The 60,948-nt window shown below is 38.5% G+C and overlaps 1 protein-coding gene across 2 annotated transcripts; it reads left to right on the top strand.

The window, feature by feature from the left end:
- The first annotated feature begins 24,194 nt into the window (after positions 1-24,194).
- On the top strand, positions 24,195-46,913 carry IL7R (interleukin 7 receptor). 2 transcript variants are annotated; one of them, XM_003925928.3, is made up of 8 exons: positions 24,195-24,435; positions 28,151-28,289; positions 34,440-34,597; positions 38,094-38,251; positions 40,508-40,676; positions 41,472-41,565; positions 42,544-42,619; positions 43,003-46,913. In XM_003925928.3, exons 1-8 carry the CDS (start codon positions 24,354-24,356, stop codon positions 43,504-43,506), a joined length of 1,380 nt encoding a protein of 459 aa, XP_003925977.1. In that variant the 5' UTR covers positions 24,195-24,353; the 3' UTR covers positions 43,507-46,913. The 2 variants fall into 2 exon arrangements, with proteins under 2 accessions (XP_003925977.1, XP_074242721.1); XM_074386620.1 differs by lacking the exons at positions 41,472-41,565; positions 43,003-46,913 and having other exon boundaries at positions 42,544-42,996.
- The last annotated feature ends 14,035 nt before the right edge of the window (positions 46,914-60,948 follow it).

Below are 60,948 nucleotides of genomic sequence, written 5' to 3'. Positions count from 1 at the left end.
CTGGTGTTGAACTCCTGACCTCAGGATTATAGATGTGAGCCACCATACCAGACCACCTTATTTTTTTATTTTTTAAAAAACCATATATGGCATCAAGCACAATATATATATGCAAATACATTTTAAGGTAAAACACGAGACTTCAATGCCCTCAGAACGTGTCCTCCTTTCTTAACTTATTTCAAATGAGTTTGAGATGACGGTTGGAGAATCCCTGCTTAGGTCATTGCTGCTGGCGTGGTACCTCTCAGTTTGGTTGCTCTGAATAGAAAAAAGAAATGACAGTGAAGATTAATATTGTAATAATGACCAGGAAGGTGATCATCTGGGATCACCCCATATCAGTTACTCTTAATAGTAGGCACCATAATAATGATTAAAGCTCCTTGATTTCTGCTTTGAGAGTGAGCACTTGATTCCTCTTCACTGAGCTCAGAAACTGCCGCCTATCTGCAACACCTTCCTCTTTAATGCTTGTTCCCCCCACTTTACTCCCCAACCCCCACTCCAAAGAAATAAACACCAAATTAGCAATATCTAGATCCCACATCACGGTGCAGAATGTGGGGCAGATTACCAAAGGATGTGAGAGGCACACAATTTGAAGTCTTTTTATCCTCAGAGTTAAGAAACATTATTTTTTCCTCCCTACCACTACCCACATCTGAGCATAATCAGCCAGCCAGCCAAAATACACACATGGCAGATCAGCTAGAAAAAAAAAATATGGCCATACTTGCATTTTGTTTTGAAGATTTTCAGATAACATCAAGGTTGTTTCCAACCTACAGCCCCAGCTTTACAGTCCAGGACAATGCTTTAACCATTTCAGAAATGAAAAAGAGTAGAGGTTTCCAACTTTCTCCTTGGAAGCTCTAGAACAGATCTTACTTCACTTCAATGACAAAGCTATTAGGACTAAACAAATATGTAATCTGATACAGTCAGGTGCTGTCACCTTAAAATGTTTCTGTTTATGGGAAATTGAAAAGTAGTAAGATAGCTAGACATCCAAAACATCTACTATGTGCTTCCTTCTCTTCTGAGAAGATTCCTTCCTAAAGAAAGTTTCTAACCATGGATTAGCACAAATACAGTCTTCCTTGTCTCATTTTTCTTGTACCTACATCAATTTTTCTTACAATAGTGTTGGTGGGTAGTATAATGTTGACCTATAGTTAGTTAAGGAGAGTCTGCTTCAGTTAGCATTCTAAGAGTTTCAGGTGCTAAGGAAATGTACACATTTGTTCTTCCTTGGCAAATGACTTTATATCATCCTCACCCCATCTTTAGGAATCAAATGTTATCCACCAAGTAGACAGGGAGTCCTCAAGCCTGCATGGATGAAGTGGTGATGGCCATTACTAAGAGCAATTAGGAGAACCATAGCCTCTGAACCATAGTAACTTCTCTTTCCAGCCAAATAATGACTAGAATGAGGCAGTAATTGTCCAGGCTCATCCTTCCCTTATGAGGCATTAGATGTTATGAGCTAAGAAGAGACCAAGGAGATAAAATGTCACTCTGTCTCCTCCACAGCTTCTCAAGAATTTAAGGGTGCATTGGAAACAGGAGTTCTAGTCTTGTTGTTGACTTCTGGAAATGCAGCCAAACAGTACTGGGACATCGTGTGAGCCACAGATGGGGAGGGACACTCTGTGATAAAAAATCAAATTTGTCACACACAAGACATGTGCTTTTCAACACGTGTGTCCCTCTCTCATAACTTCACAGCAATGGCATAAGCAATATAATAGTCTCTAAGAAGTACAATTCTATTGTACAATTCTATTATTATCAAACATTAAACATATATGATAACAAGAACTAGGGTGACAAATGTGATTTCTGATTAAAGGCCATTTTTCAGAAGATGACTTTATTGTTTTCACAAGCTAACATCTCTGTAATTGCAATGAACCTTACAATTAATGTCATCATAGGTTAGTGAAGTAAATAAGAAAAATATTAAATTCACGTCAGTGTTGTTGGTTCTAAAGCAATTACAAATACTTGTGAAATAAATTGCTCTTTTAATCATGTTCAATCAGATTTTTTGTTTATTGGTTGGTGTAACTATGTTTTAACCTTGGAATTGTTTTCTTTATTGCTAGTACCTAATTAAACTTCCCTCTAAGTTACCTGATTTACAAACCTTCTGAATTATTTGATGCCATAGTAATGATATTTTGATTTAAAGGCAATTTTTACTATTATTGTAATCATCTATCTGTTTCTATTCTGGCTTGAAGCCCAACTGTCTGGTCTTATTGTACCTGATTCCCTTTGAATGGATTGTAACTTATATTTCACCAGTATAAGGGAGGACTACATAGTTCTAACTTTTTTCTCCTTGTTTTCATTCAAATGTTACATACATTTTTACTGTTAGAGCTGAACACCTTCTTAAACAAATAGACTGTGCTTAGCAGGACCCTGATCTGACCTACTTCGATGAGAATGTGTTGAACAATTGCAAGTCCCTTACCAACAGTGGCTGACCTATTTTCAATCATATAAATTTTCTCTGAAACACTTATCAAAATGGAACATGAATTAAAATCATTAGGGAATTGCCTCTTCAATCAAATGAAAGCGAAATGACAGAAAATGCTACTAAAAAATCCTATCCTCTGTTTTTCAGATAGTGTCATCTTTTTCCATGATCCTCTTTTTTTTCCCTGAACGTTAATGATTCATTATCATCAAGAATCAAATTGCTACGTTGGTCAATTCATCTTCTCTCAAATAACCAATTGAATCCTTTTTACTACAATGATGACTCATATCTAAATGAACTTTTAAACAAATCTTTGAATTAAAAAGCTGTTTTTAGGATTTGATCAAATTAACTGCTGTTTTTATGAAGTATCATTGCAATATTACCTGGATATCATGTTTTTGATACTGAACACTGCTGCACATAAAATGTTCTTTATTTAGGACATAAGGAAATGCAACTCAAAAATGACACTTGATTAAGCTTTTGAAGGATTTAATTATTTACAATACCTAACATCCAGATCAACCATAAATCCATTCATTTTTATTGTATAATTGCCCATGTGCTGATTACATGTATTTGGGGTGTTCCCTTATTGGGGAAAATGTTTTTAACACCTATAAACCACAAGCAGAGTGTCAGATTAAACAGAGCTGTTTGTTCCCGTAATTTGTTCAAGACCAACTTGTATCCATAAGCAACAGTTGCTATTAGCATGGTTCTGGCTCAAACTGCTGACTTAGAACATATGTGGGATCACAGCTCAGAAGGTAGCAGGCCTACAGAAACAAAAGGCTGACGATAAACTAGACTTCAGAAACCAAGCAGAAGAGGGTATAAGAAATCCTTTTGATTTCAATGCAAAATTGGCTCGAGACTTTGTGTTTTTATTGCCTGGAAAACAAGACTAACTTCAACTTACCTAAAAATTCAGTCTCACAGAGCACCACTACCTCAAAGTGCTTAAAACAAAGTGAACTTCTGGTGCATCACAAAAATAAAAGCTGATGTGTCAAGACCAAACTGTTGTCTAAACTATGTAAACAGGAAAACTTAATTTCTCTTAAGTTTCCTACCTGAACACATTTTTGTCGTTCAAACAAGCAAGTTGATACATTATCAGGAAACATCAAGATGCTGCCTGCAATGGTTAAAATACTGATTCTTTGACAAAGTAACTTACCACAAAATAACCAAGAAAGGAATAGATGTAGCCAACCAGAACTGAGACAGTTGTGTGTTATCTGCAACACAAAGGGTAAGGGACCAAGGAAGAAGAAAGATGGGCACAAACATGTTTAAGATTATGGCTTCCTTTCATTGAGAGCTGAAATAAAAAATGTGAGGGTAAATTGAACCAGGATGATTAATTAATCCAATCTTTTAAAACTTGAAGTCAATCCATTTTCATATTTGAAAATTTTAAACCAGAAACTACCTTGTCTCTGAAAACCTGAAAGATGACTCTTTCCTGATTTGTTCCGCTGAGGTAGCATCAGCATATGCATTTGCTCCCCTAGAAGGTACAGGAGTATTTTTCAGATTATAGGAAACATGGCAGAGCTCTCAAAGAGTCAATGCTGAAAGACATTTGCTGGCATCCCAAATCCGTGATCTTAAACTACGCCAGGGCAGAAAAACAGAAATGTTAGAGGAGAACCACTCAGATAGCTAAAAGACTCGAGAGATGACACGGGAATAAAATCATAGAGGATTCGAGATTATTCTTCCTGAAAGAAAGGTGTGTGTGTAACTTAGCAATGTTTTTCATATATGTGGAGATGCCTCTGATAAGCCATGATAGCAATTTTTGATGTTTACTGACTTCAACAAAAGGAAAGGAACTTACACTATTGCATAAAGGAATTAGCCCTTCACTTCCAAGCTGGCTGGCTTGCTTGCTTTTTCTTTTTCCTTCTTCTCTTTCTCTCTGTTGTTTCTTTCTTTCCTTCTTTCTTTCTTTCTTTTACTTCTTTCCTTCTTTCTTCCTTCCTTCCTTTCTTTCTTTCAACCAAATATGCACTGTCCCACAGGCTGGAATACAGTGGCACGATTTCAGTTCACTGCAACCTCTGCCTCTCTGGTTGATTGATTCTCCTGCCTCAGCCTCCCGAGTAGTTGGGACTGCAGATGTATGCCACCACGCCCAGCTAATTTTTGTATTTTTGTAGAGATGAGGTTTCACCGTGTTGGACAGGCTGATCTCAAACTCCTGACTTCAAGTGATCCACCTGCCTTGGCCTCCCAAAGGGCTGGGATTACAGGTATGAACCATTGTGCCCAATTCAAACTTTCTTTATTCAGTACACTTTTATAAGAGATTGAACTAGAAGACCTTAAATAAAGCTCCAAGCAGTTTTGGACATCAAGCCCACCTTCAGTGAACTGCCTACTTACTGAAGGACACAGACTAGAATAGGTCGTTGCCCACCCGTCCCCACTGTAGTGAGTCCCCAGGAGTCTATAAGAATGCAGCAGAGAGGCAACTAGAATGTGCACCAAAGCGGACTGTGTGGCAGCAGAGTAAATGGCAGGGAGCTGACGGAGTCTCTTCCTTGGACACAGGATTGGGGAGATTTCTTCTACTGAGATGGTTTTGGAAGAGTCTTTTCAAGGCCCAGACTAACTTTTAGGGTTTGGCTCCTTCCTACATATCTAATTTCAAAGTTGTATTCTCAGAGACATATTCACGTAGGCATGAAGAGAATGGGTTTAAAATTAGATGAACTTACATGTTTCTTAAAATGGCAATGTGACTCCAGGGTGTTATGTAAATCTCAAGGCCTCAGTTTTCTTTCCCAGGAAATGAGGTTGTCGTAATAACTAAATGAAATAGAACGAGGATCCCAGCATGTGTTAGCAATGGTGTTGACAGTGATGACAAGGATGCCAGTGATAGTGAGCCCATGTCGGTGCATTTATTCATGTGGCTCCTTTAGGGGTTGTTGCCAATTTTAAGCCTGTTAAAGAGTCACCTTTCTCTCACTCTAACATAGCCCTTTGGCAATTATTTTTTCACTGATAGCTTTTCTGCCATGAGCTGTTACTTCTCTCTCCTGCCAGGGGTCCTTTCCACTACCATTTAGAACTTTTGATAAACATTCTTACAATTCTTCCTCAATTCCAGCCATAGCAATTCTAAATGATTTGCTGGCATTCGTAATTAAAATTCTTGTTTGGCATCATAGTTGTTCCTTCAAATGCCTCATAAACAAACATTTCTTGTAATTGCAAAACATCTACCTAGAAAGTTGAGGGAAAGGAGTGATGGCACCGGTTTCTTTTCTTAGTGTTAATCAGAGAAAGACTGAAAGTGATGCATATGACTAAACTTTTAAAAAAATGAAACTATTCAAATTGATGAAGTCTTTGTCTGGAAACTGTGGTTAGTGTTAAGCAGATGTTTCCAACGTTCTTTTGTATTATCCTGACTAAATTTTTAACGTTTAAATATGCCAAGTGATGAAATTTGAGATTTCCAAATAATTTTAACTTTAAATATTATGAAATATGCACTTGGATCTCATATCCTGGTTCATTTGTGAATGTGAAACACGGCAATGGGTTATTATCTTGATTAACAAAAAGGAGAAAAAGTTCTGAGTAACAGTGAATCAAGATCGGTGTGAACACAAAGTGGGGAAAAAAACTACAGCAAAGTACAAGGAAACTGACAAAGAAAATCATTTTTTTTTTTTTTTGGCCAAATGAGAGGCAACTAAAAATAAAAAAGAAAGATCAATGTAATGCAGACCATAGTGAAGACTGCTTACTTTACATACTCTATAGAGTTTTTAAAATGAGTTTTTAAAATGAGTCCAGAGAGTGAGCAGCCTTGCTCCTCTTCCCTGGCTGCCCCCTCCTCCAGCCTCTGAGGACCATGTTAATTTGGGACACAGGGCAGGTGATCTATCCATATAACACCAGAACGGGAGGCTGAGAGGGGACAAGTTCAGTGCATTGTACCTCTGACCTCCAAAGAAATAGTGGTTTGACAGTATTTTGAATTGACTGACTTTGGTGATTGAATAGAAGAGCCCAGATTTGCATAAAATCAAATAAAGGGAACAAAGTAGAAAAATCAGCCTCTGATGCTAAGGACAACAAAGAAAGCAGATACCATGGCCCAACCAGCAGGAATAGCCACCATTTGCTGAATACCTGATACATGCCAAGTTCCTGCTAAATGCTTTAAGACTCATAACTGTCCTTTATAAAGGCATTATTTTCCATATTTTTTAAACGGGAAAACTGAGACAGAGCAGAGTGGCTTGCACAGCCAGATTCTTTCTACCACCCTGTAAATTATCTCTGATGTGATCAATAGCTCTCCAATGGTAATTAGCCTTTTCCATGTTGTATTATGGTTATCTGTTTCAATTGCTTCATCCTCTCCTGTCAAGAGCAGATGTATCCTTAATATGTTTGCATGTCTTTGCAATCTAGACCCTGTTGCACAGTAATTTTTTTAAAAAATTGAATACTACAGTTTAAGAATTTTGTCTAGAAGAGACGTTTTCGAAGATCTTTTCATTTGTTTATTTATTGGTATGTGTATTCTAACTGTATGAATGAGCTGGTTATTAAACTTTCAAAGTTTTAGATACTTCACCTATAAAATGGGAATACTACTACAGTTTCCAAGAGTTGCAGTGAGGAATAAATAAAACAATAAATACCTGCACAAAGTAAGCAACAACAAAAACTACTGCTGCAGAAACGCTCCTATCAAAGTAGAAATTGATCCGTATACTGAAAATAATAGGGTAGAGTACAATCATTAAAAAAACACAACCTGAACATTTTTTACTTAAAAGAAATTAATATGCATTCATTTCTAATATGTTGATATAAGACTAAGAGTTTTTATTTCAGTATAGTTCGTTTTACTTCAGATTGATGTAGTTTTCCTTGTATTTCATAAGGCCTCATCTAATAAATTCTAGTTAATTTTTCTCTTAAGTGGAGTAATACCCTGTTGTGAAACTGAGTGAATAGCACATTTACACGTTTATGTTTTTATATTAATTATTAAAAATTATCTCATATATAATCTATTGCATTTTTTAAATTTTATTTATTTTTTTAAAATTTATTTATTTTACTTCAGGTGCATACTATATCTGGCATTTCTCCCCATGTTATCCCTCCCCACCCTCCCCTCCTTCTCCACCCACCACTGTCTTTCCACTACCCCCTCAACTGCCCCCAGTGTGTGATGCTTCTCTCCCTGATGTTGCGTTTTTTTAAATGGAGTTTTGCTCTTATCCTCCAGGCTGGAATACAAAGGCATGATCTCGGCTCATTGCAACCTCTGCCTCCTGGGTTCAAGCTATTCTCCTGCCTCAGCCTCCTGACTGTCTGGGATTACAAGCACTGGCTACCATGCCCAGCTAGTTCCTATATTTTTAGTAGAGACGGGATTTCACCATGTTGTCCAGGCTGGTCTCAAACTCCTGACCTCACATAATCCACAGCTTCCCAAAGTGCTGGGATGGCAGGCATGAGCCACCGCACCCAGCCTCAATTTTACTTTTCAAATAATTCAAACCTGTCTTATAAAAATGATAATTTTTGTTTAATATTGATAGCTCACCAGTTGATCTAGTACTTACCTTACCTTTATAATTATAATAACAAGCACATCTGGAAAAAACAAGTTTGCAAACAAAAACAATTTGTCTTTGGTAAATAAACAACTCCACTGGTCACAACAGTGTGGCTTGGGTGGTCAGCAGGCCTGAAGTTATGGGAAGATCAGATAAGACAGTTTCTATTATAAATAGTTGTTGTTATTGTCTGTTCTCTCTCAATATGCACACTAATATAGATTTTACTGCAAGTTTTTTGAGGATTTGTAGCAAGACTGTTATGTGGTATGATACACACAGTGACATAGCCTAGGACTCTGTTTGTGCAAAGATCTATGGCATATCTATGAGTATTTCACAATGTAAAGTAAGAGGTTTTCAATCAATCTCACTGGAGTCCCATGAACAACATATAATCTTCAAATCAAATTATCTGCTCTGTGATTCACCTCTTCCTGTATCTATGCTGTGATTCCAGTTATTCATACTAGAATTCTAAAGTATGATTTCTTTATTATTAATGCTTTCTCCAATCAGATATCAGAATGGGACTGGACCTGAACAGATGCTTTCACCAAGACATTGCCCTCCTTTCTTCTCTCCTCTTCATGATTATATATACATATATACACATACACACATACATACAGTAGGTTAGAAAGACATGTCATTGAAAAGATCAACAAAACTGACACCAACCATTAACTAGACCACCCATGTAAAAAGACAGAAGATTCAAATTGCTAAAATCAGGGGTGAAAGAGGAGACATAACTACTGACTTTGTGATAATAAAAGGAATTATTAAATAATTTAAAATAATAAAAGGGAATACTATGACCCACTATATGCCAACAAATTAGATAACCTAGATGATGGGCAAATTCCTAGAAAGATACAAATACCAAACTGACTCAAGGAAGAAATTGAAAATTCAAACAATCCTTAACAAGTAAAGTGGTTGAATTAGTAATTTTAAAATTTCCCACAAAGATAAGCCCAGGCCTAGATTACCTCACTGAAGAATTCTCTCAAATAAAGAATTAATGCCAATACTTCACAAATTCTCCAAAAATATAAAAGAAGATGGAATATTTTCCATAAACTTTTTATGACCTTTTACCATTTTCGACTAAAGAGCAGCTCTAAGAAAACCCTGTTATTTTGACATACAGACCCGGACACTGGCCTTGCATTAGTGTGCTTTTGACAGTAATGTTAAATTTATAGAAAAACTCTGAACTAATCATATCCCTCAAAATTGGCCCTTATGATTTCATGTGCCCATCTCGTCCCAGAATTTAGAGGGATTGAATAGTTTTAATTTTTGGCCCTGTGTTTCATGAAAGCAGTTCATTTTGATTGTCATCTTCTGGTCTGAAGAAGCAGCTTCAACTGGTGTCAGTGCTCCAGATTCAGCACGGATCAGTGACTTTTTCGGACCCAGGAGTCAAAGCCCTTTAATCTTAGCACAATGATTAGTTAATAGAATATTTATACTGCAGAAAGTCCTATCATTCTCTCTGACATGTCACAAATTAAAACACTGTGATTTTGTGTCTAAGAGTTACCGCTTGAAGCACTTCAAGGGCCCGTATTAAAGTAGTTAGGGTTACTCTCTACATATGTCTAATTGATAGCATTCTAGTGGCAGAACTGTGCCTAAAAGTATCAAAAATTTGATAAATTATATGCCAAACTTATCAAAGTAAGGCAACTAACTTTCATCTGCATCATTTTAAAAAATTATAAATGCAAACATGAGTTTTGGAAATTCAATATGAGGATAAATAATCTCCTTCCACTTAAATATTATACAACTGTAAACCCCAAATACCTGAGACAGGTCTCAGTTAATTTAGAAAATTTATTTTTCCAAGGTTGAGGACATGGCCCATGACACATCTTCAGGAGGTCCTGGCAACATGTGCCCAAGGTGGTTGAGGCACAGCTTGGTTTTATACATTTTAGAAAGTCATGAGACATCAATCAATATGTGTAAGATGTACATTTCTGTCCAGAAAGACAGGACAACTCAAAGCAGAGACCAAGCTTCCAGATCACAGATAGGTGACAGACAAATGGTTGCATTCTTTTGAATTTCTGATGAGCCTTCCCGAAAGAGGCAATCACATATGCATCTATCTCAGTGAGCAGAGGAATGGATTTGAACAGAATGAGAGGCAGGTTGCCCTAAGCAGTATGCAGCTTGACTTTTTCCATTTAGCTTAGTGATTTGGGGGCCCCAAGATTTATTTTCCTTTCACACAACAAAAAGAGGACAAAGTAAGAACAAGTACACGGTAATTTATTTTCAGCTATTTCAGACATCATCACATATTTCCAAAACTAATTTCTAGATACAGTACTAACAACTGATTAAACAACTTTCATTACTGAACTCTTCAGGCAAGTGCAACACTTGTACATATTTTGTTTTCAAATATGCGTATGAAAGCCCATCAGTGATAAATGAAGGCCCATCAGTGATAAACAGCTTGGGATCAAAGATCACTGAAGCTTTTTTTTGAGACAGAGTCTCTCTCTGTCACCCATGCTGGAATGCAGTGGCTCCATCTCAGCTCACTGCAACTTCCACCTCCTGGGTTCAACAAATTAAGTGAATGTCACTTAATTTTAATAATGGTAAACACAACTAAATTAGTTGGAGAAAAATCCTAGTCAACATAATTTCCTTAAGGCCAAGGCCAATTTTTCCTGAACATTAAGACTTTGTACCCACATCACAATTTTTCCTCATTACCTAAAGGAAAAGATCTGAAACAAACTCAAATTATTGATTGAATTAAATTACTTTGGAAATAAACATCATTTAAACATATTTCTTCTCACCTACTTTTTCAAATAACAAAATAAAAAAATAGACTATCTCTGCTCAGAACTTGTAAAACTGTCTTTTTTTTTGGTCATGAACTGTAAAGTTCTTATAGTTCTCTTCATCATCAGAGGTAAGTAAAACCAACCAAGTTTTAAGTGACTAGTGTGCTCTATCAGTTTTTGCAAGCTTGACAAAGGTAATTTAGGAGTTCTAGATAAATAGAACAAATGATGACTTGTTAGAAATGCATAGGAAGCAAAGGACTATTCATAGAACCAAATAAAAGCCTTCCATTAGAAACTAAAAAAATCTATGGTCATATATATATATGTATATATATATATATACACATGTGTGTGTATAAACCATAGATTGGTTATATATCTATCTATCTATATCATTATATATATATATATACACATGTGTATACATATATATTACACATATATACACATATATGTGTATAAAACCATAGATTGGTGTTATATATATATAATATATATGTATACACATATATAACATATATATATAATATGTATGTATACACATATATATAACATGTATATATATATAACACCAATCTATGGTTTTATATACATACATGTGTATATATGTGTGTGTATATATACATATTTTATACACACATATGTGTATATATGTGTCTGTATATATGTGACCATATATATAAAACCATACATACACATTTATGTGTATGCATATATATGTATACATATATATATGTAAAACCCAAAGTAGAACAAATAGCAAATAGATGAAAATTAAAAGCAAAAACAAATAAACAGGAAACCAAACCCAAATTTTTCTCCTACTCAGTTAACCTTGGAAGATAAAGTGTTACCCAGAGCCTAAAAAAAGAACATGATAGATATTTTACTCCTGATACACAAATTAATGTCTTTAAGTCCACCAATACTACTATACATTTTGTGCAATTAAGAAATTTATTTTAGGCACATGACCAGTAAGTACTTTAGTGCTAACACTATTGATGCAGAAGAGTAAATATAGTGTGAAACAAAGCAATGCAAGCACGTATGTGAAATTTGGGTCCATGTTAAATCTGGCTTCATGCTTTAACTATATTTTTAAAAACTGACAAACTGCCAGTGTATTTCATTACAATATTTCTTAATGTACCTTCATCAAGACTAAGAGCTTTAACCATGAGCAATGTTAATTAGTGAAATTTCTCCAATTTTCTATCAGGTTTTAAAGAATATTTTATTTTCTAAATTTTTTCAACTTTCTATTTCCTCTGTATGTGCATGAAGATAGACACACAAAGAAACAAAAAAATATGTATATATGACTGACACAGACCATCTAGGGTATGCTTGGACTTTTTGTTTTAACCTATTTTGTTGTTGTTGCTGTTGTTGTTGTTGTTTTTCTGTTTTAAATAACCTAACCAGTCCTTTTAGGAATTCACCATACAAAATCATTTCTCATACAAAATTATTCTATTGTCTCTATAACATTTTTACTAAAAATACATCTTCATATCCATAACTTTCTTCACATCTCTCTTGCCTACTTACAGATTTCTTTCTACCTTGTTTTATAAATATCCTTTTCAAATCTGTGATTTGAATTCACCTTAAGATAACTTCTGAATTGGTCAAAAATACTTTTTCTCACATAGAAAACATTTTCTTTGGCATATGTTATATACAGAATTGTATATTAACTAGAATTCTTATCCTTAGTAACCTTAAATTTCAGGGACACCTTAGGAAACAAGAAATTCTGAACTACCAGATACTAACGTTTTTAGATAAGAACAATTTCACAATTTTTAGAAACACATTTCCCTATACCATAACTATCTCTTAATTTGAAAAGACTCAGGCATCTAATGAGCATCACAAATAACTTTAAGATTTTAAATTACATAAAAAGTTTACCTGTAGCACTTACCCATTTACATTTTATTTATTTTACCAGTTTATCTAGGTTATTTATGCATCATTTATTTGTGTTAACCATCTGATAACCCATGAATATAAGGTGTTCACCTAAATAAGAACCTTAAAGTTAACTACATGGGCATTTTCACCAATAACTCAGAAAATTCAGCCATTTTCATTAAACCAACAACATTAAGTTAGACTTTCTTATCAAAAGATTCACACAAAGATCATTTTGCTTTGGCTGGATTTACAGTTTTATAACCTTCTGGGTAAAACCCTGATATCTCAAAATATATAGCAAAGACAAACATGAAGCCCATATAAAAATGTATGCTGACAATTCTGAAGACATTTCTATTTTTATTTTACCAATAATTTTAAAGATAGCTTGTTTAGTAAAGTACACGAGTTTGAAAATTGATTGGATTTATTTACTTAATTTCTGAGCATTCTTTTGTTATAAACCAATTTGGGAGACACAATATATAAAATAATATAACACAATAATAATCGTCAAAAGAAGATTTTTTAATTATCACCATTCTAACTGGCATGAGATGATATCTCAGTGTGGCTTTGATTTGCATTTCTCTAATGACCAGTGATGAGCATTTTTTCATGTTTGTTGCCCTCATATATGTCTTCTTTTGAAAAGTGTCTTTTCATATCCTTCAACCACTTTTGAATGGGGTTGTTTTTGTTTTGATTTGGCTTGGTTTGGTTTGGTTTGTAAATCTGTTTTAGTTCTTTGTAGATTCTGGATATTAGCCCTTGTCAGATGGGTAGATTGCAAAATATTTTTCCCATTCTGTTGGTTGTCAATTCACTCTAATGATATTTTCTTTTGCTGTACAGAAGCTCTGGAGTTTAATTAGATACAAGTTGTCTATCTTGGCTTTTATTGCCATTGCTTTTGGTGTTTTGGTCATGAAGTCCTTGCCTATGACTATGTCCCAGATGGCTTTGCCTACTTTTTCTTCTAATGTTTTTATGGTGTTAGGTTTTATGTTTAAATATTTGATCCATCTGGAGTTAATTTTAGTGTAAGGTGACAGGTAGGGGTCCAGTTTCTGCTTTCTGCACATGGCTATCCAGTTTTCCCAACACCATTTATTAAACATGGAATCTTTTCCCCATTGCTTGTTTTTGCTGGGTTTGTCAAAGATCAGATGGTTGTAGATGTGTGGTGTTTCTTCTGGGGTCTCTGTTCAGTTCCATTGGTCTATGTCTCTGTTTTGGTACCAGTACCATGCTGTTTTGATTACTGTAGCCTTGTAATATAGTTTGAAGTCTGGCAGTGTGATGCCTTCTACTTTGTTCTTTTTGCTTAGGATTGTCTTGCCTATGCAGGGTCTTTTGTGATTCCATATGAATTTTAACATGGTTTTTTCCAGTTCTGTGAAGAAGGTCATTGGTAGCTTGATGGGGATAGCATTAAATCTATAAATTACTTTGGGCAGTATGGCCATTTTCATGATATTGATTTTTCCTAACCATGAACATGGAATGTTTCTCCATCTGATTGTGCCCTCTCTTATTTTATTGAACAGTGGTTTCGTTGAGCACAAGTACATTGTGAATGGCAGTTTGCTCTTGACTTGGCTCTCTGTCTGTTATTGGTATATAGGAATGTTTGTGATTTCTGCACATTGATTTTGTATCCTGAAACTTTGCTGAAGTTGTTTATCAATTTGAGAAGATTTGGGGCTGAGACGATGGGGTCTTCTAGCTATACAATCATGTCATCTGCAAATAGAGAGAGTTTGTCTTCCTCCTTTCCTAATTGAATACCCTTTATTTCTTTTTCTTGCCTGATTGCTCTGGCTAGAACTTCTAATACTATGTTGAGTAGGAATGGTGAGAGAGGGCATCCTTGTCTAGTGCCTGATTTCAAAGGGAATTCTTCCAGCTTTTGTTCATTCAGTATAATATTGGCTGTAGGTTTGTCATATATTGCTTTTTCCGTTTTATGATACATTCCATCAATACCTAGTTTATTGAGAGTTTTTAGCATGAAGGGCTGTTGAATTCTGTCAAAGTCCTTCTCTGCATCTATTGAGATAATCGTGTCATTTTTGTCTTTGGTTCAATTTATGTGATGGATCACATTTATGGATTTGCATATGTTGAACCAGACCTGCATCCCTGGGATGAAGCCTACTTGGGTGTGATGGATAAGCTTCTTGATGTGCTGTTGCAATCTGTTTGCCAGTATTTTATTGAAGATTTTTGCATCGATGTTCATCATTGATATTGGCCTGAAGTTTTCTTTTTTAGTTGAGTCTCTGCCTGGTTTTGGTATCAGGATGATGTTGGTCTCATAAAGTGAGTTAGGGAGGATTCCCTCCTTTTGTATTGTTTGATACAGTTTCAGAAGGAATGGAAGCAGCTCCTCTTTGTACTTCTAGTAGAATTTGGCTGTGAACCCGTCCAGACCTGGGCTTTTTTGGGTTGGTAGGCTATTGATTGCTGCCTCTACTTCAGCCCTTGTTATTGGTCTAGTCAGGGTTCCAACTTCCTCCTGGTTTAGTCTTGGTAGAGTACAAGTGTCTAGGAATTTATCCATTTCTTCCTGGTTTACTGGTTTATGTGAGTAGAGCTGTTTGTAGTAATCTCTGATGGAAGTTTGTATTTCTGTGGGATCAGTGGTGATATCCCCTTTATTTTTTTTATTGCATCTATTTAATTCTTCTCCCTTTTCTTTTTTATTAATCTGGCTAGTGCTCTGTCTCTTTTGTTGGTCTTTTTAAAAAGCCAGCTCCTGGATTTATTAATTTTTGAAGGGTTTTTTGTGTCTCTATCTCCTTCAGTTCTGCTCTGATCTTTGTTATTTCTTGTCTTCTGCTAGGTTTTGAGTTTTTTTGATCTTGCTCCTCTAGCTCTTTCAATTTTGACAATAGGGTATTGATTTTAGATCATTCCTCTCTTCTCTGGTGGACATTTATTGCTATAAATTTCCCTCTCAGCACTGCTTTAAAGGTGTCCCAGAGATTCTGGTAAGTTGTGTCTTCATTCTGGTTGGTTTTGAAGAACATCTTTATTTCTGCCTTCATTTCGTTGTTTATCCAGTTGATACTCAGAAGCAAGTTGCTCAGCTTCCAAGTGGTTCTGTGGGTTTGAGTGTGTTTCTTGATCCTGAGTTCTGGCCTGATTGCACTGTGGTATGATAGACTGTTTGTTATGATTTCTGTTCTTTTGCATTTGCTGAGGAGTCATTTGCTTCCAACAATGTGGCCAATTTTAGAGTAAGTGCAATGTGGTGCTGACAAAAATGTATATTCTGTGGATTTGGGGTGGAGCATTCTGTATATGTCTATTAGATCTCCTTGGTCCAGCTCTGCATTCAAGTCCTGGATATCCTTGTTAATTTTCTGTCCGTTGTTCTGTCTAATATTAACAGTGGAGTGTTGAAGTCTCCCACTATTATTGTGTGGGAGTCTAAATCTTGTTTTAGGTTGTTAAGAACTTGCTTTATGTATCTGGGTGTTCCTGTGTTGGGAGCGTATATATTTAGGATAGTTAGCTCTTCCTGTTGGATTGATCCTTTTACCATTATGTAGTGTCCTTCTTTGTCTCTTTTAATGTTTGTTGGTTTGAAGTCCATTTTATCAGAGACTAGCGCTTCCCCCAAAGCCTCAGCAATACACCGAACAGGGGATCTTTGCCAGTCAAGTGACAGGAATTACAAGCATGGAGTTGAATAAGAGCCTGCGGACTGAGCTATCGCCTCCAACATCCTTTTTTTAGATATTAGTAAATTAATCCTAAAATTTATATGAAAATACAAGAGACCTAAAATATGTAAAATAATCTTGGGAAAAAAGGAAAAATACCATTAGAGAACTGAATTTCTCGATTTCAAAACTTACTACAAAGTTATATTAATAAAGACAGCATGGTGCTGGAACAAGAATAGATATATAGAGGAATGGAATAGAACTGAGAATCTAAGATAAATAGGCTTGTATAATGTGGTTAATTGATTTCAGACAAGAGTGGCAAGACAGCTGAAAGGAGAAAGAATAGTTAGCCAGTAGCTTTTCCATCAACTAGATATACATATCCAAAAGAATTAAGTTCTTATGTAATTTTTTTTAGATGAAGTCTCACTCTGTAGCCGATGCTGGATTGCAGTGGCATGATCTCAGTTCACTGCAACCTCTACCTCCCTGGTTCAAGCAATTCTCCTGTCTCAGTCTCCTGAGTAGCTGGGACTACAGGCGGCCACCACCACACCTGGCTAATTATTGTATTTTTTAGTAGAAAGAGGGCTTCACCTTGTTGGCCAGGCTGGTCTTGAACTCCTGGGCTCAAGTGATCTGCCTGCCTCAGCCACCCAAACCGCTGGGATTACAGACATGAGTCACTACACCCAGCCCAGTTCCTATATAATTTGTACATGATGTTATTCTTTCTAGAGAAGTCATGAGGAGAACCTTGAGACTGCTGGTGTCCTTCCTGTCTCCACAATAAGATTTTTCAGTAAGAAAGCCAAAGGCTGCCACCTGCCAGTCCTCGAGGGAAGGTATGGCTGGTGAGGAGGTGACAGAAGGGGATGGAGCAGCTGCACAGCCAGGCAGTTGTTCTTAACATCTTTGAGGTCACAGACACATGGAAATTAGGAAAAGCTACAAATCTCTCTAGAAAAACAGAGAGCAAGTTTTGCACCCCTCCCACCCAATCTATGTTTGGGACCCAAGTGAGAGCACAGATGGATGTGCCAGTAAGAACAATGCTCTGATCTGTTCTGGCTTCCCCAGCAACAGAGCTTCAGGTAATTGCTAAGTCCTGGAGAAGAAATGTACGCCTTTGGCTTTTCATATGGGGCTGGAAATTTTTTAAAAAGAAAGAAAATATCCCCTCTTATCCTCACACAAATTTGTGCCTGAGGGGCTGAAGGAACCAACATGAGAGTACTGAGTCAGGAGAATGGTGACCTCTCTCTGCTTAAATCTGTTTTATGTTGTGGTTCTCTGCATAGAATTTTGTTTGGAAAGTAAATGAATTCTACTACTTAAAATTTAAAAAGCTATGAATTCTAATGAATAGGGCATGAACTTAGAATTGCACTTGGGTTCCAATTCTATTCCTGCAAGTGCTTCTCACCCACACCCACACTGTCCTAATCTGCAAAATGGGAGTATAACGTTTACTTCAGAGAGTTACTCTGTGACTGAAGTACATGGTTCAGCACCTGTCACACAGCTATTTTGTGCACGTGAGTTTTCTTCACAGTCTGCTTTAATCAAGAAGATAGTAAATACGGCAAGTGATATTTGAAAATATTTTAACCATCTTCCTCCTTCTCCTAGTACATTCATCCCCTAGCCATGTCCCACTAGTTACCCATTGCTCTAAGCAAAAATTGTCATACTAGCATACAGGCTTAAATTCCTGCCCATGGTTTTTGAGATGCGTGGGTTTGCAAAACCACTAAACATACAAGTCTTGCAGAGGCTGCTGCTTCTCTCAACTCCATTCTCTCCTTCTTTCTTTAACTACTAGTACCTCTAAATTTAGTTGGGCTTCATTACCCTTCGGACTTCATTACCCTTCATCCCTTACAGCGAAAGTGCCCACGGTGACTACTTTCTGGCCAACATGTTACGAGCAGAAGTAACTTTCAGATCATGTCCTTAAAAAGGAAGCCCATCACTTTTTATCTACTCTCCCAGAGATGAAATGGGATCGTGGTGCTGGTAAGCTAATCTCAAATATAATATGTAGACAAGGGCAGCCACCTAGGAAATGAAAGATACACCGGGTTCCTAACTGGATGAGTTCACGGAGCTGCCTGCCTGCAGTGGAAAATCCACTAATAGAGAGAGCAATAAATTTGCATCCTTGCTGGAGCCACTGTGTTTTTGGGTCTCCTTGTTTTGGCAGCATAGCTCAACTAACAGATATAGCAAAAAATCCTTTATTAAATTCCAAAGTTTCCTAAGACCGATGATAAAGTGAAAGCAGAAGTTGGCATTACACGGCCATTTTCTTGGAAAGTGTCTGGAAAGAATAATTGTGTCTTAATTACTTAGCCCAGGGGTATGCAGTGTATCCTGCTGATTCTCTGCGGCAATTCCATGAGCAGTATCACTCAGGGGAGTCACCTTTCAGGTTGACTTTTTTTTTTTTTTTCTTGAGGTAGGGTCTCACTCCGTTACTCAGGCTGGAGTGCAGTGGTGCCATCTCAGCTCATTGTAGCCTCAACCTCCCAGGCTCAGATGATACTCTCACCTCAGCCTCCTGAGTAGCTTACGGGTGCACATCACCACACCTGGTTAATTTTTTGCATTTTTGGTAGAGATGGGGTTTCACCATACTGCCCAGACTGGGACTTTGCATATTAAGCTTTGAAAATTATAGGATAGCAGAGCTGTTCTTGGGACTCAATTTGCACAGAGGACTGGGTTATAAGATTGCAGAGGAAGCTTCGCAGTAGAATTAAGGGCTCTTGCTAGTTCTCTCAGTGGTCCGGGTTTGGAAACAACCTGCAGGATATGGCCATAAACTGTGATCCCTCAAAACAGCTCTGCAGGAGAGGAGCTCACCCTGAGGCAAGTACTGTGTGGGGACACAGGCCAGCACCCAGAATGGGGTCACTTAATCCAGACTTTTCTCAGGAACACACTAGGGTCCTGCGTCCGCTGTGTCTGACACTGGAGTGGGCAGCAGGAGCTCTGTGAACTGTCTGTCTCCTGGGAATGCCTGAGAAGGAGACTCTGAGTTGCAGGGACACCACGCCAGCTCCTGCTTTCAAAGGGGTGCTGTGACTCAGCCTTTGCCACAAGGCATACCACTCTCCCCAGGGACAGCCCTCTTGTTCACGGCTTGATCAAAATGTGGGCATGTCCTGAAATTGAAATACCATTCACTTTTTGGCAGAAATGTCTTCAGCAGAGAGTGAAAGGTTGGTACTCCAAGTTTCCATTTTTATTACATCCAGAGACAGAGGTTAAAATCTCATAAAGGTGAAAAAAAGTATGACATTTCAAACTCTGCCCAGAAAGAACACAAATGGCAGCAAGACATAAAGACATGTAGAGCTGAAGATGTGGGGGGAGGAGGAAAGGGAAATGAAACAAGAGCCACAACAAGGAAAATGTCATGCTCCTGGAAATGAAATTTCAAGATGCTGGGACTCCCCCTCAGAACCCCAGGGACTGACTCAGCACATGTTGATCAAATGCTAGACTATTCATTTAGGACTAGAGAGGCATTAGCTTTCCCTACAGCCATCCTCACCTGCTTGACACCCTTGAATGTTTTTATTATTTTGTCCACAGTTCTTGGGGTCCCCAGCCTCTCTCCTGAGCAGGACTGGATTTTTTTTTTTTTTTCAGAAGAAATCTGGTGCCCAAGATTGTTTCCCACCTTAAGGATAAAACCTGTTAAGAAAGGTAAGTTTACAATAGATGGGGGCAGTTGATACAGATTTTATAGAATGTGTCACAGAATGTGCTTGGAATATTTTTCAAACATCAGATTTTACCCAGAATATTCCTGTTGCAACATTTACTGCCTGTTATTACTGCTGTTTCACTTTATTGTCCTTCAATATACAGCCCCAAGGTGAGTGACTTTTAGATCATCCTCATTTAGGACAAATTATTCAAGGCTTAGGACCATTTTATGAGCTTCATCTGAAAACTGAGTCAGAGGGATTCTTTTGTCCTTGAAACAGTTTGTTTCCAAGGGTTCTCATGATACACTGGTATCTATCTGTCCAACTAAATTTATTATTTCTGTAGAGAATAGAGACAAAATTTCTGTTCCCAATAGATGGATCGGGATAGTAAACATTAGCAATAAGACAAGATGTGTAGCCTGAATTTTCCCAGAAAAACCTTTGTCCTTACTAACCAGAAAAAAAAAAAAAAAAAAAGGACATGAGACTTCCTGGGGTAGGAAGTCCTTCCTTAACTGGCTGTTATCCAGTTAACAAATAACAAACAACCAAATAATGCATACACCCCTCTAACATTTTAGGATTTTGATCTTACTGAAAGATCGGTTCCCTGAACTTGCTAGGGCTCTACCAGTTACATAGGAACACCACATAACTTATTCCAATATGAAAATAAAAGTAAGTATTTTTCTTGTGTTTTGCCTGTTGGGCAAATGGGCTGAACAATCATAAAAAAAAAAAAAAAAAAAAAAAAAAAAAAAAAGAAAGGGAGACTTGCCAGCTGGTCTTGGAAGTGTTAACAAGGTCAGTGTGTTCCGCTTGTGTAGGCGTTCCCTTTTTTTTTTTTTTTTTTTTTTTTTTTTTTTTGAGGCAGAGTGTTGCTCTGTCACCCAGCCTGGAGTGCAGTGGTGCAATCTCAGTTCACTGCAGCCCTTAGTAGCCGGGACTATAGACAGGCACCACCACACCTGGCTAAATTTTCTATTTTCTGTAGAGACAGAGTTTCACTGTGTTTGCCAGGGCTGGTCTTTAACTCCTAAGCTCGAGTGATCTGCCCACCTCAGCTTCCCAAGGTGTTGGGATTACAGGCATGAGCCACTGCACCCAGCCGGCTTTCCTTTTTAATGAAACACTACATCACAGGAACTCATCAAACTAGAGGAGGACAATGTACAAAAGAGAGATGAGAAACTGTAGCAATGAAAGTAAACAATGGATGAAGAGGAGGAGCAGCAATACAGTCCAAGCCCTTGCCACACCAGACTGCCTGCTGCTACCACAGTCCAATACTTGCAACTTGATTTCACATTTGGAGGCTTGAGTGCCCCCAAACAGTCTTCCTCGTTCTCTTTTCTTTTTTCTGTGCTTGTCTCTCAAAAGTAATGACAAAGTAATACAATAAATGTTTGTTACCTGGGGGATAGGGTGAGCTAGGTGGTTCTTCCTTAGCTTTTCTAAGTCTCCAAAGGACTAACAAGACCTGAGTGAGGAAAGCAAGATGCTGCTATTCCCTGATAATCTCTAGAAGGACTGGTGATGCATCTCATTTTTCTCTGAGCTCCCCACACTTTAGGCTTCTTTCTGAGAGGTCTTTTCAGCATCTCCTGCCCCACCCAGAGAGTAAGCAACCCAGTGGAAATCCCCTGAACAAACCAGCACATGCTGTACCAAAATATTGTGTCTTACCTTTGTTCTTTTACATCTTCACAACTAAAGGAAAGAGATACAATCAAAATGATAGTCCACTTAAATGATAAACAAGAGAATTTAAAGAGACATGACCCAGTTACTCACCCATGAAGTGACAATCTGTTAGCAATTTAGGAGAACCATGTTGGTAGATAGATGTAATTTGGAATTTCTCCTTGAATACTTGCTTAATTCATGGGAATTGATAATTATAGCTTTCTTGAATGGATATTTACCTCATTGCACAAAACATATCAATTTTTGTGAATCAGGCTTCCAATTTTCTAACCAAGCTTTCAAAACAAGATTATAAATGAGGACATAAATTATTATCTGATGCACAAAATTGTCACTCTGTGGTTTGGAAGGTGTTTTGAAATGCCCAGAGAAGGCCCTGACAAATAAAGAAGATGGAATATGTCCCCTTCAGTTGGATTCTTGCCCTGAAGTATTCCTTGGGCCTGTAGTCCAAAGTGTGACATTATAACTGGTGCAGGCCGAGTCTGTCTTAAAGCTGAAAAGGAGGATCCAGAGACTGGTAGGTATGTGTCACCTCCTTTTTTTCTTCATTATTGTCAAGTAGTTGTAATGGTGGGACAAGCTAACTCATCACGCATCTCTTGAATCCCTCCGATTTGCTTTACACCTTGGGGGGTGTTGTTCATCTCTGCTAATTTTAGCCATTTCCCAGGTACACAGGAGCAATTCTACCCAATACCAGTGAATCCAACAGAAGTTCATAACTCACTGATCACTCAGTTTCTCTGCACTCCTCACCTTATAATTGCAGTCTTGCAGCATCTTTCCAAAAAAGAGCCACTGCGAATCAAGAATAGAGTTTTATGGCCTGAATCCAGGTTAGATTATTTATTTCAAGAAAAAGAAAAAAAAGAAAAAAAAATCTAGCAGTTAGCAAGAAGCAGTGAGGCTTTACAAATACCATGACTTTAACCATGAGCCATATTGGGAAGGATGCTGACTGTTATACAGGTTCAGGGGCATCTGAATTATCTATCCCATGGTCTCAGACTTCTGCCTTGTATACCTAGTTACTAATGTAGTTCATATGTACTATATATACCTGAAAAGTTGTGTGGCAATCACATTTTCACGAATAGAATCCTGTTTTAAATGCACCAAGAAAGTACCGTCTTAATCCTTTGAAAAAGAGGTCAGCAGACTTCTTCTACAAAGGGTCAGATAGTAAAGATTTTCCACCATTTGTACCATTCAATTTCTATCTCATCTACTCAGCTCTGCGATTGTAGCATAAAAGCAATTGCAGATGATACACAAACGGGTGAGGCTGTATTCCAATGAAATGTTATTTGCAATAACAAGTGGTGGTCCTAATTTGGTCCCAAGGCTTACTTGGGGAAAAAAAAGACCTTTTGAAAAAGAACAAATAAATAAATACATTTTAAAAAATTGGTCCCTAGGTCATAGTTTGCCACCCCCTCATTAAAAAAATCTTGAATGCCTACTATGATGGGTTAGATCTGAGTAAATACTAGGAATACAGAGAGAACAAAAGAGAAAAACTGCTATTCTTGTGAAACTTGGAAGTTGGAGGTAAGCTATTTAAAATAAACCTACAGTAAAGTACTTCACATAATGCAGACTGCTTCTTTAAAGTAAAACTCACTCCAAGCCAGTTGATTCACTTTGCAAGTTTGAATTTTTGTCTTCATAGTCTTTTGAAGTGGGCCCTTAGCCGGGGCTGTGGCTCACACCTGTAATTTCAGCACTTTGGGAGGTCAAGGCAGGCAGATGACTTGAGGTCAGGAGTTTGAGACCAGCCTGGCCAACATGGCGAAACTCTGTCTCCAAAAATTAGCCTGGGCATGGTGGCATGCACCTGTAGTCCCAGCTACTCAGGAGGCTGACGCAGGAGAATCGCTTGAACCTGGGAGGCAAAAGCTGCAGTGAACCGAGATCACACCGCTGCACTGAAGCCTGGGTGACAGAGCAAGACTCTGTCCTGAAAAAATAAAATAAAATAAAAACATAATAAATAAATAAAGTGAGCCCTAGCCTAAGATAGCTTGAGCCTAGGTGTGAATCTACTGCCTTCCTCTGAAGTTAAGCACAGTAAGTGTGGGGCTGCAGGGAATATCCAGGAGATACAGTAATTTCAAAGGCTCTGTCTCTTCATGTCATTTACCTCTGCTTATAGCAGCAATACTTTTACTCAGACTTCCTGTTTCTGGAACTTGCCTCCTTTATTGCTGTGTTTATACTTCCTTCTGTCTGTGATTAGATAAGCATAAAGCCCTAGATCTAAGCTTCTCTGTCTTCTCCCTCCCTCCCTTTCTCTTCCTCTCATTCATTTCATACACACTGGCTCACACGTCTGCTCTCTCTCTCTCTCTCTCTCTCTCTCTCTCTCTCTCAGAATGACAATTCTAGGTACAACTTTTGCTGTATTTTTTTCTTTACTTCAAGTCGTTTCTGGAGAAAGTGGCCATGCACAGAATGGTGAGTCATTTCTAACTTTTCTTAAGGATTTTTGATTACCTGTAGCATAGTTTCAGGTTACTCAGTTCCCTAACAGACCTGAGTTGGGCACTGGGTTGGAATGGAGTTTGAGAATTTACCACATATTCAGTCAATTTTTCAAATGTTCTAAACACCATGACAGGGGGAATGGGGTCAATACTATGGATAGTTTATAAGACCTCACAATTCTCAAGAAGGAATGCATTTCACTCCTAAGTGTATATCTTAAGTGCTGAATGATTCCTCTGCTCTTACAGAAAGAACATTCATGTAGGTGCTATGACTGTGCTTGTTGGAAAATGTCCAAGGTAATTTTACCTTGTCAGGAGATCAAGCTGGATTCATTTTGTTTGACTTTTTAAAAATCCTGAAAGCATAACTTTCAGGATGAGGTAACATCCAGAAGCAATAGCTTTGTCTCCATTGACCAGTGCTATATCCTCAATACCTAAATCAGTGGCTAGAATATAGTAGACATCCAATAAATTCTGAAAATGTTTTCCAAATACTTCAGTTTTGAGAGATTTATGTGAGATTTTTAGTAAATAACAGACTAGAGAAAAATCTAAATGAGTTTACTAATTGAAATACACTGAATTGCCTTCACACCAACAAAATGATCATATGCAATAATTCTCTTTGGGGTCTAAAAAACTTAGTACTTAGAACCCAATTCTGCCCATACATAAACACATTGTAATTATAACCCTTTCACTTTAAGAGTTAAAAAGTATTTGTCTATAGACAATATCAAGCACATCAGCCTAATGACTCAGTGTAGATATTTTGAGTCATGTAATTACAAAGGATGGAAATCCCTAGAATTTTCTCATTAAGGGAATTGTCAGACAGTTGGACGTTTTTTACAATGTATGACTCACTTTATGGGGGATGATTTTATTCTGTGCTAAATGTTGCCTTGGATTTGCACAAAGACTGATGTGTGGCAGGAAACATAAACTTAATCTCTTTGGTGTCATCTATACTCACTATTTCTCCCTGGTGATCATACTATTTTTAAAATACATAAGAATTCTAGTTGAAAACTGGGTTTTCACTTCAACTTTTAAAATTTCATATTTTTAGGAGATCTATAATTACCTGATTCACATGACTGCATAAAATACTTCCCAGTTTGGGGTATAAGGAATTCACATTCAGTTGCTGCTTGTTGAAAGTTGTTAGTTTTCTGAACATCACAAGGATGATCAAGAGAAGAAAGGGATACTTTTTTAAAAATCCAAATCATTTACACTATTAATTAACTAACTCCATTCAGTAGGAAGAAGATTTCTAAATATTACTGGCTTGCCTATAATACATATTCCACAAAATTTAAATTTTGTATGGATAAATATGTCTAGATACCTAATTAAATAAATAATATTAATTATTGATCATTTAAAGAATAATAGATTAACTCATTATTCAAAAGCTCGTTGTAATTTCAAAACAATAGTGATAACACCTTCAACTGACATAAACGTTCAAAAGAGAAACTCAAATGTTTCATGTACGTTTTCAGAATTAGAGTTCTTATTTTACCTTTTCATTACTTATTTCTCAGAAAATATTATACTCATAGCTAACCCTTTTTAAATGCTGTGTTCTAAGCTACATCTTTGTATATATCCATTCAATAATTGCTCATAACATGAGCTTACATATTAGAACATACGTCTTAGAGAAGTTGCCTACCTGACAGAGAACCACAGCTACAAGGTAGAACATCCAGTATTTAAACGCACAGCTGTCCAACTCTGACACCACAGGTCTTGATCATTGTGTACATTAACTACTCTTAGCCAAGAATTTTTCAGCTCATGTCAAGCAGAATATTCTCTTTGTAAAATGCCATAACATTTTGTAAGTCATTGAAGGGAATTTTTCTCGGTTACAAAGCAACTCTGCCCAGTAATACCTACTGAAGAGCCAGTGAGCTGCTTCCTAAAACACAGCCATTTTAAGTGCAAGAAACTGGATAAATGCTTCATTGTATATTGTATGCTTTGCCAAACTGGATGACAGTGGGAGTTCTTTGTTATGTGGGCACTGGTGTCTGCTAGAGTGTGCTGTCTCTATTGAAGAATCATGAAGACAAAGCTGGCCCACAGGATGTCTGAATCCAAATAGTAATGTATGTTCTGTGCATAAGATTGGCGGAAAAGAAAATGTCAGAACAATGTGAGTACTGCCATGTAAGGTCAGAGCCACTGCATTTAGAAAGCTGCCAGTACACAGTACTAAGCCTACAAAATTAAGAATGAACATGTTGTGAAATGTGAGCCCTGTATGGTGGGCTGCCTCTCATTATTTCACACTGTCATCAGAAGGAGAGCCATACCCTGCTGAATTACATAAGGAACTTCTGCTGGTGGCAGAACTGTGAGCTGGATAGATTCTGGGAATGGCCATAAAGACAAATGCCTGTGGCTGTGAGCAATGCCCACACCTATGGTCCAGCTAGGGCTGTTTGAGATTTGTTGCATTGACTGAACCAACCTGCATTTCAACTGGTTGGTCCATTTACAATCAGCTTTACTAACTTTCCCATTTTCCCTTCTGGGTTATTTAAGTTAAAAAAGTGCTATTCGGACAGCCCTTGGTCTCTGGGACACTTGACTGGGATTCAATTTTAGTATACCTATCTCTAGTGTAAAGCCTTAGAAGCATCTAATCTCTAGTACCATTGAACCAGAATAACCTGGACGCAGTCCTAGGCTCACACCAGAGCACTCTGAGAGTGGCTTTGCTTACTCTGGATTTTCTCAAGTCCCAGTGGGAGTGTATTTTCTGACCTATTTATCCAGCCTCACTTTCCTATCATGTAAAACATACATACAAAATGTAGATTTCATTATAGGGTCTACAACTCAGCTCAAGAAACCAAATACTATGTGTGACAGGTTACACTTTCCAAAAGTAATAGCAAAAAAAAATAATAATAAATCTGGTTCCCCACTTCCTTTGTGTCTGTAGAAGAATCTATAAGAATAGAAGCAGTATGTACAACATTCACAGGAAGGTTCATCAAATCTGAGTCCTGCCAGATCTAATTTTTTTTCCTAAGCATGTTTGTCTCAGTCAGTAGCTTAAGACAGTGGAGATAATCAATACATTTAAACAGTCACACAATGGAGATAATCAGAGCCACTTTTAGTTGGGATGCCTTTTTATACAAGGGAAAGTGACCTCTTAAAAAAGTGAAATTCTAACTGGAAGATAGCTATCATCATCCTTCATTTAAGAAAACAGAAAAAGATACTAGGAGGGAATAAATTATGATTTGTAATGAAGTCAAAAGTGAGATTAGGTAGCATGAGAATAATGGAAATAAAGTATTTCTTCTTTGAAATATACGGACAATCAATGTAACAAATGTAGCAGAAGAAATTTCAGTTTAAATACAGAAAAGAATGTGTTCAGTACCTCTGGTTCTTTAACTCAGAAATATTTGGAGGTCACTTACTCATTATGATGGACTTCTTTTTCTATTGGAAAACTCTGTTAGCATTGAGCATTTTCAGTTTTTGTTTTTTGATGGTTGGTTGGTTTTGAAACATTTTTCTTGTCTTTGCCCTTGGGCTTTCCTTCTTTAGATAAGACATGTCTGCCAATTTATTAAGGTCATGCCATATTTCAAAAGGATACATTCATTTGTTTCATTAACAGCAGTATATTTATTCCTCCTCAGGAGACTTGGAAGATGCAGAACTGGATGACTACTCATTCTCATGCTATAGCCAGTTGGAAGTGAATGGATCCCAGCACTCGCTGACCTGTGCTTTTGAGGACCCAGATGTCAACACCACCAATCTGGAATTTGAAATATGGTGAGGAATGGTGGTTTTAATGATTACTTAGACATCCTCTGTCTCTCTTTTCATGTGCTTCTTTTAATACCTGCAAAAGAAAGGATATGTTGCCTAATTAACAAATGTTAACATCTAAGGAATTCCCAAAAGTCTCCTGAAACTACTTGTCCTTCACCAAAACCACTTATGCAAAGCTCCTCTCACAGTTCAACTTTCAGATCTGGAGGTTCAGTCAAATGACGTTCTGGATCTTGGGGTATCCCACATTCCTCCCAACTTCACAGTAGAATTTAAATCCTGCATCTCCTACAACACCCCTCACCAAAAATCTATTTGCTCAACATCAGACAATCCAGTATCTTCAAGTTGCATGACAGTTAAACTGCCTTGTTTCCAATCCCAAATCAGTGCTTACCAGCTTTTTGACCTCGAGAAAGTTATGTAATATATCTATGTGTCAGTTTCCTCACCTGTAAAATGAGATAACCTGCCTCACAGGAAGTTTGTGATGGTTAAATAGTTTCATCATGTAAATCATTCCAAACAGTGAATAACGAGTAATGGGGAAGCAACATTAAATTATAATTCTGTGAATATTGACCTAACTTCTACCCTCTTGACACAATTTGACTTCAGATGATCCTCTCAATGTAATTTTTTTTTCAGAAATTCATAGGAATAAGTTGGCATTGTGTTTCACAAGGTCTCAGAGAAAAGGCAAAGAAGAAGAGTCTTTGGTTTTAAAGCTTACTCAAGGTCTCAGGGAACTTTATCTTTTCCTTCCTCCACAAGTCATCTCTTGTTGCCAAGGGTTACTATCTCTTGTGATCTGAGAAACTACTCTAACTTAAAATTCTGACATGTGGCTAACTCCAAATTTATATCAGAATGACCTAATTTTTAGTTAGTTTCCTAGTGAGCAAAGTAAGTCAAGATCCACCAACAGTAATAGAAGGCTTCTTATGTTCCATAGACACTGAGACAATTCTCCACAGTACATAGTCCAAACAAGTCCTGAACTCCAACGTATATTAATTTATGGGAGCTTCCTGCATCTATCATGCAGTGCTTCCTGCTGCAGTCCTTAGATAAACATGCTCTTGGACTTGATTATTGTACTGTGCTTTCCGTCAGCCTCTGTTCACTTCCCTAACATATTTTCCAGGAATAAAATATATCAAAAGAACCAGAACCAGTTCAATGTCCAGAATCTAGGTTGGAAATGAATTGCACCAAAACAGCCAAACAACTCATTCAAACAATACACTTACTTTTATGGGCAAAACACCTCCCACACAGAGGTTTCACTTTGGCTTCTTTAACCAGCTGGCTGGTGGGCTGAGTGTTCATCCTGATTTCTCTTGGCCAAGCTGAGGCTAATCTTTCTGTTCACTTTCATTCACACCATATTTGACCACTTCCTTGACCACTCAAACACACTTGCCCTTTAACATTTCTCTTGATTTTTTTCTGTCATATTGTAATCTGTCCAAAGCCTCCTCTCTTTGGGTTTTCCAACTGGATTCAGATATTTCCACTGGAAAGGTACTGCCTTAAGAAAAGTTTTCAGTGAAAAACACTAGTATCAGCTCTTTAGTAGATTAACTCCTGGAGTTCAGAGCCCTTAAAAGGATACCCAGTTTCACAAGACAGCCATAAGGTCATCGTTGATTGTCCGTTGTTCATTAATTTCATTCTCAAAAACATGGGAATGAGCTGAAAATACTATTTTAGATCCCTCTTAAATTCCTAACAGTACCAGAAACTTGCTACTGGTTGGGGACTGTAATTGGATATTTAACACATACTTTCCTTACAAACGTATCTATACTCAAGGATTGAACTAAAAGCCATTGCCCTAGTTTCTCCACATCCCATGTTTACCTAAAATTCAGAAATGGGACCCCACTCCCAGTCTTCCCTTCTATATTTATTTATCAAATTATGACAACATTGTCATCTTCAGATATTTCTGCCTGACGTTTGTCCTAAGCTTATTCCCTGGTATCTGTCTAGCTTACCCACAAAATCTATTTTTTTTCCTGTTCCAAGTGGGAAAGTCCATCTACCCCAACAAGAAACACAACTTTCTAGTAACTTTGAGACACATACACATACACACATCCTTTTTAAAGCCTAAACAACTGTATAACCAGTTAACAAAAGTTATGATTTGGGAAAGCAGTTTTAAAGAATGTCCCAAAAATACTCACTATATTTAGCCAGTTAATTCACTTAACATTTCTTCATCAATCTCTGGTTTTCATGACTGTAGGAACTTAACCAGTCACTCACACACCAAAATAAACCAAAGGTGAAAGATTCTGTACCTAAAGCTGGGGCACACTCCTCCACATTTAACCTCCTGGCCAGCTCACCTAAAGCCAGACAAACATGTTCCTCTTTCTGTGCAGAGTCCAGGAACCATTCTAGAAAGGACTCACTTGGGCACATGCAGAGAACAGTGTACACACATCCAGTTCACCAGAGAAAACCAACACACATTCTGGGTTGCAGGTCATTCAAAAGGCCTTCCTTGAACACACTCCTTAGGATTTAAACAAAATTACGTCTGGTCAATGGAAAGAATTCTTTCATGTAAGCAAACTTACCCAGAGGCACTTTTTTCCTGCCCAGATCTTGACTTCCAATTTAACCCACTTATACCTCCTTAGAACTATTTGGCTGAGCTTAAAAAGTGCATAGGAAAAACAAATTGGTAACTGTGGTTATCACAGAAGAGGAAAATTAAATTTAGGGTTAGAGAAGGAAAATAACCCTGTGATTTTACTTTTATTCTATCTTTTTAAATTACCTTACAATGAGAATATATACCTTTGTTCCTTCTTAAATTTTTACATTATTTATTCATTTTTGTTTACTTTCTTGCTTTATTACAATGCATTTTAGGAGTAAAATTTACATGTGGTAAAATTCACAAAACTTAAGTGAATTTTGAGACATGTCTACGACATGTAGCCATTCCAACGATAAAGATATAGATCTTTTTTTCCCCCTAGAAGGAGGCTTTGTGTTCCATTCCAGTCAACCTTCATACTCCACATGCAATCGTAGTTCTTAATTATATCACCCTTTGGTTTTCGCCAGTTTCTGATAGTTCTTATTAATAGAATAATGCTTTATTCTTTTCCATTTTCTTTCATTTAACACAGTGTTTGAGAGAGCTAGCCATGTTGATGTCCATCTCATAGCTCATCTTTTCAATTGCTGAGTAGTAATTCCACTGTATGAATACACCACAAATTTTTATTTCTCCTCTTGGTGGACATTTGCGTTTTTTCGAGTTAGAGACTATTTTTTTAAGTTGCTGTTCACATTCTTCTATAAATCGGTTTGTGAATATATATTTTCATTTCTCTGGGGTAAAAAAAAAAAAAAAACTCTCAGAATAGAATTGCTGTGTAATAAGGTCAGAGAGTATCTAAATTTATAAGAAACTGCCCAACAGTTTTTCAAAGTGGTTATACCATTCTACTATCCTCCCAGCAATATATAAGAGCTATATATCATTTGCAATATTTGGGTTTGGGACAGTATCTCCTTAGGCTTTTAATTTGCATTTCTCAAATAACAACTGTTGAACACCTTTTCATGTACTTGGTCATTTGCATGTCTTCTTTTGATGACCATCTCTTAAAATTACCAAGTTATTTGTCCTTTTATTAATGCTGGATATGCATTCTGTATGTTTTCTGTATACAATTCCTTTGTCAGATAGATGTAGTGCATCTATTTTTTGCTAGTCTGAAGCTTGTCATTTTATTTTCTTAATGGTGCATTTTAATAAGCAAGAGGGTTTTTTTTGATGGAGTCTAATATATCATTTTTAAAAAATATTTAGTGCTTTTTGTAACCTTGCTAAGATACCTTTGCTTACTCCCAAAGTAGGGAACATATTTTCCCATGTTTTCTTTTAAATGTTCTACAGCTTTAGCCTTTATATTTAGGTCTACATCAAACATATAATTAATCCTATATATTTATGTGGAACTAGGGCTTATATTTTCTATACATCTACTCAGTTATTTCAAAGAAATTTGCTGAAAATGATGTGCTATCACCCCATTGAATTTACTGGGTGCCTGCATTTAAAATTTATTAACATTGTATGTGAGTCTATTTCTGAATTCTTTCTATTGATTAATTTATTTATCCTTATGCCAGTACTAAATTGTTCTGATTATCATAGCGCTATACTAAGTTTGAGGTCAGGTTTCTGAGTCTTCCATATTTATTCTACTTTTTCCAATGTTGCTTTGGCTATTGTGGGTTCCTTTTATTTCCACATAAATTTTAGAATCAGCTTGTCAATTTCTTTAAAAAATCCGCTGAGACTTTGAGTAATATATGGGCCGTTTTGGGGAAATTTTCATTTTATCAATATTGAATTAGCTAGTCTAATTCAATAGAGAACATAGTTCTCTATTTATTTAGATTTCTTTTAAAAACTCTCAACAATGTTTCATAATTTCCAGTGCAAAGGCCTTGAACATCTTTTATTAATTTTATTTTTAAGTATTTTATGTATTTATTTCTATCAAATTGAACTATCATTTTTAAATTTTATTTTCCAACTGTTTGATGGTAGCTTATAGACATATAAACTGACTTTTGTATAATGACCTTGATAATTCACTTTATTTATTTCTGTAGTTGTATTGAATATTCTTTATCATTTTCCACATGAATAAACATGTTTTCTGCAAATACTGGAAGTATTTTTTCCTTCTTTCCAACCTGGATACATTTTATTTGTTTCTCTTGTTTTACACATTGGCTAAAACCTCCTGTACATCATTGAATAGAAATGGTGAAAGTGGATATTCCTGTCATCTCCTGGTCTTAGGGAAACGATTTATGTTCACAATTTCAACATAAATATGATAGTAACTATAGGCTTTTTGTAAATGCTGTTTATCAGATTGAAGAAATATCTTTCTATTTCTTATCTGTTGTGAGTTTTTAACATGAATAAATACATTCATGTTATTAAACAATGCTTGAATGCACCAATTGACTATAACCAGGTTATTCATGTCTTCTAGTCTGTTAATGTGGCAAATTATATTGATTGATTTTTGAATGTTTAACCTGCTTTGGTTTCCTAAGATATGCCCTACTTTGTAAATGTGAATTACAATGAGTGTGTTAACATTTTCTTGTGAAATTTTGCTGATGCATTTTTAAGGGATATTTATCTATCAACTTCTTTTCTGTAATATTTTTGCCAGATTTTGGTACCAGGATTAAGCTAGCTTCAAAAAATAGGTTGAGGAGGGTCATTCCTCCTCTAGTTTCTAAAAGAATTTGTTTATATTGGCACTATTTCTTTTCTTATACATTTACTAGAATTTACCGTAATATAACCGTCAGGAGTAGAGTTTTCTTTGTGGGAAAGTTTACTGATAGTAAGTTTAATTTCTTAGAAAGAAATATAACTATTGAAATAAGCAATTTTATGTCAGATTTACTAATTTCTGTTTATAAAACATTTTCATTACATCTAAGTTACTACATACATTAAAATAACATTTAAACTTTCCTTATCGTATTCTTGACATCTGTGTGATCTACAGTGTTATCTCCTCTTATATTCCAGATATTGGTAATTTATATCTTTGTTTTCTTAACCAGTCTTATTAGGTTTTATCAGCCAAAATTACCTAATGAAAATCCCTTATGTTACCCATCAAGTATGTATGATGTTATATATCTATATAACCCTTTATACTGTTATCAGTTTCTTTAACTTTTTTTTAATTCGATTTTTTTACGATTCTTATTTCTCATGTACATTCCCATGGAACATAAAAAATAATTACTTCTTTACCTAAACAAAGTATTTGTTTTTCAATGATTGATTATTTAAAAATACAGGAATTTTTGATGATTTTTGTAAGCATGTTTTGACTATTTCAGGTTCAACTGCTTCTAATTCTGAGTAAACCATCATTAAGTATAATGGCAGCAGAAAGCCACATGATTTCAATGCATTATCTCTCATTCCTGGACATGACTCCACTCACCCACCAACATACCTATGAACAGAGTTAAAGTCAAACATATAGCAATGTGCATATGATACTATTCCGTCGTATACAGGAACTCCCACCTGAATCAAGACATATCCCCTTTTCATTCCTATAGTGGGGCCCTCGTGGAGGTAAGGTGCCTGAATTTCAGGAAACTACAAGAGATATATCTCATTGAAACAAAGAAATTCCTATTGATCGGAAATAGTGAGATATGTGTGAAGGCTGGAGAAAAGAGTCTAACCTGCAAAAACGTAAACCTAGCCACTATAGGTAAGAAGTTGTACAGGTAAGAAGAAGGGGTATGCCTGTCATTTTTTGAATACCTGAAAACACTATGTCTGGAAATTCTGTAGGTTAAAAGTAGACAAATTGTGGAAACAATTGGTAATTAATAATAGCTAATTCTCTATTGCGAATTTTTTAATAAATGAAAAATTTGAAATGTTTGCTTTCCTGCCATGCAAGAATTCTGAGGCTCTTCAAACCCAGCTGTCAAAGAGAGTGTGCAAATCTACATGAAATGTCTAACTGGAGCTGGGTTTCCTGTCATCCATCCACAGGTGTCCTTTCTTTCCTCACCTGTTCTCCTGAATTCTTTGTAGTCTTCTCCCCAAATTCCTACAACATTCTGAGTGAGTTTAGCTAACTTATCAAGTTATTTTAAAAAGCATATATATCTTCTCTATTAGTCAGAGTTTTCTAGAAAAAAAGGGAACCAGTAGGAGGCCAGATAGATAGAGATGATCGACAGGAGAGATTTCTGTGAAGAAATTGACTTCTGTGTTTGTGGGGACTGGCAATTGCAAAAATCCATAAGGCAAGCCAGTAGGCTAGAAATTCAGGGAAGAGTGCAGTGTTGAGTCTAAATTCCGCATGCCAGGAAACTCAAGCAGATTTTCTGTATTGCACTTTTGAGATAGATTTGCTGCTTCTTCAGGGAACCTCAATCTTTGCTCTAGAGGCCTTCTACTCTTGGGGTGATGCCCACCACATCATGGAAGACAATCTGCTTTACTCAAAGTCTGTTGATTTGAATGTTAACCGCATCTAAAAAAATACCTTTAGTATTCCCTATTCACACCCCCTTCAGTCCCCAAAAAGAAAATTAAAGGTAAGAGAGCAATACTCATTACAGACAAGAAAGAATGAGGAACCTAGCTCAGCTTTCTCTCAGCTTTGTTTCACTGATGGTAAAATAGAGAGTTAAAGCAGAAGTTCCATGTGTGAACAATTAACTTGTGGAAAAGCAAATGTAGTAGAAAAGAGACATTAGGCAGATGGCTGTGCATGTTGGCCACACAGCAGCAGCATTGGGCATGACCAGTGTGGGTACTGGTTACAGGCAGAGGACGGGGTATCTCCAAGGTTATGAAAAACTTGCATTTTGATTATTTGGAGATGAGGCCTCTATGGATGGGGCACCATATCTAAAGGTTCACCACTTACATTGCAAATATACATTCATTTCTCCAAGAGTGAGCAGTGAAGGCAGAGATTCTCAGTCTTCGGACAAGGTCCTGGAGCATCAGAGCAGAACCCATTCTCACAAAAACCCACACCAGCATGCAAGCCCTTGGATGCACATAAACACTCACAATACACCCAGAGTCTCCAGGTGACACCAGAGTCTCCAAATCCCCATATCCCATATACCCAATGCTCTTACAATTTCCACCCCTCAGCAGACCACAAATCGGCATGGCTTTTGAATGGCAAGAGGGAGGGGTACAGTACACACACTGCTGGTAGCACAGGCCCCGTGGAAGAGTGGTGTGAGAAAAGCACTGGACAAGCAGGAAGAGAGGCAAAGGCATGTCTCACACCAGCATCTCCTCTTACGTCCTAATGGGACACTTCATTACTACCATTTAAGTGAGTTTAAACTAGATGCTTCTGATTGAGCCCCAGAGCCAGAGCTCCACACCCACCATCTGCACACTCACTTCTCCTTGTTTAGGTGTCTCTTGACCCAATAAAGCTGAAGGGGGAAGCTTCCTGCCTTTCCACTTCTCCTGGCAGAGTAGATTGATATGATTGTTCAGATTCTACAAGAATATATTACCTCTAAAATATTGCTTGAAAAATGAGCCGCCTTTTCTAATTTGCTCAAAGACATGACTTGGGCTTGAGGCAGAACTGTCCAGAGAGCACCACGACAAGCCACTGTGATGTGCAACATGAGAGAAACAAAAGCTAAATGAAGAAGAGTGAGCCTCAGAATGAGAGAATTGGATTTAAATCCCTTTAAACCATTTTACAGGGGCCCAAACCTAATTAACTTCTCTGAGATTCAGTTTCCTTATCAATATGGTGGTGACAAGTGAAGACAGCGTAAGCAAAGCACGCAGTGCTTAGGAGATGTGTTCTTCCGTTAATTCCTTTTTTATTAAAAGATGGACACGGGGCAGGGGTTTCAGCTCAGAAGGGCTTGTTGAGAATGGAATAAAGGGCAGGAACTGGAGAGAGGGGCGAAACATTGCCAGCGTTATCTGTGGGGCAGTTCTCCACCCTCTGCCTTTCCTCCTGCTTCTTGCTAGGTCTCGGGTATCTTCCCTTTTATTAGACTTCCCCTTTTACAAGACATCCAACAGTGAAAAATGAAGTCAATACTCTTTTTTCAGTACCTCTAAGGCAAAGCAGGGAAACGGGCAGTCACCACAATGAACAAGTGACTACAAGAGCTAGGCCAAACTCTGCCACGAGGATTTCACTTTATTGAGCCGGTAATGCTAAAGTCCAGCTCAGACTCTACTGAGTGAAAGTTCGATGAACCCACATCCTCTTATGAACAACTGGGCCTGAGATCAGTCATGCAAAAAGTAGCACCCTCATCCCCAGACAACTAACTTCCCAGGCTGTTATCAGTGAACAGCCAAGAGGGCAGGTCAGGGAAGTCTCAGGACCTTCTAGGAAATCGGTACCTTTCTCTGGGTTTGTTCTGCCTGAAATGATACCTGTCTCCCTCCGACAGCTTAGCATATGTGGAGCATATGATCCTAACAGCAACTCTGCAAGGCAGGAAGGCAATAGAAAAGCCCAAGAGAAATTCAGTGTTAAAGCTGAGAGACTGACAAGGGGGCTCCCTGAGGCCAGTCTGGAAGGTCCTAGCCAGGGCCAGGGCACAGACCCTTCACGCCACTATAACTGAGATGAGGTGCAAGGTTCACAGCATATAACGTAATTTCATTACAAGAATGAAGACTCAAAGTTTAAATACTACTGCTATGGGGCTCATTAGTAACAAGTTCTCCAATATTCAAAAGGCAAAGAGGATGTGTTTTAGTGTAAAATTAACACTAGCTGCTGTAACAAATAAGCCCCCAAACATATGACATCTCAAACACCGTAAGTGTATTTCTCACTCACAATCAGAGTCAGAATGGATGTTTCTAACCTGCAGGTGGGGCTCCTCCAAGTAGTATTCTGGGCACTTTCCATCCTATGGCTCCACTGTCTTTAACGCAGGACTCCAAGTGGTGGAAGAGGACGGAGCAGGGGAGTCACACATGGGTGTGTGTCTGGGCCAGGGTGAGGGTGGGTGTGCATTTCCTCTACTCACCTCACTCGCAAGGTCACACCCAACTGTAAGGGAGGCTGGGGAATGTGGACTGGATTTGAACCCAAGAAGACGAAATGGTTTTCTGAATAGTTGGTCATTTACTGACACAAAAAGGTCAGAGTGATTTGCAGAGGAGATGAATTTTAAATCCCATAATTATTTCCTTGGCCACACTTTAGACAGAATTTATTTCTTTTTCTTTTCCAGTTAAACCTGAGGCTCCTTTTGACCTAAGTGTCATCTATCGTGAAGGAGCCAATGACTTTCTGGTGACGTTCAATACATCACACTTGCAAAAGAAGTATGTAAAAGTTTTAATGCATGATGTAGCTTACCGCCACGAAAAAGATGAGAACAACTGGATGGTATGTAGCTCAACTACATTAAAAAAATAAAGACGAATGAATGTTTCATATTTTGCTGTTCTAGTAGGGCATTTCCCCTGAGAGGGCCTAACAATTTTGCTTTCAAAACATACCTTCTACTGAAAGAAGCTCCCAATACTAGCCCCACAAAAACCTGGATTTTCCCTAGTGCATACTCTTCTAGCTCTAGCTATTTTTTCTTGCTCTAATTTTAGTCTTCAGAATGTTTCTACATCAGTGAGTTGGATAACAACATAGATTGAGACCAAATTGATCCTCCGTATTCAGGGGCCTCAAAAACAGCCGTGTCTAGTACCACTTTCATAGGCAAATCAGGCAAAATGTATATCTGGGTATAACCACCAAGTCATAGGCACATTCTGGCTTATGAGATTCGTGGGACCAGCATGAGATAAGGAACAGAGGCATAATGTTTGTCTTTGTTGTTTTTATTTTAAAGCCCAAGGTCATTGTTTTTGAAGTAATAGCTTAATTTTCGTAATTAAGTAACAGCTTAACCCTTCGTAATTAGGAGAGTTACTTAGATGCTCTCTTCATGATTTGTTGAGGTTGGAATGATCTGGCGGTACCTAGAAGTTATTTTGGAAAGGAGGTAGCAGAAGATTGGAGTGCACCATGTTATGAGATTTCTTTTAACCCACTAGCTTAACTTCTTTCTGCACCTCAGGGATGAAGAGGAGATGATGATTTTTCTTTCTCAAGGCCTTCTTATTCTGGCTGTCCCCATTTTTCAGACCAAGATTGGCCTTGTTTGTTTGCTGTGTGATGCAAGATGCCACTTGCATACATGCAACACCTGACCCAAAGCACCAGCTCCCTCTTTCCACTCACCCACCCTGCCCTGGATGCACACACCAACTGGACTACCTTGATCCTGCCCTCTTCCATTATTCCATTGGTGAAAATTGCACAAGTGGAAAAGCAACTTAGTGGAGAAAGGAGGGATTACAAATAAATGGTGACAGGAAAATTAAATTTAAAAAAAAAATTTTTTTTGAGACAGTCTTGCTGGGTCACCTAAGCTGGAGTCCAATGGTGCGATCTCTGCTCACTGCAACCTCCACCTCCTGGGTTCAAGCAATTCTCCTGTCTCAGCTCCCCCAGTAGCTGGGATTACAGGCAACTGCCATCATGCCCAGCCAATCTTTGTATTTTTGTAGAGATAGGGTTTTGCCATGTTGGCTAGGCTGGTCTTGAACTCCTGATCTCAGGTGATTCACCCGCCTTGACCTCCCAAAGTGCTGGGATTACAGGCGTGAGCCACCATACCTGGCCAAAATTTAAAAAAAAAAAATTAAGGTAAATGCCCACCTGCCTTTATAACAACAACAAAACAACAGATGATTTAAGGAAATTATAAAACAGTGAAACTCTAAACAAACTAGAAAAATATAGGCAAATGTTTAGATAACATGAAGAAGAACTTTCTAAGCATCAAAGCTGTAGAAGAAAGGAAAGGATTGAGACATGTGACTACATGAAAAGTAGAGGCTTATGTATGTCAAATCACACAATAATCAAAAATGCAAATTTAAAAGTAGGATTAAATTGCTGCATATACAGCTGACAGGTGATTAGTATCATTAATATATAAAGAGCTCTTATAAATCATTTTAAAAAATCACAATAGAAAAATGAGCAAAAAATTGGGAAAATCTCATAAAATATGGAATATATAAATTCAATAAATACACGAAAATGAACTAATTATCAAATAAATACATATATTAATAGTGATGGACTAATTTTTATCTATCAAATGAGTAGAGTATGTTTTTGGTTTTATCTTAAAGATAATACACTGTGTGGGGGAGACTTTTGTCTCTGTATTACTATTGACAATGTAAAATGGCATCTTTCTGGAGAGAATTGATTCCTGCTCACTAACCTAAACTAACTTTTCATCTTCCCTTGATATGTGACAGGAGAGAGAGAAAAGAGGAAGATATTGAAGTGTGGAAAGGGAGAGCCTGGGCAGTGTCTAACTCACCTGAATAAGACCCATCATTTCCCTCTCCTCCTTGACCACTCACAGCATCCTTTATAAGCTCAGATTCTGTCTCCAGTTTTGCTGTTGATTCCTTCACATATCAGAGCTCCTTATTCTAATAAATATGAGACAACCTTAGGAAAATGTTTATGGGACTAAAGGAATTCTACCTGAAATGATTTGGGAGATTTAGGCAACACCTCTTTTCCCATCCTAAGAACGTAACCGCACTCTTTACTCTCTAGCACGTGAATTTATCCAGCACAAAGCTGACACTCTTGCAGAGAATGCTCCAACCAAAAGCAACGTATGAGATTAAAGTTCGATCCATCCCTCATTACTATTTTAAAGGCTTCTGGAGTGAATGGAGTCCAAGTTATTACTTCAGAACGCCAGAGATCAATAATCACTCAGGTAAAGAATGGTGGTAGAGTTTTTGTTCCCCCAGAGTGCTTTGCTGGTGAAAGTGAGGGAGCAAGTGAGAGAAAGATTATTAAAACTAACCAGCAAAATAGGACCCCCCTGGAGTGCATTTTTACACTTTGGAGAATGAATTGCCTGCTCTCCTTGCCCCTTTTGTGAAGAACAAGGAAGCAGAGGGAGTGGGGTCCTTACTTAGCTGAGAACTAGTGCAGGTGGTGTGTGTTCCTGAAAGCTGCCATAAATTTTGAGCAAGATCCCCACCCACTACCTCCAGTTAACCGATTTACCCTGGGACCCCAATGGCTGGTGACTCTAAGGCCTCTCCAAGAAGCACATGTGTTGGTGTCAGGTGCACAGGCAGGTGTGGCTGTCCCGTATCTCCTTTTCCAGAAGGATGAAGATATCTTTGGAACTGGAACTGAGAATGTTTAGGAACTGAGACATCCCCTCCCTAGAGTTTGCAGCGGGGTGAACATCTCTCTCATTATCTCCTGCTCAGGCTTCTTTTGCTTGGTGGATAGTCAAGAAGGGCAGAGAGCATTGGTACCTTTGATGCCAGACCATGTTTACATTTCAAGTGGCAGATGTTCTGGGCCTAGTTACCCGAGTCAGTGCCTTTTAAGCCAAAATCCCTCCATAAAGCTGTCACATCTCTCTGTTATCTGAAAAGCAACTTTCAAGAAGTAATAACTGGGCCCACATTACTAAGTAAATGTGAAGCATCCTGAGACCCTACCCCACTGCATGACTACTGAATGCTTACCACGATCTATTCTTGCTTTCCAGGGGAGACAAATCCTATCTTACTAACCATCAGCATTTTGAGTGTTTTCTCTGTGGTTCTGTTGGTCATCTTGGCCTGTGTGTTATGGAAAAAAAGGTGACTTTCTTCAACTAATAAAGAGGGTGATTATGTGGGATCACAGACAGTTAGAGCTTGATCCCCATTTATTGATGAGAAAACTGCAAAGGGGAATAAGGCATTTCACAAATTTAGTGCCCAGTATCCCTATCTATCCTCAGTGAATTCCCACAATGAATTTCCTAAGAGGCAAAAATATATAAATTGGACATTGGGCAAACCCTGTAACCCTGTCACCAAAGTAAGAATTCTGTAATGCAATGTTTCCCAAGCTTTTCTTCCAGCATCCCCTAAAGGTTGCAGAAGCCATCATTCATGGCAAATGCACAATGTACTCGAAGTTTTGACTTTCAGTATATAAATTCATGGCATTTTGTATTCTAATATATGGTAAGGCTATGTTTGCTTCATCATAAAAATGATGTGTTAGACATGCACTTGTTAAGTCACTTAATATTCTAGGAAGATGCCCTTGGCAGAAGGCTACATACCCCCAGGATTATAAATACCCTAATTTGAAAAGCACTGCCTTGAAAGTACTAAGCAATTTCCCTGGGTAATTTGAAAATATTCCCTCACTTCTGCCAAAATTAGCTGACAGAATTGCTGCCAGTAAAGAGAAGGAACATAAAGGCAACACTTAAATTGGGAGTAAACAATGGGATCAAATTGTACTTCCACAGCTCCACCAAAACTACCTCCTTGCAAGCCTTGGTGTTCCTTCCCTCTAGGGCTTTTTCCCAGAGGTATATTACAGTCATGTCTGGTTCACAGAATGAATTGTTAGCACTTGTCTCTGGTTCAACCCCTCCTTGAATTGATAGGGCCCTGAGGCCCAGAGAAAGCAAGTTCCTTGAGCATAGTCACCCACCTAATTGTGATAGAGCCAAGACTGGAAATCTGTTCTTCTGATTCCGGGCTCAGAATAAGTGGGAAAACTCAATGTGCCTATGCCCTCTGCCATTCACCTCCTCTATCAATGTCCTCTGATTTCAGGATTAAGCCTATTATATGGCCTAGTCTCCCAGATCATAAGAAGACTCTGGAACATCTGTGTAAGAAACCAAGAAAGGTGAGTGTTTTTGGTGCTTAAAAAATATTGTGTTGGCAACATCCCAGTTGCCAAGAATGACATTCCAGGACAAGGAACAGTTGATGCATCAAATACCTCAGCTTCTGGTATTTGTTGCATCCTGTAACTAGGGTCCCTCCTAAAACCCTAGCTGCAGGAGGGAACTGAAACAAGATACACATCTCAGAACTTCTGGGCTCCCTGGGGCTTGAGGGCACAGCTACTGGTCAAGCCAGGTCTTGAAGTGTCTCAGAAGCAAAGAGTCCATTGAGGAACATGTGGGCAATTCCGTGACATTCCCTGTCAGAAAACTCATCAGACCTTTTCCTGAACTGAACCTTTGAAGGTGCCGTTTTAATGCCTTCTCTCCTTTTTCTGTGCAGAATTTAATTGTGAGTTTCAATCCTGAAAGTTTCCTGGACTGCCAGATTCATAGGGTGGATGACATTCAAGCTAGAGATGAAGCGGAAGGCTTTCTGCAAGATATGGTTCCTCCACAACTAGAAGAATCTGAGACGCAGAGGCCTGAAGGGGACGTGCAGAGCCCCAACTGGCCATCTGAGGATGTAGTCACCACCGCAGAAACTTTTGGAAGAGATCCACCCCTCGGATGCCTGGCTGGGAATGTCAGTGCATGTGATGCCCCTATACTCTCCTCTTCCAGGCCCCTAGAGTGCAGAGAGAGTGGCGCAAATGGGTCTCATGTGAACCAGGACCTCCTCCTTAGCCTCGGAACTACAAACAGCACCCTGCCACCTTCATTCCCTCTCCAATCCAGAATCCTGACATTGAACCCAGTTGCTCAGGGGCAGCCCATCCTTACTTTCCTGGGATCAAACAAAGAAGAAGCATACGTCACCATGTCCAGCTTCTACCAAAACCGGTGAAGTGTAAGAAACCCAGACTGAACTCACCGTGAGCCACAAAGATGATTTAGAAGGGAAGTCTAGAGTTCCCAGTCTCCCTCACAGCACGAAGAAGACAAAATTAGCAAAACCCCACTACATGGTCTTGCAGGATTCTGAAACATTGCTTTGACCACGTTTCCTGAGTTCAGTGGCATTCAACACGAGACAAGAGCACCCTGCTTCTACCATGTGAATTTACAAGGTTTTTTAGGGTTTGTTTTTGTTTTTGTTTTTTTGAGATGGAATCTTGCTTTGTCGCCAGGCTGGAGTGCAGTGTGGCTTGGCTCACTGCAACCTCCACCTCCTGAGTTCAAGTCATTCTCCTTCCTTATCCTCCCCAGTAGCTGGAATTACAGCCATGCACCACCACACTCGGCTAATTTTTGGACTATTAGTAGAGACGGGGTTTCACCATATTGGCCAGGCTGGTCTCAAACTCCTTACATCAGAATCCGCCCACTTCAGCCTCCCAAAGTACTGGGATTACAGGCGTGAGCCACTGCACCCGGCCTGGTCACAAGGTTTAAGTCGACCTAATGATTCAGCTATGTTTTTTTAAGAAAGAGGAAAGTATGAAAGAGTAAAGGAAAGGATTTAGGAGTGAGGAAGGCAGGAAGAGAGCAAGGGGGAAAGAAAGAAAAAAGGAGAAACATGATAGTTGCCATTATTAGGATTTAGTATATATCCAATGCTGTGCAAGTGCTCTGCACACCTTGCCTCACTCTATCCTCACAATCATCCTGGGAGCTATGTGCAATTACTATAACTGCTCTCTTTTTTATAGATCATTAGATTCAAGAACTAAGGAGTTAAGTAACTTGTCCAAGTTGTTCACACAGTGAAGGGTGAGGCCAAGATATGATGGCTGTGAGTCTGCAGTTCCCTGAGCCATGTGCCTTTCTCTTCATTGAGGACTTCCCCATTCTTGAGTGCCAAACCTCACTAGTAACAGGATGTGACTAGATAATTTATGATCCCAACGGGGTCACTTTGGAAAGTGAAAGGGGAACTTATATATAATCCCTCCAGGACAATGAGCAGAAACTAGGACTGCCCCAGACAAACAGGGACATACCTATGGTCACTTAAATTAAAATGGCTATGAGAAAGAAAGTGGGGGAAATCAGTCTTGTGGGTGTGAAGTCCCACGACCAGCCATGTCAAGAGAAGGGAAAGAAGGCAAGAAAAAGCCATGAAGCCCATTTGATTTCATTTTTCTGAAAATAAGCTCAAGAGGGAATAAATTAGAAACTCACAACTCACAATTTCTCGTTTGTTACCAAGACTGTGATTCTCTTGCTGCTACCACCCAAATGCATCCATCCATGATCTCAGAGGAACCTGTCGCTAACCCTGGACATGGGTATGTTTGATGAGTGAGAGGAGGTATCACTCCTCCCATGTGTATAGACACTACCCAGACCTAAATTCATCCCAAATTGTCCTGAGTTCTCCAGCAATAGATGCTGCCACAAACTTCAGGGAGAAAGAGTTTCAAGCACATGCAATGAGTGAACTGGCTGTGGCTACATTCTTGAAGATATACAGAAGAGACATATTATGAATGTTTGACATTTATCATCTTGCCTTTCTTGATCTAGATTAATTTTTAATGACTAGCTCGAAGTCAAGGCAATTGAGTAATGTTTGCTCAGGGAAGTGCAGCAAACCCCTCTCCTGCAGGCCTCCAGACCCAGGCTTCACGGAACCACAAAAAGCAAAACCTGCACAGAAAACTAAAGAAGGGCCATAGGTTCAGGGTTTTGTTTGAGGTTTATTGTTATTGATTTTCTGTTTTGAACTTTTTTCTTTGTTTGGTTTTTACTTTATTTAGCGGGATTAGGTATTTTAGTTTTCTTGTTTGTTTTGTGTTGTCTGTGAATGGGTTTTAACTGTGGATGGATAGACCTTACTTGTTGGCTTAACAGACTGGTAAAATCAGACCATCTTGTTCTTCAGATGAGTGTTTTCCTTTCCAAAGTGCTCTCCTCTGCATCAGCAGTAGAAGTACAACACTGTAATCCCTTATGTTTACTTAGTGCTTCGGCAATTTTCAAAGCACTTCCATAAGCATTCTTTTCACCTACTCGATAGGCATTTATGGAAAGCCTGCTATGAGCCAATCATAGTGTTAGGTGCAGGGTATCTAAAGACAAATAAGGATGTCACCCTGCCTCATAAATTGCAAAATCTAACTAAAGTGACAGCTTAGTAAACAAAATTTTTATTATACTACAAAATGCTACAAAAGAGGCATGTAGAAAGTGCCCTGTTTGCGACAGGGCAAATGCCACAAAAATGATAGAAATTTGCATGGAGAAAAGGTAGAATCTGCCTGGTTTGTAGGAAGCAGAAAACATTTTTCATCAGGTGGGAAGGTCCTTTTTACCTTTTGTAGAAATGAGAGTGAAGTCTCAAATAGGAGGTTCCACAAAATCTCATGTCCAGCCTAGGTCTCTGATACATTGTTCACGGAGGTTCTTTAAAGTATTTATTGTTTTCTTTGACTTTGGAAAAATTGGGACACAAGAAGACAGGTAAATTACCGAACCTCACACATTAAGTCAGAACTGGGAGCTGCAATGTTGTATCCCTGTTATAAATAGGCAATCTCTCAAGGAAATGAAGAGATGAACTGTAGAGAAACATCGAGGTATCTCCAGCTCTAAACTCCTCTGTCTCAGTATTGTTTGGCAGATGTTATCATTGGAATTTAGTGTCTGAGCATCTGTCTGTTACTAGAGTATTTAAAATGCATGTATTATAATCATATAACCATAACTGCTGTTAATTCTTGATTACATACCTAGGGACAATGTGTAATGTGAGATTACTAATTGGTTCTGCCCAATATACTTTCAGATTTTATTAAGGAAAAAAAAAAACCTACTGATCAGAGGCAATGTATTAATCAGAAATGTAAACTGCTAATTCTATACAGCATGAAATGAAAAGACAACTAAATTGGTCCAACAACCATGTCTAGGGCACCCTGGCTCATGCGGTTGATTGCCTACCAACCTTTGCCTCTTCCTTCAGTGCGGTTTCCATGGGAATTTCCTTCAGAAAAGCCAAGTGTGGGCTGTTTCAGAGGTGCATACCTGTGTTTTCTTAGCTCTTATAGAGGGGCTATAAGACTTGGAAGGGGCCAGAAAGAATATATGGTAGAGTTCCGAAAAATGATGCAGATTAGGTGGCATTTTTGCCTGGTCTGTGGTTTATTGTTGAGATTATTCTTTAAAATATCCATTGTTCACTACAGTGAAGATCTCTGATTTGACTGTGTACTTTCCACATGCATTACAAATATTTCACAGAGCTGCTTAGTATATAAGTGTACAATGTGTATAACCATATCCTATTTAATTAAATGCTATGGAACTCTTTGTGGCTGTGCCTGTCTTCTCTGGAATCTGTGAATAGAGGTATACCCAGAATGGACCACGTGTCTCTTCAGCCCCTGAAAACATTATGATGTCATCTGCTGTCATTTTATGGATTTGAACTTTCAGAGGAATCTCTTTTAATCAGTTAAGCAGTTAATCAATTAATAAATCAATTAACAATTTGTTGAGGATCTGCTCTGTACAGCTTTGCACTGTGCTGGGCACTAGGGTTACAGAGGTAAAATGGGACACTTCCAGCTCACAACTGCATGAAGGCAAAGACACCTAGGAACAGGCACAATGTCATACCGTTGTTTTAATGCAAAATATCCATTATGATTTTTAGCTATAAGCAAGAAACATCAGTTTGGGCTAACTAAGCAGAAAAGGACCTTATTACAGGTTATTAGGAGGGCTCACAGACTATCTAGGAGGGTGAAGAACTGGTCTTGGAGGCCACAGAGCCACTTTGTATCTCTGCCACTGACACCTCCAGAAACTGAAAATAGCTACCTCCATTGCTACCACCAGCCCAGAATAGTCTCAGAAGCAGCACCCAGTGGCTTCACATCCCTGGCTGTGGGCTTAAAGACAGCAGCGGAGCCTGTGGTTGATGAAGCCTAGTTCAGATGCCTGAGATCTAGCAATGGGTAATGGAGAAGAAAATATCAGATATTTTCATCTTCCAGCAAGAGGCAAGAACCATAGCATGGGGCATTCCCCAAATATAGGAAGAACTTTCCACTTCTAAGTGAGGGGGAAAAAAAAGAAGAAGAGCAAAAAGGAGAAGAAGGACACACTACAGAATAAACAGCAAAAAAGGGCAATATGAAGGAGGTCTCACTTGATATGGTAGCACAGGGTAAGTCAGAGCACACTAGGTAACGGAGCCTGGAGCAGGAAAGATGCTTTCTGGTAAATGAAACACTTGTTCAAGGTCCTGATGTAAGTGCATGGGAAACATTTGCAGGGTTACCAGTACAGTGGGTGATGCCTCCTTATCTGTCTCAACTGAGAACAGTAATGTGTTGGTGGTGACTCCAGAAAGTTGTACAAAGAGCGATTTTGTAGAAAATAACGTAGATGGGGCGCAGTGGCTCACACATGTAATCCTAGCTTTGAGGCCAAGGCTGGTGGATCACCCGTGGTCAGGAGTTTGAGACCAGCCTGGCCAATATAGTGAAACCCTGTCTTTACTAAACATACAGAAAAAATTCAGCTAAGCATGGCAGCACATGCCTGGAATTCCACCTTCCTGGGGAGGCTGAGGCAGGAGAATCACTTAAACCCGGGAGGCAGAGGTTGCAGTGAGCTGAGGTCATGGCACTGCACTCCAGCTTGGGCAACAGTGAGACTCCATCTCAAAAAAAAAAAAGAGAGAGAGAGAGAAGAAAAGAACATATATTTACCTCGGACATTTTACTTTAATTTAAAACAGCTGGCTGGATTTTCATTCACCACACATTTTATTACATCATAGTCCATCTGGGCTGCTATACAAAATGCCATAGACTGGGTAGCTTATAACTGATAACAAATCTATTTCTCGCAGTTCTGCAGGCTGGGGAGTCCAAGATCTGGATGTTGGTATGGTTGCGTTCCGGAGAGGGCCCTCTTCTGGGTTGCAGACTGCCAGCTTCTCACTGTTCACATAGTGGAAGCGAAGAACAAGTTCCCCAGGCCTCTTTCCTAAGGGCACTAATCCCAGCCGGGAGGGCTTTGCCCTTATGACCTAATCACCCCTAAATGCCCCACTTCCTAAAACCATCATCTTAAGGGTTAGAATTTCAGCATATGAATTTTGGGGGAACACAATGTCAAACCATGATACATTACAAGATTCCATTCTTTGAGTGTGAAGTTATTAATTGTAGCCTCACCTTTTTCTTCCTTAGGTAACAGACTCCCATAACACATAATCTACGCTTTCCAGTTTGACTTTTTTTTAAATGAGGAAGGACTTTGAAACTCTTTCAAAGAAAGCTAAGCATAGGGGACTAGCTTTTTTAAGATTTTCTGGCTCCCAGATCTTTTATCATCACTTTTCCATCCCAATTTGCTAGTAATATTTTTTTTCAATTTGCTAGTAACATATTATTAGCAAGTCTTTTCAAACCATTCAAAGTAGTTTTCATAGATCAGCAGCCATTTTTGCATATTTATATTTCATAATCTTGCATAATACAACTACAGGTCCTACTGGCTCAGACAAGTTTGGAAATACACACAGCTGACTCAGATGAGTTTTACATGGCAATTGGTGGGATCAGAAGCACGGAGTGCACCAGAACAAGAGTCCTCAACCCCAGGGCCACAGACCAGTACTGGTCTGCGGCCTGTTAGGAACCAGGTCACACAGCAGGAGATGGGTGGCAGATGAGCAAGCATTACCATCTGAGCTCAGCCTCTTATCAGATCAGTGACAGCATTAGAGTCTCATAGGAGTGTGAATCCTAATGTGAACTGTTCATTTGAAGGATCTAGGCTGCATGCTTATGAGACTCAAATGGCTGAGGTGGAACAGTTTCTTCCTGAAATCACACACACCAGCCCCACCACCAATCCCTTCCCCTGAGTCCGTGGAAAAACTGTCTTCCACAAAACCAGTCCCTGGTGCCAAAAAGGTTGAGGATCACTGCTCTAGAGGACAGCCTACTAGCAGTTAAATCGCGATGTGAGCGTCAATGTATTTAACAGAGAGAACGGAGAGTGCTGCTCTTCTCAGCAAGTGGTTCAGTGGAAGCCCTCCATGGACAGTTATTTCACTTGGTTTTCCTAGTCCATACAGTCTGCAGAGTAGTGGCTGGAGATAAGGCTTGGCAGAATTGGTGGGGGCCAATGATTAGGTGTTTGGCATGCCAGCCTACGAAGTATCATTTATTCTGCAGAAAATAGATGTGCTGGGCAGGATTTTAATCAGGAATGTGATGTGAAATAATGCATTTTCTGTGCATGTGTATATCAGGTTTTAGGAAGGAATCTTAGTTCAGTAGGATATAAATATGAAAGAATTCTGACATTTCTTTAATTACTCATCTCCAAAGATGCTCTGTTGAATATCCCTTTCTGAAGCAGATTCCTTTAAGTGATCAAAGTTTAATTCTTCTTGTTTTAAGATGCAGTCTCACATTCTAATTAAAGCCACAGGCACCCTAACATAGGCTTGTGGCAAGGGGAACTTGGAAAGGAAGGAAGATAATAGCTCCTGTTTCTCTGCTCCTCCCCCTTCCTGGCCTCTTCCTCCTCCCTTCTTTCTCCTCTTTCCCTTCCCCTTCCCACCTCCTCCTTTTTCTTGTTCTTGTTCTTCCTCCTTCTTTCCTTTTCCAACAGCTTAAAACACCACACATTTTCTATCTCACAACCTCTGTGGGTCAGGAGTCTGGGCAAGGCTTAGCTGAGTCCTCAGCAAGGCCACAATCAAAATGTTGGCCCAGGCTTGTTTCTCTTCTGGAGGCTCCACTGGCAACTGGTTTATTTCCAAGCTTACTTAGGTTATGGTAGAATTTATTCTCTTGTGTTGTAAAACTGAGAGCTCCAGCTTCCTGATAGCTCTCACTCTCGGCTCCTAAAGGTCCCACAGCCTCTTGTATGACCCTCTTCATATGCTTTTTTTTTTTTTTTGAGACAGAGTCTTGCTCTGTTGTCCAGGTTGCTGGAGTGCAGCGGCACAATCCTGGCTCACTGCAACCTCTGCCTCCCAGATGCAAGAGATTCTCCTGCCTCTCAAGTAGCTGAGATTACAGGCCACGCCACCATACCCAGCTAATTTTTGTATTTTTCATAGTAGAGACAGGGTTTTGTCTTGTTGGCCAGGCTGGTCTCAAACTCCTGACCTCAGGTGATCCACCCCCCTCAGCCTCCCAAAGTGCTGGAATTACAGGTGTGAGCCACCGCACCCAGCCCATAAGCTCTCTTTCAGTAACAGGCTTGCTTCTTCAAAGCCAGAAAGAGAAAGTGAGTCTACTAGCAAGATGGAGTCTTATATAAGTGATATTAACACAGGCATGACATCCCTTCATCTTGCCATATTCTGTTAGTTAAAAGCAAGTCAGAGGTCCCACCCATACACAAGGGGAGGGGATTATACAAAGACATGATTCTCAGGAGTTGGGGATCACAGGGGTCATGTTAAAGCCTGTTTGACACACAAGCTAACTCAGTTATGCCATTTTCAGTTCCGTCTCTTATTAAATCTTCACTCAAATTTGGATTTCTTCTCCTTCCATTCTCCTTAGTTTTAGATACATGGTGTTATGAATTGATTTGTGTCCCCCCAAAATTCATATGTTGAATTCTTAACATCCAGTAGCTCAGAATGTGACTTTATTTAGAGATAATTTCTTTAAACAGGTAATCAATTTAAAATGTCATTAGGGTGCAGTGTAATCCAGTATGACTGGTATCCTTATAAAAAAAAAAAAAAGGGAAATTTAGAGACAGACATGCACATAGGGTAAACATCATGTGAAAATGAAGGCAGAGATCGGGGTGATGTTTTTAAAAGACAATGAGTATTAAAGATTGATAGAAAATCATCAATAGCTAAGAAAGTGGCATAAGGCAGATTCTCCCTCACAGCTCTCAAAAGGAACCAAGCCTGCTGGCACCTGGATCTCAACATTCTAGGCTCCAGGACTGTGAGACAGTAAATCTCTTGTGTAAGCCAGTCAGTCTGCAGTGCTTTGCTATGACAGGCCTAGAAAATGAATGACATGGTACTGGGAGGAGACATCTAGGCCATGTGACTTTTTTAGACTCTCCCAAGCTCTAGACTTCCTGTCTTGTCCACGAATGGTATCCTCTGTGTTGTATCTATTGTCGGGACCCACCATGTTCCTCTGAACATGGATGATCCTCATACTGTCTGTTAACTGGGTCTCCATGTGTTGTCCAGGAAGCTTTTTTCATCTGCTAGACCTCTCTGCCTCTTCAAGCATGAGAAGCAATTTGATCAAATTTCCTCTTTAGAATGATCCCCCCGTGAAGGTAGAGAATAGGTCATATGACAGCCAGACTAAAGGAGGGACAGATGGATTTTTGTGACCTCTATATCCACTTAGGGGATGCCACAACCAGGTACAAGGTGAGCCTGAGGCTAAGACCAGGTGGGTCCTTGTGCCACCTTTGTCTCCTTGTCAGGAAAGTTATTCCTTCTTCTCTCCCACTCTTCCATCTACCAGTACTTACTACTTACTAAATATTTGTTTCATTCCAAGAATAATATAGATGGTAGGACTTGTGGGGCTCCAGGGAAATCCCTAGGCCCCTGAAATAGGAGCTTGCAGTTAATAGCTTTCTGAGTGTCTTATTACTCACTGGCTGAGAGTTCGATAAGCTAGAGCTTGAGTGAAAGCTTTTATCCTTTTCCTCCAGAACATCTCATAATAGGGAATCAGCCAGCCTGCCTGTCCCAAGGCCTTTGCTCTTGCTCTCTCCATCTGAAACATGGTTTCTCTGGATCTCTGTGTGGCTGGCTCCTTCTTAATCTCCAGGTCCTAGCTTCTGTGTAACCGCCACAGAAGTGGTCATCCTGATGAAAACAAGGCCCTCCTCCTGTTAGTCTCTATCATGCCTCCCTGTTTATTTCCTCCGAAACTCCTTCCTTAATATTAACTACCAATTATTAACCACTAATTCATTACTAATTATTAATATTAATTAATTTATTTGGGCTGATTGTTCTTATTGCCTCTCTCCAATTCTAAAATTCAAGTTCCACTACCTATATTATTCTTGAAATAAAACAAATATTTAGTAAGTACTGGTAGATGGAAGAGAAGGAAACGCTTTTCTGACAGAGAATGATGGCACAAAGATCCACTTGGTCTCAGCCTCAGACTCACCTGACCTGGTTGTGGTGTCCCCTAAGTGGGTATAAGGGTCACAGAAATCCATCTGACTCTGCCCTAGACTGACTGTCATATCCCCCACCCCCACTGGGAGTATCTTTCTAAAGAGGAAATCTGATCAAGCTACTTCCTAACTAAAATCTTTTAGTGGCTTTCCAACATGGCACATGACATAGCTTAGATTCTTGTCCCCACTCAAATCTCATGATAAAATGTAATCCCCAGTATTGGAGGTGGCCCCTGGTGAGAGGACCATCCCTTTGGTGCTGTCCTCTCAAAGAGTAAGTGAGGTCTCCCAAGATCTGGTTGTCTAAAAGTGTGTGGCCCTCCCTGTTTTGACCGTGTGACTCCCATTTCATCATCCACCATGATAGTGAGTTTCCTGAGGCTTCCTCGTGTTACCAGAGTAGTAAAACCTGAGCCAGAGTCTGGCTGCGGCAGTGACAGTGCTGAATTCTAACCACTAGACCACCAGGGAAGTGAAAGCCAGTGTACTGCAGTTTGAGCTTAGGTTCTTGGCCTTCTTAAACCCGAAGAATGGAGAAAGGACCCCCAGAGGTACAGTGAGTTTTACAGCTGGAATAAAACTTGTGGACCCAAAGGGTAGGCAAAGCGTGGTTTATTAGGCAGTGAAAGGACAGTTCCCATGCTTGTGTGGGAGGGGATCCAGAGAGGAATCTTTCAGGCAGGGGTGGCTGGAGTTTTAACTCTTGAGTTATTCCCACCCCATTCATGTTCTTGTCCAATGAGAAGAGTTTTTTCAAAGTTCCTCTGATTGATCTTCAACTCTGTTATCGGATTAGCTACTTGTTTTATAACTGAGTCACAGAGCCCCCTCCTCCAAGAGCCAGCACAGGAAATTCAGAGACAGACAAAGAGCCCTATCTGGCTTGTGGGCGGCAAGCAAAGAGCCCTACCTGGCCCCTAGCCGCCTGAGGCGGGAAAACCGGAGATCCCAGGAAGTCTCTCTAAAACAGCCCACACTCAGAAGCCAAGCAGATGCTAGCACCATGCTTCCTGTAAAGCCTGCAGAACCATGATCCAACTAAGCCTCTTTATAAATTATCCAATCCCAGGTATTTCTTTATAGTAATGCAAGAACGAACACACACAGCATGGAAGGTTTTTGATGACCTCATGTATTACTTTCTTGTGGCTACTTTAATAAATTACCACAAATTTGGTGGCTTACATAACACAAATTTATTTCCTCTCTTGCAGATCAGGCGTCAGAAGTTCAAAATGAGTGTACTGGGGCAAAAATCCAGGTGTCAGCCAGGCTGTGATACTTCTGAAGCCTGTAGGCAGAATCTATTTTCCAGCTTTTCTTGTCTACCAGAGGCCACCTGTATTCCCAATCCCACAGCTCCTAGCCCCTTCCTCTGTCTTTTAAATGGATTATTTCATCCTCTGTTTCTATCATCACAATGCCTTCTTATAAGATTCCTTGTGATTACACTATGTCCAACTGGATAATCAAGGCTCATCTGTCCGTCTGGAGATCTTAACATAATCACATCTACAAAGTCCCTTTGGTTATTGAAGTAACATATTTACATGTTTTCGATATTAGAATGTGGAACACTTTTGTGGGAGACAGGGATTTCTCAGTCTACTTTTCTTCCTTTCTTTCTTTCTTTTTTTTTTTTTTTTTTTTTTTGACTTTTTAAAGAATACTTTATTTCCTTGTTTTGCAAATGAAGCTGGCTCTTTCTTCACCTCTTGCCACCACTCCCAGCCTGTGGTCTCAATCAGCCTTTGCACTTACTACCCCCATTGTTTAGGTAGGTAATTCACACCAGTCCCTTAAGAGTAGCCACAGGCATTGCCTCTTCTGGGAAAACATCCTCTTGCAGGCCAGAATATGACTCCTGTGTGCATTCCTAATAGGACTTTGCTTATTTCTATTGTCACCACACTGATTTGTAATTACTTGATTTGTTTGACTCTTCCGGGGGCTTTTAAGCATCTCTTGCTAAACAATATACCAAAAATTTTGTAGGCATTCCCTCATAAAGTTTGAATGAATGAATCAAAGAATGAATAAACATTTAGGAAATGATGTTGTATTAGTCAACTTGTTTCCTCATCACTGTTAAAAATAAAAGGATGCCAAGCCACATTGTTTAGACAGAAGCAGGCACCACATCCCTGAGAGAGGAGCACATCTGGGCAGCCATGTGTGAGAAGTCAGTTGCATTCCCCATACACAGTTGTCTCCGCAGCTGTCCTTTTAACCACTGTAACCACAGAAGTGGGGGAACAATAGGGTGGGGTGAAGTGAAAAGAAAATTTTCCAAAGCTTCATTGATCTAATAAATACAGATATTTAATTTTGTTTTCTCAGTTATTTAGTTTATTTCAGATTCGTATGAAAGTCTACCCTAATTTCTGAATTTTAATGGCTTGTGACATTTATGTGGGCATTTGTGTGTAGCTTGCAATGACACAGCTGTTCAGACAAAGAAAGTGTGATGTGTAAGACCTATTGGGTTCAAGGAATACATTCACAATCCTCAAGACTCACTGGTAAAAGCAGTGAACCAAGCAATATGCACAGCCCCTAAGGGTTGAAAAATAAAGCTTAAATACTGAATTGTGCTGAAACACTTGAGTTCATCTGGAGGGCCTCTCAACAGGAAATTATTAGAACCAATTTGCCTTTACCCTAAGTAAAGATTTTTCATAAAGAAGGGGTAGAGAACTTACAGAGACTGAAAAGGACTCTCTTTTTTATGACAAATTAGTAACTGCAAAGTTTTAACTGCACTAGTCATTAGACAAAAATGCAGAATAATCGGAAAATGTTTTACTATTAAGCTTATCTGCTGATAGACTGAAATATAACTTTTAGAGCCTAAGAAATCATTAATTTAATTAGAGCATCAGTGAATGCTATAGTATAAGACTGTTAAATCTGTTTTTTACATGGTTATAAACTTTCATGAATTTAAGTGTGAAGTTGCCAGTGTAGAACTGAATAATACTTAAAGCTTTATTTTTTCAAATAAAAAAGTTTAAAATAGTAAGAGCAGATAAGCTAGGGTCATGCTCACTGGTGAAAATTTAAAAGTACTCCATTATATTGAAGGATAAAACAAAAGAAAGTCTACTGTCACTTCATTTAACATGGTTCTAGAAATTCTAAGAAATGCAATTCAACAAGAAAACAAAGTAAAAAGCATCAATATTGAATAGGAGAAAATTAAATCATCATTATTGGCAGATAAAATTATTGTATATATGAAAAACACAAGGGAATCAAGTAAAAAAACACTACAAGACACAGATACTTTCTCTGCTTGCAATATTTTCATGTTTGTTTATTTTTTTTAATCTTTGTTGAATCTTAACAACTAAACTAATATTTGCAGGTGCCTTTAAATTCAAAAAAGATAGACATGTGATGTAACAAGTTGAAGATGCTACTCTCTCATCACACTCTTCAGGAATAATCATATTTAATAACTGATATTTAGGCTTCCAGATGCTCTTCTCTGCATACACTATTATTCTAAATATCATGCAGAGAAATAAATGTTGGAGAATAGCCTGCACAATTCCAGATAAGAAAAGCATTGTGAAGCGACTAACCATACAAGTGGTTTTAAAATTTGATTCAGCAGGAATTGGCAGATCAATCAATGGTATAAAACAGAGACTCTGTGAGTACAAATCTATGTAAGTACAAAAATTTCATCCATTTCTAATCAGTAGGATTAAAGGGGATTATTTAACAAATAAAGTTGGAATAACACACTAGCCATTTGCAAACAAAGAAGGTAATTGACTTCTTATTTCAAAATAAATTCCATATGAATCAAAGATATAAATAATTTTAAAAAATAAAAACAAATTCTAGAAGACATGGGTGAATCATTTTATATTTTTTGGATGTAAAAAGCATTTCTAGATAAAATGTAAAACCTAAAAGCCATAAAAGGAAAAGATTGTTGGCTATATACAATTTAGAATGCTGGTAATTTCTTTACTAAATTTTAAAAGTCATCACAAAAAGGAAAGATAAAAATAAGCTGGAGAAAGACAGTAATACTATGACAAGTAAAGTTGTGTTATCCTTATAAGACCCCAGAGTCTTATAAATCAGCAAGCAAAAGATGAAGAGTCCAATAAGAAAATGAACAAAGCACATTAACGGAAGACTCACAGAAGAAATAAAACAAACTTTAAAAATAGGAAAATATTCTCAATCTCATTCAGAATAAACAATGCTGATAAAATTAATGAGATAAATGCTTTGTCCATTAAATTGTAAAAATTAAAAAGATCACTAAACTTCACTGCTAAGGAGGGCATAGGAAAATGGGCTTTCTCATATACTGTAAATAAGAATGTAAACTAGTACATATTGTAAGAGGACAATTTGGAAATATATAACAAAAACTTTAATGTATATAACTAGAAATTCTATATGTAAAATATCTATATATTACTTCTTATAACTAAGAAGAATTGTAAATTAAATAAATTGTAGTATATTCATACTATGGAATACTAACAAAGCCATTAAAAAATTCTTTTAATGCCAGCACTTTGGGAGGCCGAGACGGGTGGATCACGAGGTCAAGAGATCAAGACCATCCTGGTCAACATGGTGAAACCCCGTCTCTACTAAAAATACAAAAAAAAAATTAGCTGGGCATGGTGGCGCGTGCCTGTAATCCCAGCTACTCAGGAGGCTGAGGCAGGAGAATTGCCTGAACCCAGGAGGCGGAGGTTGCGGTGAGCCGAGATCGCGCCATTGCACTCCAGCCTGGGTAACAAGAGCGAAACTCCGTCTCAAAAAAAAAAAAAAAAAAAAAAAAAAAAAAAAAAAAAATTCTTTTAATGTAAAAAAAAAAATTCTTCTTAGACTCTTCATCTTTTGCTTGCTGACTTTCAAGACTCTGGATGTTAAGGATAACAGAACTTTGCTTGTCATAATGTTACTGTCTTTTTCCAGTTTATGTTTATCTTTTCTTTGTGTTGTGACTTTTTAAAATTTAGTAAAGAAACTACCAGCATTCTAAAACTAGCACGGTAGTGCTACAGATACTGATAAAGAAAAACGTCTATGCTATTTTGTCAAAAGCTTCTAGGAAGAGAAAACTCTCCAAAAGTCTCCACCTTTCTCTTACGCTTTCCCCTATCATTTCCCTGAAAATTCCAAGAAGTGTAGCCTATCAATCAGCCATTGCTACACTGATTCTCAACAACAAATCACGCCAAGCTCAGCGGCCTTAAGCAACATTTATTCTCACAAATTGTGTGAGAGTTGAATGATCTAAATTGGGATCTGCTGGATGGTTCTACGATATTACTATAGTTAGGATGACTCAGGAATCTGAAACTGAAGGGAAGTTAGCTGGGTTCAGCTGGGAATGCCTCTGTTCCATAAGTTTCCTGTCTTTCTCCTGAGACAAGCAGGCTAACCCAGCTGCCTCTTTTTACAGCAGGGAAATAAGAGGGCAAGCAGAAAAATGCAAGGCTGGCCCACCCATCAATTCCACTTCATTATATTGGCGAAGAAGGTCATATGACCAAACCCGGAAACAAAGAGTGAAGAAATAAACTTCCACTTGGGTAGAAACTTCTAAACACATGGCAAAATTGGTGAATATGAGAAGAAGTGAAGAAGTGAAGAGTCAAGCCATTTTCCAGGTGTGATAGGGAAGTTTCCAAAATTCAGTAGACTTAAGGGACTCTGAAAAGAAGGACAACCTGTGTGAACTGAGATTACCCACTTCCCACTCCTTCTGCACTCGCACTGCTTCATATCCAAGAACAACAGCACAGGCTTAAGTGGGAGTCCCAAGAAAGACAGCCTACATTTCTGCCAGCAAGCTTGAATGGGAAAAGGCTGCAAAATTTGAATGTCAGTTAGAAAAAATAAAGTAATATTTCTTATACATCTGACTAATGGACTGTCATATAAAGATACATATACACTCAACAAAAGAGACACAGCAATGAAAGAGCAAGTCAATTTTGCTGAAAGGTTGAGGAAAGCTTTGTAAAGGCTTTGTACAAAACAGGAAGATCAAACCAACAAAGAGACACATAAGTGAAGTTTAAGAATAAATACATAGTGTTCTCCCCTCATGGAATCAAGGCATGTCACACGCCCAGCACATCAACGTGTTTACCAACCAGGAAGTGATCCTTAGCCTCAATGTTCGTAAATTTTATTACAGTTGTATTATATAGTTACAACTGATTAAATGGTTGTCTACATGACTGAACTCAATCTTCAACACCCCTCTTCTCCCCAGACGTTGGCTGGCCCAGGGTCGTAACCTTCTACATAGTTGGCCTTCCTGGTGACCTGCCCATATTCTAAACCTATCTAGGTGCTCACCCTGAGTCATCTCATTTGTATAAAAAAGACACTCTTATTACTCAGGAAGTAAGAGAGTTTTAGAAGTTCTGCACCAGGAACTCAGGATGAAGACTAGATAGTTTATCACATCATTTTCATATAACTGTAGCAAGGGAATGTGAAGAACGTCATGCAAAATATGTCTAGAAATAAAGATCGGGGAAAATTGGGAATGACATGAATGCCATACTAAGATGTCTAAACATTTTAGTGAGGGTCAGGGAGCAAGTGAATGTCCTTAGGAAATGAAATAATATGCATAGACTTGAGGCTTAGGAAAAGTCATTCTGGAATTGGAGGGAGGGAGGGTTATAAAGGTATGACTCTAGTTAGGGCACGTATCCAGGGACTATTTCTGTATTTGAGGTAAGAGTAACTGAATCTGTACAATGGGGAAGAGATTAAAAGCTTACTCAAAAATATAATCAGCTGACTCTAGAAAATAGCATTAAATAAGAACAAACACTTCTACAGAGCTTATTTAGTTCTGGGTAAAGTTCTAAAAGCTTTTCATATATTAACTTTTTAAACTCTCATCCTATAATGTAGTCACTATTATCTCCAATTCACAGATGAAAAACTGAGGTTTAAGAAGCCAAGTAATTTGCCCAAGGTCACAAAAGAAAGCAGGCAGACTGGCTTCAGCACCTCTACTCTTAGCCATTATTTTTCTGCCTCTTGGCAAGACGGGGAACAAAGATTCTGGAGTTACAAGCCCGGGCAGTTGGAAGAGTAATTCTGAGCTACTCAGACCTAGAAGCATCCTTGGCATAAGCGGAAGATGGGATAGGGTTAGTGGAAAAAAAAGAATGAGGAATTCTATTTTGGCTGTGCTTAATGTAAGTGAAAATGAACAGCATATACAATGTCTACCTTCTGGGCCTTTACAACCAAAAAAGTAAGATCTTCCATCCTACAGTTTTGGTAACTGACATTAAGTGTTAGATCTAATACCTTAATGATCCTATTTTTAACTCAACTTGATTCTAATTTTTTTCCACCTTTAATTATATTCAACTTTAATTATGTTTATTATGTGTGCAAGCCTATGTCTCTTTCTGGTGACTTATGAAATTCTATTGATTCGTTATTTTTTCCCACTGCTAAGACAGTGAGAAAGCATCTGATTTCTACAGTCAGTTGAGTGGCACAACATTAAGGTACACTCCAAATATCAATAACACGGAAAAATATAGCCCTAGAGAGACATTAAAATTACTGTGATAATTTATATACAATACATTAGAATAGAACTATCTTAGTCTGTTCAGCTGCTATAACAAAATGTCACACACTGTGTAGTTTACAAGGAAGAGAAATGTATTTTTCACAGTTTGGGAGGTTGGAAAATCCATGATCAAGGCACTGGTAGATTTGGTGTCTAGCAAAGGCCTGTTTCCTACGTGACACTTTCTCACTATGTCCTCAACATGATGGAACAAGCTCCTTTGAGCCTATTTTATAAAGGTACGAGTCTCATTAATGAAGGCTCTGCCCTCATCACCTAATCACATTTTCAAAGGCCCCACCTCCTAATACTATCACCTCCACCCAGACTTCTGAAACACACTGGACAAGTTAACAAGACCCCCAGGTGATCTATGTGTTCATTAAAGCCTGAGAAGCACAGCTTTCACCTTTCATCTCTTCTCCCACACTTTCACCCCTTTTCCAAGGTGAAAGGTTTATAGGTGTGTGCAATCAACTTATAGCTGCATTTGTTACCTGTGAAGCTATTATGGAGGAGAGAAATCACTCAAAAAACCTGACATCACCTGTCTGGAGAAGGAGCCTAAAAGTGGGTTCA

The sequence above is a fragment of the Saimiri boliviensis genome, chromosome 1, assembly GCF_048565385.1.
Source record: "Saimiri boliviensis isolate mSaiBol1 chromosome 1, mSaiBol1.pri, whole genome shotgun sequence".
Classification (NCBI taxonomy): Eukaryota; Metazoa; Chordata; class Mammalia; order Primates; family Cebidae; genus Saimiri; species Saimiri boliviensis.
The sequence above is the reverse complement of the archived record's forward strand: the minus strand, read 5'-3'. Positions and strand labels throughout refer to the sequence as shown.

What these genes read in the sequence shown, in the direction of transcription:
- IL7R (XM_003925928.3), top strand. Translation starts at nt 24,354, where the DNA reads ATGACAATTCTAGGTACAACTTTTGCTGTATTTTTTTCTTTACTTCAA. An exon ending in CGTAAACCTAGCCACTATAG is followed by an intron (nt 34,598 to 38,093) that starts GTAAGAAGTTGT and finishes TTTCTTTTCCAG; the next exon opens with TTAAACCTGAGGCTCCTTTT. An exon ending in AAGATGAGAACAACTGGATG is followed by an intron (nt 38,252 to 40,507) that starts GTATGTAGCTCA and finishes TTTACTCTCTAG; the next exon opens with CACGTGAATTTATCCAGCAC.